The sequence below is a fragment of the Ipomoea nil genome, unplaced genomic scaffold (genome assembly GCF_001879475.1).
Source record: "Ipomoea nil cultivar Tokyo-kokei standard unplaced genomic scaffold, Asagao_1.1 scaffold2701, whole genome shotgun sequence".
NCBI lineage: Eukaryota > Viridiplantae > Streptophyta > Magnoliopsida > Solanales > Convolvulaceae > Ipomoea > Ipomoea nil.
The window spans coordinates 1,986,491-2,058,579 of record NW_017619129.1 but is presented as its reverse complement, the minus strand read 5'-3'; the positions used below and the strand labels follow the sequence as shown (position 1 = coordinate 2,058,579).

At 37.0% G+C, this 72,089-nt stretch overlaps 2 protein-coding genes and 1 pseudogene across 2 annotated transcripts; all 3 read left to right on the top strand.

Annotated features, from left to right (window-relative positions):
* Positions 1-18,454: 18,454 nt before the first annotated feature.
* On the top strand, positions 18,455-22,062 carry LOC109155396 (subtilisin-like protease SBT5.3). Its single transcript, XM_019303094.1, has 11 exons — positions 18,455-18,564; positions 18,662-18,771; positions 18,882-18,979; positions 19,055-19,222; positions 19,378-19,486; positions 19,587-20,130; positions 20,203-20,309; positions 20,418-20,663; positions 20,744-20,858; positions 20,961-21,174; positions 21,250-22,062. The coding sequence occupies exons 1-11, from the start codon at positions 18,490-18,492 to the stop codon at positions 21,786-21,788; spliced, it is 2,325 nt and encodes a 774-aa protein (XP_019158639.1). The 5' UTR covers positions 18,455-18,489; the 3' UTR covers positions 21,789-22,062.
* Positions 22,063-40,497: 18,435 nt separating this feature from the next.
* On the top strand, positions 40,498-66,668 carry LOC109155400 (subtilisin-like protease SBT5.3). The gene is made up of 12 exons (XM_019303099.1): positions 40,498-40,630; positions 40,722-40,831; positions 40,947-41,044; positions 41,133-41,300; positions 41,426-41,534; positions 41,640-42,168; positions 42,249-42,355; positions 42,431-42,676; positions 42,756-42,870; positions 42,954-43,167; positions 43,246-43,787; positions 66,566-66,668. The coding sequence occupies exons 1-11, from the start codon at positions 40,553-40,555 to the stop codon at positions 43,785-43,787; spliced, it is 2,316 nt and encodes a 771-aa protein (XP_019158644.1). The 5' UTR covers positions 40,498-40,552; the 3' UTR covers positions 66,566-66,668.
* LOC109155355 lies at positions 57,888-66,668 on the top strand (annotated as a pseudogene).
* Positions 66,669-72,089: the final 5,421 nt, after the last annotated feature.

Below are 72,089 nucleotides of genomic sequence, written 5' to 3'. Positions count from 1 at the left end.
ACTCTAAATGTTATAACAAAAATTCTGATATGTATATAATAACCTTTCAAATACAAAAATATTTTTAAAAAAAATTACAAATTCAATAAACATTGGACAACGAAGACTTACATAAAGTAATTAATAAAAATATTTATTTAATCTAAATGATATATATATATATATATATATATATATATATATATATATATATATATATATATATATATATATATATATATATATATAGAGAGAGAGAGAGAGAGAGAGAGGATAGCATAGATAAAGATAATATATACTATCTATACTATATATAATAACAAAATCCTGAAATTTTAACTTCCCGCTCAATTCCTAAAAGTTCTCTCTTCCCAATAAAATATATTGATTTCTACTTTCCCATTTTATATTCGTACAATAATTCTGGGTAAAAATTCTATTCTAAAATTATAAAATAGTGTAATACAATTCCCTTTGCACAATCTATACTATATATAAAAACAAAATCCTGGAATTTTGACTTCCCGCCTAATTCCTAAAAAATCTCTCTTCCCAATAAAATATATTGATTTCTACTTTACTATTTGTACAATAACTCGGTGTAAAAATTATATTCTAAAATTATAAAATAGTGTAATACAATTCCCTTTGCACAATATATACTATATATAATAACAAAATCCTGAAATTTTAACTTCCGCCCAATTCCTAAAAATTCTCTCTTCCCAATAAAATATATTGATTTCTACTTTCACATTATATTCGTACAATAATTCTGGGTAAAAATTCTATTCTAAAATTATAAAATAGTGTAATACAATTCCCTTTGCACAATCTATCTATACTATATATAAAAACAAAATCCTGAAATTTTAAATTCCCGCCCAATTCCTAAAAATTCTCTCTTCCCAATAAAATATATTGATTTCTACTTTCCCATTATAATCGTATAATAATTCTAAAAATTCTATTCTAAAATTATAAAATAGTGTAATACAATTCCCTTTGCACAATCTATACTATATATAAAAACAAAATCCTGGAATTTTAAATTCCTGCCCAATTCCTAAAAATTCTCTCTTCCCAATAAAATATATTGATTTCTACTTTCCCATTATATTCGTACAATAATTCTAGATAAAAATTCTATTCTAAAATTATAAAATAGTGTAATACAATTCCCTTTGCACATTCTATACTATATATAATAACAAAATCCTGAAATTTTAACTTCCCGTCTAATTTCTAAAAATTCTCTCTTCCCAATAAAATATATTGATTTCTACTTTCCCATTCGTACAATAATTCTGGGTAAAAATTCTATTCTAAAATTATAAAATAGTGTAATACAATTCCCTTTGCACAATCTATACTATATATATAAAAACAAAATCCTGGAATTTTGACTTCCCGTCCAATTCCTAAAAAATCTCTCTTCCCGATAAAATATATTGATTTCTACTTACCATTCGTACAATAATTCTGAGTAAAAATTCTATTCTAAAATTATTAAATAGTGTAATACAATTCCCTTTGCACAATCTATACTATATATAATAACAAAATCCTGAAATTTTAACTTCCCGTCCAATTCCTAAAAATTCTTTCTTCCCAATAAAATATATTGATTTCTACTTTTTCATTCGTACAATAATTCTGGGTTAAAGTTGTGAAGTGTTAAAAGTTCAGCAAGGCATAACTTTTGACTCGGTGCATATATCGATTTAAATATTCTTAATATATTACAAAAATTCCATTCTGTGCATCGCACGGGTGAAAATACTATTGATTGTAACAAAAATTGCTCATAAAAATAATATGTTTGATTTACCTTCACAAAAATATAAAAATGTTTTGGATGAAAAATTTTGTGGCCTTGGATTTTGCTTTATTATATATAATTTACTCTAAATGTTATAACAAAAATTCTGATATGTATATAACAACCTTTCAAATACCAATTTTTTTTTTAAAATTACAAATCCAATAAACATTGGACAACGAAGAGTTACATAAAGTAATTAATAAAAATATTTAGTTAATATAAATGTTATATATATATATATATATATATATATATATATATATATATATATATATATATATATATATATATATATATATGATAGCAAGGATAAGGATAATAATTGTAACAATAATTGCTCATAAAAATAATATGTTTGATTTACCTTCCCAAAAAATATTAAAATGTTTTGGAGGGAAAATTTTGCGGCCTTGGATTTTGCTTTATTATATATAAAGAAGATAAAGAAGATATAAAGATATAGGGAAAATCAATGATTTGGTCCCTCAATTGTTAGCGAAATATCAATGTAGTCCCTTAATCGCGTAATCATCGATTTAGTCCCTGGAAATAACTGTTTTTAATTGATTTAGCCCCTCCGGCCGTAGCCCGTCCAAAATCCGGCGATAGCTCCGATTTGCCTTGGGTAATTTAGTCATTTCACTTTTTAGTCTTCTTCTTACATTGTTCTCTTTAGTTTCTTTAGTCTGGATGCCTGTTGCGTCGCTGCTTTGATTGAAGGAGAGGATCGGAGATCATAGTTTCGAATTTAGGGGATTGCAGAACAGTTCTTTGTAGGAGTGGAGTAGCTGAAGTCCTTACGAGAGATCATAGAGCTGGACAAGAGGATGAGCGGAGAAGGATCAAGGATAAGGTACCTCTTTTCTTGCATCAAAATTGTTCTTTGAACTAATAACATGTAGGAGAGCAGTGTTTGCTGATCACAACTTCTTTGAGCTTCTGGTATAGGGAGACTACATTGAGATTCACCGAGGAGCTTGGAGAGTTCATGGTGTACTCTCGGTTTCCAGAAGCATTGGAGATGCTCATTTGAAGGACTGTGTAGTGGCCGAGCTTGACACAAAGAGAATGTGCCTTACTGCAAATATGCAATATCTTGTTTTAGCTTCAGATGGACTTTGGGACAAGGTTGGTAGAATTAACAAGCCAATCTTTTTTTTCAAAAATAAAAATAAAAATTATGATATCAGAACTTTTTAGTATTTTGTTGATGTAGGTTGAGAACCAGGAAGCCATAGATATGGTGATGCAATCATGTCAACCGGGACCAAAAGATGCTGATTTAAAAGAAAACGTGTTTGAATTTGATTGTATAAGCACCAGTCCCTCTTCAAAGTTAAATAGAATTTCTCTAGTGAAGTCAAACAAAGGAAACGAATGCGATTTTGACACTGAAATGGAAGTCTTGCACAAAGTCTCTGAGGATTTCATTGGCCAAGTCAAGTAGTAGAGCCTCAGGCTACTCACCCTGCTCTTACAGAAGTGCTGATATCTAGAAAGAAACAAATGATGAATTCAGCAGAGAAACCGAAACTCCATTGAAGGCTCGACGAATTTCACTCGCCCATTCAAGTATAAGGGCATGCTGCTCTCCATGCTCTACTAAAAGTGTTGATGCCTGGAAAGAAACAGACGATGAATTCAGCAGAGAAAACGAAAGCCCTCTGAATCCGAGTGTTTGAGGAGTTTAGTTGAAGAAGAAGAAGACTAAAGAAACTAAAGAGAACAATGGAAGAAGACTAAAAAGCAAAATGACTAAATTACCCATGGCAAATCGGAGCTATTGCCGAATTTTGGACGGGCTACGACCGGAGGGGCTAAATCAACTAAAAACAGTTATTTCCAGGGACTAAATCGATGATTACGCGATTAAGGGACTACATTGATATTTCGCTAACAATTGAGGGACCAAATCATTGATTTCCCTATATATATATATATATATATATATATATATATATATATATATATATATATATATATATATATATATATATATAATCCGGATCAGGTGAGGACCTAATCTTAGGTGAGGACGTGAGGACTAATCTTGTGCGTTTGTTGTTTTATTTGGATGATCCAGATTTGAGTTCTTGAGATGACATGGATTGATCTTTTTTGTTAAAGTGGGATAATAGTGTCTTTTTCTATTTTTTTAAAGTGTGAACGCATGTATAATCCTTGGCCAAATTGGTTTCCTATTTTCTTGGATCATCACCGTTGCAATTTGGAGTCGCGATTTCTTCATCATTGATTGAGTGTTCGCCCATGCAAACTAATCAGTATTTTTTATTTTTTTCGCTTGTTCTTTTGAGTATAATATTGTCTATATTTGGATTGTCGTGTATATGTATAAATGCCTGGGTAGTACGATTGTGCATTCGTGTGTGCTGATTGTGCAACCTAGTGTTGTAAGTTGTGCACTATAGGCTAGGGAGTTGTGCATTATAGCACATAGTTCAATGCATCGTAGAACATTGGATGTTCACAGTATGATTTTTCGGCGGGGTTTGAATGCACAACAATGAAGTTATTGATGCACAACACTCAGTATAGGAATGCACAACATTTTGTATAGGAATGCACATCTTTTAATAAGACTGATTTACCCTAAATTTATATATTTTAATATTTTAAAGGGATTTGTTTTCTTAATCCGTGTGATTTGTTTCTTTTAATCTCAATCATACATCATTCTGATTTAATGGTCTAGATTAGTCCTCACGTCCTCACCTAAGATTAGGTCTTCACCTGATCCGGACCCTATATATATATATATATATATATATATATATATATATATATATATATATATATATATATATATATATATATATATATATATATATATATATATATATTGGATTATATGAGAAAAAATCTTTAAGAGAAAACTAAGAACCAATTTAGCTTTACATTTAAAAAAATCGGTTAGACCAAAAAGATAAAGTGACATTTTCGCAATTATCACCAACTTTACTATGTAAACTTGAACACTAAAATCTGTATTTTTCAGAATTTTTCAAGTTTGCACATTTAGTATTAACATTTTGCACATTTAGTATTAAAAGATTGAACTTGCAAAATTGCAAAAGTGTATTGTACTTAAGGTTTCGATTTTAAAGTTTATGACTGAATTTTTTATTTTATTTGATTTAATAACTTTCTTTTTACTACTTATGGCCTAACATTTACGGTTTAAATTTAAAATTTAGTTTTTCATTTATTTTTTTAAAAAATGTTACAGGTTTGAATATTTAGTTATTACAAATTGCATATTTATTATAAATACTTTGATTAAAAAATGGAAACTCAAGAATTGAATATGAACAAGTAGTTCTGTTGCTTTCAAAAAAGAAAAAATGAACAAAAACTTTTATTATGGAAATCGTCGTGCATATAGAAAATTATATTGGACAAAAATGATTAAGGAGATGGTCGTCTAGAAGTTGAATTAGACAAAGACTACCCAGTGGCCAAGTGGGACTTGGAGCTCTGGTCTCTGTGCAAATTTTGGTACGTTGTGTTTGTTCGAGAATATGGATGACGAGACCCGTGTAATTGGTTGGTTGCGTCACTTAACGATTATGATTGGAGGCTACACTGTTGGATTTTGAATCTCATTAGAAACATGTATACAAAAAGGACTCAAGAATGTTAGAAAGTCTAATTTGAATTTTTTTTGTGCGCACGTAAAAATTAGGATTTGACCACTAAGTTTATTACGTATTATTTTAAGTGTGAATTTTGTGGATTTAAGATTAATCTGACGAAGCTACATTACTATGATTACATTCATTATCCTCTTCTATCTTTTCTACTGACTTTACTTATTTAAACATAACTTTTTTGAAAGGTGCCAGGGTGGCATTTTATTCAAAGTAATGCGAGATTGAAGCTGGTGGGATCGCATCCCAGTACATAGCTGTAGTTTGACTAATAACTGAAGTAGCTAAAGCATGTGCTATATAGTTCTCTGATCTAGGGACAAAAACAACTAAACAAGAATGTAAAGAATTTTAAACATAACTTATTTGTTTACACTTTAAAATTATACATTATTCACATTATCAAAATTAAGAATTGAACTCTAAACAATGTTTTAGATTTTGATTGAACTCAATTAATTTTTTAAAAAAATATGTGTTAGTAAACAAGTTTTTTAACACAGAAAACTAAAAAAAAATAGAAAACAGAAAACGAGAACAGAGAGACAGAGAATATATAGTTTTTTGTTAGTAAACGGGCCTTAATATCTTAAGAAAATGTTTTTGAAATCTCAAGCTCATTTGAACATTTTGCTTCCAAAATAAACTTATGATCGTGCTAATCACTTATGCTATGTTGAAAGATCAAATCATTACTCACTCAACCAAAGTGTTTGCAAGCAAAAGATGAACCACTCAGAACTGCTCTCTGTTCTGAAACTTACAACAAGGAGAAAAAAATGAAAACTACTTCTAACTGACACACAGTGAATGCCTTTTATATGGCAGTTATAACAGACAACCAAAAAGACAAGAAAGCCCTTTGCTATTTTGTATATTTTGTCACCCCCCCGTAAGCTGGAGCATGAATGTCCTGAAGGCCCAGCTTAGAGTGAAAAACATCAAAGTTCATCCTTGGAAGTGCCTTTGTGAATCCATCAGCCAACTGCTTCTGTGAAGGGATGGACAGCAGTTTAATCACTTTTTCATTTACCTTTTGTTTCACCACGTGACAATCTATTTCAATATGCTTTGTGCGTTCGTGAAACACATGATTCTCTCCTATGGCAATAGCAGACAAATTGTCACAAAACAAGGCTGTAGGACTGCTTGGTTTCACCTTTAAGTCTTCAAGAATATAAAGTAGCCATTGTATTTCACAAACCGTAGACGCCAAGGTTCTATACTCTGCTTCTGAAGATGATCTTGACACAGTGACTTGCTTCTTGGTTTTCCAGGATATTAGAGATTCCCCAAGAAAAATGCAGTAACCAGTAATTGACTTTCTTGTTTCTGCACAAGTAGCCCAATCCGAGTCAGAAAAACCTTGCAGCTTAACTTGGGAACATGATGGATAGAATAAGCCTTTACCAGGGGAACCTTTAAGATATCTTAACACCCTATGAGCAGCCATAAGGTGTGTGTCCATTGGCTTGTCAACATATTGGCTCAGTTGTTGGACAGCAAATGAGATTTCTGGTCTTGTGTTTGTGAGATAGAGGAGTTTGCCAACCAATCTTCTAAACTCTTCAGGTTTGGCAAGGGGTGTGCCTTCTAGGCTACTGAGCTTTTGTCCTGCAGTCACTGGTGTAGCTGTTGGCTTGGCATCCAAAAAACCATTCTCCTTTAGTATTTCTAAGGTGTATTTCCTTTGACACAAGTTAAGGCCATCAGGAGTTCTAAAAGCTTCAATCCCAAGGAAATAATTCAAATGGCCAAGGTCCTTGATTCTGAAAACTTTGTCCAGAAACCTCTTTAATTCTGTAATCTGCTCAGGATTTGTACCAGTGACTAGTATATCATCAACATATATCAGTAAGGCTAGGAATGAAGTACCTGAGGCTTTGGTGAATAGAGATGGATCTGCTATTGATTGGGAGAAGCCATTGTCTTGTAAAGCCCTTGTTAGTTTTGCATTCCACTGTCTACTAGCCTGCTTCAAGCCATACAAGGACCTTAATAACCTGCAAACCTGTCTTGGCTTATCAGTCTGAAAACCAGGAGGGGGTATCATATACACTTCCTCCTCTAAGTCTCCATGCAAGAAAGCATTATTGATGTCTAGCTGTTGAATGTCCCATCCTTTAGCCACTGCAACTACCAAGAATGTTCTTATAGTTGTCATTCTAGCCACGGGAGAGAATGTCTCAATGTAATCCACACCAAGCTGCTGTGTGTACCCTTTTGCAACCAATCTTGCCTTGTACCTTTCTATTGTTCCATCTGCCTTGTATTTCACTTTATAGACCCATTTGCATCCAATAGGTGATTTTCCAATTGGTAAGTCTGTTAGGGTCCAAGTTTTGTTGTCAATTAAGGCATCTATTTCAGTTTGCATGGCCTTCCTCCATGCCTCTTCTGTCACTGCCTCATTGTAGCATTGTGGTTCATGTGTGGCTAATATAGATGAAGCACATGCCCTGTGATTAGGAGACAGACCTTCATAAGAAATCACCTTACTAATTGGATGAGGGGATGATCTATTATGACACTGATCAGCTGACATTGAGTGGCAGTAGTAATCCCTGAGTTTTGTGGGAATAGTCTTGAGCCTCCCTGATCTTCTAGGGGTACTTGACCATTGTCTTCCATGTTAGCTTCTTCTGATATATCTTCACTAACAGGTTCAATGAGCTCTTCATTACTGCTAGCTCTTGTGTTCTCAATATCACAGGGAATAGAAATGGGGCTGTAACTCATTTCTGTTGTGGACTGATTTCCAACATTGTTGGGTACTTGAATATCTTCCAGGGGAGGTGTTCTTTTTGTTGGTGTGGGAACCAGAGGCAAGTTGGGAGCAAAGAATTCCTCTTCAGAGGAATCTGAGCTGACTGGTGGCTCCTTCTCCTTAAAGGGGAAAATCTGTTTATGAAATTGCACATCTCTGGAGACAAAAACTAGCTGGTTAGATATGTCATAGAGAATGTATCCCTTTATATTAGCAGGAATCCCCAAATAGATACATCTCCTAGCTCTTGCTTGCATCTTATTTCTTCCTTAAGAGATAGTGGGACCATAGCATAGGCATCCAAAAGTCTTGAAATGCTCATAAGCTACACTCTTGTTAAACATTGTCTCAAAGGGGGTCTTTTCACCAATCTTAGATGAGGGCAACCTGTTAATTAGATAGACAGCATGCAGTACACAATATCCCCAAAATTCCAAAGGTAAACCAGATTGAAATCTGATGGCTCTAGCCACATTCAATATATGTTGGTGTTTCCTTTCTACAATGCCATTTTGCTGAGGTGTGTATGCACATGATTTTTGGTGAACAACACCTTTCTCATTAAGGAAGCTATTCATAGAGAACTCACTACCATTATCTGTTCTTATAGCCTTAATCCTTTTGGAGAATTGAGTATGAACATAGTTATAGAAAGTCTGGAACAGAAATTTCACTTCTCCCTTGTTATTCATTAAGTGCACCCAAGTAAATCTACTATGATCATCCACAATAGTCAAAAAATAGTGTTCACCTTTAAGAGAAGCAATAGCAAAAGGTCCCCAAACATCTAAGTGTATCAAATCAAAACAACTTTCAGCTCTTGACACACTGATAGGAAAGATAGACCTTTTATGCTTAGCAAACTGACATGCATCACAAGCAAACTCAGAGATTTTATGAAACTGTGAGTGTTTTATTCCATTCAGAGAATGTATCTTATTCATAGGATAATGCCCTAATCTGTAATGCCATAGTTCTAATGACAGATTATTACATTCAACTGATATATCAACCTGAGATTTCTTCATTCTGGAAGGAGGATCACTGAGTATGTATAAGTCATTCTTCTCTTTAGCAAAACCAGCCATTATCCCACAAGGACCCTGAATATTGCAAGAGTTAGTATCCATAATAATCTTGCATTGTCCCTGCTTTGTCAATTTGCTAACAGATATGATGTTGAAGGAAAAAGATGGGATGCACAGCACATTGCTTATCAACATATTAAGGTGCAGTCTAATTTCTCCTATGTGTGTTACCTCCACAGTTTGTCCATTAGGTAATTTTACTGATAGACCTTGAACCCTGTGATATCTTTCAAAATACTTTAATGAACATACTATATGATCTGTTGCCCCTGAATCAAGGATCCACACAGTAGGAGAATATAAATCAGTGTCAATATGCAAGTTAGAGATAAACTTGCCTTCATCAGTGTCTTCAATATTGTTCTTGAAGTTTGCCCTCATCCCTGGATTGTTCAAGGTCACAGCTGCATTAGTCCCTGACTGATTCCCTTGATTCTGATTCTGCAAGAGGCCTAGCAATTTTTGGAGTTGATCTGCAGAGATCCCTATATCTCCAATCTGATTTATAGAACCATTTGATGTGTCTTGATTGAACTTACTTCTTGATTTATAACCAGGAATCCAGCTGGGGGGGTAGCCATGCTTTTTGTAGCACTTCTCAATAGTATGACCATTCATGTTGCAATAGGTGCATTTTGGAACATTCTTGCCCCCATTATTGCTATACTTCTTCTTATTGTTTGAGCTTGAAGCTGCTATCATACTCATTTCATCAACTGATTGACCTTGGCTGTTCTGCACAGTATTATACACAGCATTGGATTGGACTAGTTCAATGTTCTTTTGGTTGATAGAGCCATTGATCTTCCTTTCCAATTTCAGTGCCATATTCAAAACCTTTTCCACTGGAGGCATTGGATCCATGACTAGAATTCCAGATTTGACTGTCTCAAAATCATCATTTAAGCCTTCTAAAAATCTGATAACCTTGTCATCTTCTCTTTCCTTTTTAATTTTGCTAGACAAAGTGCAGGCACATCTAGGAGTGCACTCACAGATTGGCAAAGGCCTCATGGTATTTAACTGTTCCCATAAGCTATTGCACTTGGTAAAGTATTCATTTATGGATTTATTACCTTGCAGATTCCTGAAGATCTCATTCTGCACTTCGGCTATTTTATGAGGATCTATCTGCGAGTATCTCTTCTTCAAGGCACTCCAGATATCAGCTGCAACCTCATAGTACAGAACACTTTCCGCAATAGCTGAATTGAGAGATTTTAGAATCCAAGAGCATACTATATTGTTGCATCGCTTCCACACTGTGTAGGTAGGACTTAGCTCTCCTGGATTCGGAAAGGTTCCATCAACGAAGCCATATTTATTCTTCACTTCTAGGGCTATTTTCATCGATCGGCTCCACGATGAATAGTTAAGCTCGGAAAGAGGAGGAGAAACAAGGATCAAATTCGGATTCTCCGTGATGTGGAGATAGAACGGATCATCAAATTCGTCAATCCGTTGATGCGGAATTTGAGAAGTCGGAGTCGGAGTCTGGTTCGCCGGAACAGCTGCGTTTCCGGTTGAAGTTCCCTCTCCGGCCTCGTTATCCATCACCACAGCGGCTGCGTAGCTCCGGTATCGCTCTGATACCATGTTGAAAGATCAAATCATTACTCACTCAACCAAAGTGTTTGCAAGCAAAAGATGAACCACTCAGAACTGCTCTCTGTTCTGAAACTTACAACAAGGAGAAAAAATGAAAACTACTTCTAACTGACACACAGTGAATGCCTTTTATATGGCAGTTATAACAGACAACCAAAAAGACAAGAAAGCCCTTTGCTATTTTGTATATTTTGTCAATATGCCTATATGGTAGATTTTGCTCAAATATCATTCTGCATAGAGAACTTATGAAAGAAAAAAAGAATTTTATTGTATAGAAGAGTTATGATACTTAACTCATTTCAATCATTCTCATCTCATGTCTTATATTAGTAAATCTTGGTTCACATAAGGGTTTAGTGAGAATATCTGCAATTTAATTTTTGGTGGTTATATGATCCATCCTTAAGTTCTTCTTTTGCACATCATCTCTTATGAAGTGATGTCGAATATCTATGTGCTTGATTTTTTATGAAATACTAAATTTTGAGTAATAGCAATGACACTAGTATTATCACAAAAAATACTATATATATATATATATATATATATATATATATATATATATGAGAGTAATGCTTCCCACCCGTCTTAATCTCTCTCTTGACATGAAACTTTTCTTTTGATGATCTAGTATTTGATAATAAGTTAGTGGGGTCCTAATTCATGGCATCCAATTGTTATAAGTATATATATAATCATGATCAAATGTGAACTATGTTTCTCGTGATAAGTGTAGACTAATTTGATCCATCAATATAGGCGGATCAAAGACTAAAAAAAAGACGGGTCAATTTTATAAGAGCTTTTTCCCAAAATGGTCCCTCGACTATTGCTCATTCTCAATTTTGCATTTTGACTTTCAATTGCACCAAATCTTGTCCATCGACTTTCAAAAACTCATCCAATTTAGTCCTCTATTAAGTTTTCCATCAACCCAGTGTTAAAATGACACCAGTAATCCAATTACACATGAGACGCTGCCAACAAAAAAAGAAGCGGACAAACAATGTAGACGAAGACATCAACAAACCTATCCAAAAGCAAATTAACAAAACTTAGACAATTCCAACAAAAACTAGTATATAGTGCTACCTAATACCATACCAACTACAAATAAATATTTAGATAATAGGTGTAAAAGAAGTACAAATTAAACATTAATTTTAATGCCAACTATAACGAAATTCTCATATATAATTTTGCATTGATATATTTTGAATTACTTAACCTGCTAAACATGTAACTTAAAATATAACCCAGATAAACATGGTAATTATACATTCTCATAATCGTATATATATTACCTCTAGGACTAAACACACCTTAACAGGGCGTTTGGTTGAAAAGAATTTAAATTCCCTTCCCACTTAATTCCCACATAATTCCAAAGGCCACAAAATTTCCTTGTTTGGTTGAAAGAAATTGCAATTCCATGGAATTGCAATTCTCCCATTTTCATGGAATTAAAATCCCATGTCCCCCCTCCCCCGGATTTTAATTTCTGGGATTTTAGGAAGAAAAAAAGATAGTGATGAGTTAAAATTACCCCTTCCTTTTTTAACCTAAAATTAATGCCTAACAACACGTAACAATGGACTTTTTGACTTTATACTACTTATTCCCTTTCAATTTCAATGTATACCAAAGATTGGAATTGAAATTCCCAGTAATTCTATTCCTGTAAACCAAACACTGGAATTTAAATTCCCACTTTATTCCCAGTAATTCATCTCCCATTGAATTGCAATTCCTTTCCCACGTAATCCCCCTCTCCAACCAAACGCCCTGTAAAAGTTATGTGAGAGTCCCACGTTGAATGCCGGTTACATTAGTGTTTATAATATTATTCAATGAGTTAATACCCAAAATCGTCCTCGACTATAGTGGTTTTTCTCAATTTCGTCCTAAACGACTTTGGTGACCTAATATCGTCCCAGACTTTTGTGTTTCGCTCAATTTAGTCCCCCATTTGTTATTCCGTCAAATTGGTGTTAAATAAAGGGACAATTCAGTAATGTCAATATTGATCTCTCTTTACTTTCAACTTGTGAAGTGCGAAATTCCTCTTTCTTGTACAAATTACACCCAGAATTACCCTCGGACCTACAAATCAAATTTTATATTCGCAGTTTTTTAGGAGTAATTCTGGGAATAATTCGTAAAAAAAAGGGATTTCGCAATTCACATGTCTATGAGTAAAGAGATGCCAATATTAAAATTACTGAATTGTCTATTTATTTAACACCAAATGGATAGAATAACAAATGAGGGACTAAATTGAGTAAAAATACAAAAGTCTGGGACGATATTAGGTCACCAAAGTCGTTTAGGACAAAATTGAGAAAAATGTTGGAGAACTTGGATTCAGGAACAAAGGTGTGTATTCATTACAATCAAAGAGAGCTCATGAGAGCTGGGAACTAAAACAGAATGAGATAAAGATGTCGAAGAGAGAAGCAGCTTATTGCTACTTAAGCCTTAGAGCAGTTATAACTAACTAAACTAACAAAACTAACTCTATGAAAAGACAAAAGAGCCCTTGGCTATAAAAGATGGAGAAGAGAACTGCTGTCTGTTGCTAGGATCTACTGATGGCTTCATCACCCCCCCTTAAGCTGGAGAATGAAGGTCTTGAAGTCCCAGCTTAGAGTGAAAAGAATCAAACAAAGGAATAGGCAAGGCCTTGGTGAATCCATCTGCTATCTGTTTGTGGGATGGAATGCTCATCAGCCTGATTATTCCTTCTTGCACCTTTTGCCTGACCACATGGCAGTCAATCTCTATATGTTTAGTGCGTTCATGAAAGACATGGTTCTCACTTATGGCTATAGCAGACCTGTTATCACAGAACAAGGAAATGGGACTGGCTGTGTGGCTGCTTGCTTTTAGATCTGCCAGAAGATATAAAAGCCACTGGATTTCACATACTGTAGAGGCTAAAGCTCTGTATTCAGCTTCAGATGATGATCTACTGATGGTAGCTTGTTTCTTGGTCTTCCAAGAGATGAGAGATTTCCCAAGATAGATGCAAAAACCTGTTATAGACTTTCTGGTTTCTGTACATGTAGCCCAGTCTGAATCTGAAAAAGCTTGTAGCTTAAGTTCAGAGTTGGAAGCATAGAAAAGTCCTTTTCCAGGTGAGGCCTTGATGTATCTTAGCACCCTATGGGCTGCAACCAAATGTGTGCTTCTTGGTTTATCAACAAATTGACTTAACTACTGCACAGAGTATGAAATGTCAGGCCTAGTGTTGGTTAAGTAGAGTAGTTTGCCAACCAATCTTCTGAACATTTCAGGATTGTCAAGAAGTATGCCTTCAGTACTGTTAAGCCTTGTTCCTGGAGTGCAAGGTGTCTTGGCAGGCTTGGCATCTAGGAATCCATTTTCATCTAGAATTTCCAATGCATACTTCTTTTGACAGAGATTTAATCCTGTACTTGTTCTGACTGCTTCCAGGCCTAGGAAGTAGTTAAGATGTCCAAGATCCTTGATTCTAAAAGCTGAATCTAGCATATGCTTCAGCTGTTTGATCTGATCAGAGTTTGTTCCTGCAACAAGTATGTCATCTACATACACAAGTAAGGCAAGGAAAGAGTTATTGGATGACATAGTGAACAAAGAAGGATCTGATGATGATTGCTGGAAGCCATAGGCTAATAATGACTTTGTTAGCTTGGCATTCCATTGTCTGCTAGCTTGTTTCAACCCATATAGAGATCTAAGCAATTTGCAGACTTGGTTGGGCTTGTCACTCTTGAAACCTGGAGGTAAGACCATGTATACTTCTTCATCTAGGTCACCATGTAGAAAGGCATTATTTATGTCAAGTTGCTGAATATCCCAATTATTTGCAATTGCCACTGCCAAGAAGGTTTTGATAGTGGTCATCCTTGCAACAGGAGAGAATGTCTCTGTGTAGTCCACTCCCATTTGTTGAGTGTATCCCTTAGCCACCAACCTTGCTTTAAATCTTTCTATGGTACCATCAGACTTATGTTTGATTTTGTATACCCACCTACATCCAATGGGAAGCTTTCCTGTGGGTAAGTCTGTCAAAATCCATGTGTTGGTCTGAACTAGTGCATCAATCTCAGTCTCCATGGCCCTTCTCCACTCATTATGTTTTACAGCCTCTTGGTATGAATGTGGTTCCATAGGTGTGGTTATAGAGGATACACAGAATTTCTGTATAGGATGAGGAGAAGATTCTATAGTAGACATAGAGTGGCAGTAGTAATCATTTAGCTTATGAGGAGCCACCCTTAATCTAGATGATCTTCTAGGCTGTGTACTGTGGTCATTTGTTGCACTAGACCTCTCAGTGCTCATATCAACACTGGCAGTACTGTCATTAGAACTGCTGCTGTGATGGCTTATATCTCTGAGACTGTTTCCATTACCAAGTTCTGAGATGGCTCTATAAGTGGGAGTCCTTTCATCAAGTTCTAGAACTCCTGAATCAGATGAAGCCTCTGGGAGTGGAATTTCAGTTGAAATGGGAATTAGAGGAAGTGAGGGACTATCAACATCACATTCATCTGAGCTTTGATCTTCTGTTTTTCTGAATGGATATGTGAGCTCATAAAACCTGACATCTCTGGAAATGAAAGTTACTTTGTCAATAAGATCATAAAGTATATAACCTTTCACATTTGCTGGATACCCCAGAAAAACACACTTCCTTGCTCTTGGTTGCATTTTGTTTCTCCCCTGGGAAATAGTGGCTCCAAAGCAAAGGCATCCAAAGCTTTTAAAATGTTCATAGCCAGTATCTTTTCATGTTAACAGTTTAAGAGGAGTGTTTCCACCAAGAACATGAGTAGGTAACCTGTTGATGATATAAGAGGCATGTAACACACAGTGTCCCCAAAATTCTAATGGTAATCCAGATTGAAACCTTAAGGATCTAGCAACATTTAAAATGTGTTGATGCTTCCTTTCTACAACTCCATTTTGCTGGGGGGTATACACACATGTTTTCTGATGGACTATGCCTCTCTCAGCATAGAAATCATTCATCAAGAATTCTGTCCCATTATCTGTTCTTATCACCTTAATCTTAGCAGAGAACTGAGTGAACACATAATTGCAGAAATTTTGAAATATGCTTTTGACTTCAGATTTACTTTTCATCATATGTAACCAAGTAAATCTGCTACAATCATCAACTATGGTTAAAAAATAGTGTTCACCTTTGAGAGAAGCCACAGAGAAGGGTCCCCACACATCCATGTGTATGAGATCAAAGCAGTTTTCAGTTTTAGAATTGCTGACTGGAAAAATAGACTTCTTATGTTTAGCAAAATTGCAAGCATCACATACAAATTCACATTGCTGATGTAAGGGAGTAACTTTCATTCCATTCAAGAGGGAAATCTTATTAATAGGATAGTGTCCCAATCTATTATGCCACAATCCCATTGCTACACTATTACATTGAGGGTTATCTACAACAACTTGTTGAGCATTCTTCTTAATAGGGGGACTGTTGATCAGATATAGGCCATCCTTTTCTCTAGCAAAACCAACCTTGGTTCCAAGTGGACCCTGGACAGTACAAGAACCAGCATCTATCACAATCTTGCATCCAGACTGCTTAGTTAATTTACTAGCAGATATGATGTTAAAGGCAAAAGAGGGGATATACAGCACATTTGTCAGCAAAATGTTTTCATCAAGCTTGATTTCTCCTAAGTGAGTAACACTGACCATATCACCATTAGGCAACTTCACAGATAATCCCTCAATCTTGTGATATTTATCAAGAAATTGTAATGAGCACACAATGTGGTCTGTGGCTCCTGAGTCCAATATCCATATTAAATGTGTATTAAGGACAGCATTAACATGAATTCTAGGTACAGAATTACCTTCATTTTGTCCCTCCAGAGAATTCTTGAAATCAGATTTGATTCCAGAAGTGTTCACTGTCACAGCTGCATTACTCAACACTTGAGCACCATGATTTTGATTCTGAAGGAGAGATACCAGTTTCTGGAATTGATCAACTGAAAGGCCTGTGTCATTCAACTGACTAACTGCTGAAGTTGAGGGTTGTTGCATTTCTTGTGATTGTTTATTCTTGGATTTGTATCCTGCTACCCACCCAGGTGGAAATCCATGTTTCTTGTAACATTTATCAACAGTATGACCAAGCATGTTACAATAAGTGCACTTGGGCACATTCTTACCCCCATTATTTGAAAATTTCTTTCTGTTATTGTTGTAGGTTGCAGCTGCTACCATAGACTGTTCTTCCCCAATTTGGATTTGACTCTCATGAATAGCATTGGATTGAGCATAATCACTGCATCTTTGGGTGGTTGAACCTTTAAGCTTTCTTTCAACCTTCAAAGTCATATTCAACACTTTCTCCATTTCTGGAATAGGGTCCATAACAAGTACCCCAGATTTAATTGCTTCATATTCATCATTTAACCCTTCCAAGAATCGGATCACTTGGTCCTCTTCCCTCTGTTTCTGCATTCTATTCAATAGAGTGCATGAACATCTTGGCACACACTCGCATAGGAGTAGAGGCCTCAATGCACTCATCTGTTGCCATAGGGCATTACTTTTTGTGAAATATTCATTCACAGTCATTTGTCCTTGCACATTCCTAAAGATTTCAGTCTGAATTTCAGAAATTCTATGAGGATCAGATTGAGAATACCTCTTCTGTAGGGCGTTCCAGATGTCTATGGCCTTGTCATAGTACATAACGCTCTCTGCTATGCTTGGATTAACAGACCTCAAAATCCAAGAACATACAATGCGGTTGCATCTTCTCCAAGTCGTCAATCTCGGATCATTGGCTTCTGGAACTGGAACGGTTCCATTGACAAAGCCGAATTTGTTCTTCACCTCCAGTGCGATGCGCATCGATCTACTCCAGGAGTTGTAATTGATCTCGGTTAGGGGAGGTGACACAAGACTGAGATTAGGGTTCTCAGTAGCGTGTAAGTAGAGGGGATCTTCAAATTCATCATTGTGCTGGTTCGATGGAATTTGGCTTGCAGAAGCTCCTGCCTGTTCTGTCTGGTTGTGGTTCCTGTCACCGGCCGGCTCCATCACAACTGCTGCGGCGTAGCTCCGGTGAGGCTCTGATACCATGTTGGAGAACTTGGATTCAGGAACAAAAGTGTGTATTCATTACAATCAAAGAGAGCTCATGAGAGCTGGGAACTAAAACAGAATGAGATAAAGATGTCGAAGAGAGAAGCAGCTTATTGCTACTTAAGCCTTAGAGCAGTTATAACTAACTAAACTAACAAAACTAACTCTATGAAAAGACAAAAGAGCCCTTGGCTATAAAAGATGGAGAAGAGAACTGCTGTCTGTTGCTAGGATCTACTGATGGCTTCATCAAAAAATCACTATAGTCGAGGATGATTTTGGGTATTAACTCATTATTCAATCAATTAATTAATCCATGGTCCAAATTAATTATTCCTGTTGCATGCAATAATTGCAATAATGATTGCTAAAAAACGAAGCTAGCCTCAACACTCTTTTAGTGCACAAGAATTGGACTAGCTTAGTGTAGCAGCAATGAGAGCAATTCCGTGTTGCATTCTTTCACTCATTTTTACTCTGTGTCTTAGACCCACGTATTCCATCAAAAAGGTAAATATTCATACAAGTACTTTCATGAAGGCCTTTTAGATGATAATGCTGCTAATGCTATGATTTATGTTTGACATTAATTTTGATGTGGAAATAGTCATATGTGGTGTACTTGGGTGGTCATTCACATGGAAAACAAGTCTCTTCCGTTGATCTTGACAGAGTTAAACATTCTCATCATCAGCTGCTTGGAACATACCTTGGAAGGTATATTATAGCTAGAAGCAGCTTCTTTTTAGTTTCGGTTGCTTTTGTATGCTCTCCGATCCCTCAATGTTTTGATTCCTTGGTTCAATGTGTTGTTGCATAATCTAAAGTTCCGATAAGGCGAGAGATGCAATCTTTTACTCGTACACCAGACACATCAATGGGTTTGCTGCTATGCTTGAGGAAGAAGAGGCTGCTGAGATTGCCAGTAAGCAATCAGTATTAATTAGTTACTGTTTTGGTTTTTCAAAGGGTTTTGGGATTTAAGTGCATCAATGTGCAGAAAATCCGGAGGTGATATCCGTGTTCTTGAACAGGGCAAAACAATTGCAGACAACCAGATCATGGGAGTTTCTTGGATTGGAAGGTGAAGGTGGCTTAATCCAGGAGGGTTCAATATGGAAAAAGGCCAGGTTTGGAGAAGATATCATCATTGGTAATCTTGATACCGGTATGTATCCTCAACTCTCTCTGGTTATCTGTTGCTATCCATTATGTCGTCTGCAGCATAGCTTTTGTTTCTCAGAATTGAAATTCATAAAGTACGTATTTCAATTATATCTATTGCCCAGTAATCATGTTTTGTATGCTGTGTTGGAGCTGCAGGAGTATGGCCCGAATCAAAAAGCTTTAGTGACGAAGGATTTGGACCAATTCCCAAAAGGTGGAAAGGGATTTGCCAGAATCAGAAAGATAAAAGCTTTCACTGCAACAGGTTTTTATTAGCTTTAATTTGTTGGTGTTTTCCTTATCTGAAATTTAGATAAAAAATTTAGTTCTGAACTTACTTTGTTTTTATGATTTGGATAACAAAGGAAACTCATTGGAGCTAGATACTTCAACAAAGGGTATTCTTCTGGTGGTGGCATTCTTAATTCCAGTTCCTTCTTCACCCCACGTGATGTTGATGGTCATGGGTCCCATACCTTATCAACAGCGGGTGGTAATTTTGTTCCTGGGGCAAATCTTTTCGGTTTGGGCAATGGAACAGCAAAGGGTGGCTCGCCCAAAGCTCGGGTAGCTGCTTATAAGGTTTGCTGGCCTCCCACCTCCCCAGGTGAAGCTTGCACTGATGCAGATATCCTGGCTGGTTTTGATCGGGCGATTGAGGATGGTGTTGATGTGCTGTCTGTATCGATTGTAGGAGACCACCCTGAGCTATATTTTGAAGACGGTTTGGCCATTGGTTCCTTTCATGCTGTAAAGAATGGTATAGTTGTGGTTGCCTCAGCTGGTAATTCTGGACCTGCTGCCGGTTCTGTCGATAATGTTGCACCTTGGGTGATCACTGTTGGGGCAAACACCATGGACCGACAGTTTCAGAGTAATGTAGTGTTGGGAAACAAAAAACACTATACAGTTAGTTTCTGTTCTTTGCTTCTTTGCATTATACATAAAACAAACCTTATTAATATATGTCTGTGTTTGTAGGGCGAAAGTGCAGCGCTGCTAAAACTTCCAACTGGGAAGTTCTATCCACTTCTTTCTGCTGCATCCGCTAGAATTAAGATTAATGCATCCATTTCAACCCAAGATGCGTGAGGATAAATTAAAACTCCGATCCATCAGTTATTCACTATATATACATCTATCTAATTAATATCATACAAACTGATGATACTAACTGCTATATATAACTCCTGCAGTTTGCTTTGTAAGCCTGGAACTCTGGACCCAGAAAAGGCAAAGGGAAAAGTTTTGGTTTGCCTACGAGGTGTAACCGCCAGAACTGATAAGAGCCACCAAGCTGCTTTGGCTGGTGCTGTGGGAATGATTCTTGCCAACGATGAGGATTCTGGGAATGAGATTATTGCTGATGCACACTTTCTCCCAGCTACACATGTCACCTACTCAGATGGACTTGCAATCTTTGATTACATTAATAAAATCAGGTAATTAAGATCACGTGTGGAGCCATTCTGTGATTCTGATCTGTTACATACATAATATAATAATAATGCATGATAAGTAGGAATCCTGTGGCTCACATTACTCATCCAAATACACTATTGGGAGTGAAGCCAGCTCCAGTAATAGCAGCTTTCTCATCAAGAGGTCCTAACGCCATTAATCCAGATATTCTCAAGGTTTGTTTACAAATCCAGTGAAGGCCGGTCTTTGATTTGTGTAATTGTGATAAGCCATTCTGTGATGTTTTTATATACTTAAATATGTTTTATGTATTCCAGCCTGATATATCTGCGCCTGGAGTGAATGTGATAGCTGCCTTCACAGAAGCCACAGGGCCATCTGATAATGATTACGATAAGAGGATTGTTTCATTCAACGTGGAATCAGGGACTTCAATGTCATGCCCTCATGTAGCTGGTGTTGTTGGCCTTCTCAAAACGCTGTATCCTTCATGGAGCCCTGCAGAAATCAGATCTGCTATTATGACCACTGGTGTGTATGTATGTATGTATTTCATGATTTCAAGATGTCTTGGAAGTTTACTTATATGCGCATTACCTTTCACAGCCACAGTAAGAGCCAACTCAGGGAAGGCCATAACTGACGATGAAACTAGACTGAAAGCAACCCCATTTGCATATGGAGCTGGACACATAAACCCAAACCACGCTGCAGATCCTGGCTTAGTCTACGACTTGAAACTCACGGATTATGTCAACTTCATCTGCGCACAAGGCTACAATCAAACTGAGATCACGGCCATTTTAGGGACACCATACAAGTGTCCAGACCACATTAGTCTCTCCATCTTCAACTATCCCTCAATCACTGTCCCTCACCTCAAAGGCACAGCCACCGTCACCAGAACACTCAAAAACGTCGGCTCTCCAGCTACCTACACAGCTTCTGTTCGTAGCCCGGTTGGATTCTCTGTCACTGTGAATCCCAAGATTCTCAAGTTCGAAAAGGTTGGCGAGGAGCAAAGTTTCAAAGTTACTCTCAAGGCAAAGGGGGAAAACGCTACGGCTGATTATGCATTTGGGGTGTTAACATGGTCTGATAAAAAGCACCGTGTGAGAAGTCCCATTGTTGTGAAAACAGCATAGATGAATATATGCTCCTACATTCTAGGCTTGCTTAATTAATTCTAGCTTGTGGATTGTATTTCAGATCAGAGTTGCACGAATTGATGAACTTGGTCTTCCAAATATTGTTTCTTAAACTTTGCTTAGTGTTTAATAGAAACCAACAAATAACCCTCCCAGAACCTTCCTCTACTGAAATCAATACAAACCCACAACAATAGGCTTACCCAAATTCATCTTTCCACAATCCCATTCAAACAAACTATCACAAATAACTATCCAATCAAGAGTACTGCAAACAAATATGAAGAAAATAATGACCCAATTTCATTGCCTCAACTCCCACCCCGCCTCGCTCACTGTTAATACCCCACTATCAAATACAGGGATGAGGAACAAAACAACATGCATTATCATGGTATCTATTTGGAACCATAACATCAAAACAACACTTCTAAAATTTTGGCCTATTCAATATGAAGCTAAAGAGTGCCCGGCCTTACTGACTTCTTACATGCATGCACTCGCTAAAGAAAGTGGGGAAAAAGACTAGAATGTGCGGTCAACAAGGCGAAATTCTCAAAATGTGTAGTATTTTTTTTTTTGACAACAATATGCAAAACTCCTTTCGGAGTTGCGTTTTTGGAGTATTTTGTATTTTTCATGTATTTGTGTAAAACGCAAGAGGCAGTTGCGTTTTACGCAACTGCCTCTTGCGTTTTTCAGCGCATACGGTATCCCCCAAAACGCAACTTACGTTTGCGCTTCACGTATTATACGTAAAACGCAAAACCAAGTTGCGTTTTTGTCATTTTTTTGTACCGGCCGGCTCCGGCGAATTTGAAGGCCTGTGAGAACCACAAAACGCAATTCGCAATGGAGTTTTTGGTGCCAATAGTTAAAACGCAAGTTGTAAATGCGTTTCTGAAATGTTAAAAATTTCCGGCCGCGAGTGCACTGGCAGCCATCTACACGTAAAAAGCTTCATTCCTCGCGAGTTCAACACGAATTCCTGATTTAACTTAAACAAATTAATTATTTTTTTTTCAATTGATCATGCATATATAGCTGATTATATACATATATATATAACTTCAGAACAACTGAAAGAGTGAGAGTTTTACCTCTTCATATATGACGCTGCAGTTTTGATCCTCCATGGCCTGTTGAAAGCACAACCGAAGATAGAAAAACAGAATAAATTGAAGAATAAAAAGAAGAAGCAGAGTTGAATGAGGAAATTGAAAGAGCATGCACTGTACCGTTAAAAGATCAAAAAACGCAATTCGTTCTTGCGTTTTTGTAAAATTCTCCGGTGATATACGCCGGTAAGGACAACGCAGTTGGGTCTTGTGTTTTAAACGTAAGGACAACGCAGTTGGGTCTTGTGTTTTACGTATTTAAAAGTATAATACGTAAAACGCATCTCCCAATTGCGTTTTAACCTATTCCATACGTATTGTGAAAACGCAACTGGGAGATGCGTTTTTCGTATTCAATACGGAAAACGCAACTACCAGTTGCGTTTTACGTATTTAACGAAAAAAAAAATACGGATACTATACCTTCAAAATTAAAACGCAACTCGCAATAGAGTTTTGCATATTTCTGTCAAAAAAAAAGTCAGCACACATTTTGACAAATTCGAAGCCCATTCTACACATTCTAGTCTTTTTCCCAAGAAAGTGCCCGGCCTTACTGACTTCTTACATGCATGCACTCACAGTTTAGGTGGTGTTTTCTTGTTTTGAAGGTTCCCCAGCCCAGGCCACTCTATATCTGCATCATCATTCTTCATAAACTCTTCATCAATTTCAGCACCCTAAGGATTTGCTGCTAAGGTCGCAACGTAACATTCTTTCTTGGATGAGATAAAATTAATGAATTCATAACTGATTATCATATCAATACTTCATTTCCACCCTAAATTTAATTCATTTCTAGACTGGTTTATGGACGTCTACGGATTTAACAGTAAATTCATAACCTCATAAAATAAAATTCATAATTTAATAAATGTAAATTCATAATCTCATAAAAAAAAATTCATAATTTAATAAATGTAAATTCATAATCTCATAACAGAAAATTCATAATTTAATAAATGTAAATTCATAATCTGAACATAAAATGTAAAACGTCGTTAACAGCACATTAACTAATTTTTTTTCCGTAAAAATAACATTGTTTGGGCCTGTGTTCACCATTCATGGTGAACACGTTTTCAGGGCATAATTTGCGGTATATAAGGGTGTTAAAGTGGGCTGAAACTCGCGGACCAGTCCTAAACTATCTCATAGTGGGACAAGTTAAATTAGGGCTTAAAATTTTTGCATGCTAAAATGCAGGCCTCGCGGGTTACGTGCCAATTTGCAGGCTTATATATATATATATATATATATATATATATATATATATATATATATATATACTTTTGTTCAAATGTGACTACACTCTCCTGAGCGACCGCTTGACAAAATACACCAACAGTGTTAACAAAATACATCAATAGTGTTAGGAAAAAGCATAACAATGAAATACACAAATACATCAAAAAACACACAACACACCCAAAAAATGGATCATATAACTCCCTACCCCTAATGGTGTATTTTCTGAACACTGTGTGATGCTTTTATTTATACCTAATGGTGCATTTTTTGTGATGCATACTTAATTTGTGCATATTTTTTGTTGTGCATTTCCTAACATTTTCGGTTTGAATTTAAAATTTAGTTTTTCATTGACTTTTTTTTTAAAAATTTTAAAGGTTTGAATATTTAGTTATTACAAATTGCATATTTATTATAAATACTTTGATTAAAAAATGAACACTCAAGAATTGAATATGAACAAGTGGTTCTGTTGCTTTCAAAAAAGAAAAAAAATGAAGAAAAACATTTATTATGGAAATCGTCGTGCATATAGAAAATTATATTGGACAAAAATGATTAAGGAGATGGTCGTCTAGAAGTTGAATTAGACAAAGACTACCCAGTGGCCAAGTGGGACTTGGAGCTCTGGTCTCTGTCCAAATTTTGGTAAGTTGTGTTTGTTCGAGAATATGGATGGCGAGCCCGGGTCGGTGCTTAGTCTAATTAGTTCATCGTTTGATTTAAAGATCATGATTAGAGATTATAATGTGAAATTTTAAATTTTACTCAAAGCATGTAAATAAAAAACGTTCAAGAATGTTAAAAAGTCTAGTTTGAATTTCTTTTGTATACATAAAAGTTAAAATTTGATTGGTGAGTTGATTGATAATTTACCTTCGAAATGACTTGTGAAGCAAGATTCAGTGAACTTAGAATTAATCTAATGAAGTGGGATTACTTAACTAAAAACAAAACAAAAAAGAGAGAGAGAGAGAGAGAGAGAATATGGACCACACGAGGACCAGTGGCCATCGCCAAAAAAATCATTGGCGAAGACCTCTATGGTCTTCTCCCATATTTTTGGATTACTTCTATGGTTTTCTTCCTAAAATAAAAATATGTGACATATTAAAGAACAAATGTCTACTAAAATAAGATTTATGCTTTTTCAAAAAAAAGTTTGAAAAAGTTTAATGTCTTAAAAAATGTTTTTGAAATTTCAAGCTCATTTGAACATTTTGCTTCCAAAATAAGCATATGAAAACTTGTGCTAATCAATTATGCTATATGCCTATATATATGGAAGATTTGCTCAAATATCATGCTGCATAGAGAACTTATGAAAGAAAAAAAAAAAAAAAAGTATTGTATAGAAGGCTTATGATACTTAGCTTATTTCAATCGTTCCTATCTCATGTCTTAGATTAGTAAATCTTGGTTCACATAAGAGTTTGGTAAGAATATCTGCAATTTAATTTTAGTGGTTATATGATCAATCCTTAAGATCTCTTATGTATGGGTGACCGCGGTTCCGGTTTCGGTTCGGAATCACCGATTCCGGTTCTATAAATGCTCTAATCGGAACCGGAACCGAAACCTTATAGTAAGGTTCCGGTTCCGGTTCATGAACCGACGGTTCCAATTGAAATCGCCGGTTCTAACTGGATTTATTATTATTTTTTTTTTAAAAAAAAGGTGAGACCAAAGGCCAAAGGGGCAAAGACCAAAGTTTTGTCTTTGCGCTAGACGTGAGACGCGTCCCATTGCCCAATGCGGCAATGAGGCAGTATGCTACAGACATGCGGCCTGCAGCTATCAATTATATATATATATATATATATATATATATATATATATATATATATATATATATATATATATATATATATATATATATATATATATATATATATATGGGTTTGGAACCGGAATCGTCCGGTTCCGAACCAGAACTGTACGGACGGTTCGATTCTGGTTCGAACCGAACCGTGGTTCATCCTTACTCTTATGAAGTGATGTCGAATATCTATGTGTTTGGTTTTTTATGAAACACTAGATTTTGAGTAATAGCAATAACATTAATATTATAACAGAAAATACTAACTTGCTTGCAATCAATCCTATAATTTTTTATTTTTTTTTGGGAGTGCAATCCTATAATCCTTTAATTGTTGCTTTATCCAAAGAATTTGTACTGTGCACAATAGCACGCTTCTTGCTGCTATGTATATATTCTGTTTTTGCAGCACGAGTAGTAATAGACTTTCGCTTTTTGTTGAACCAATTAAGAAACAAGCTTCAATCTTCATTAGCTTTGTTTCTAAAGACCCATTTTATACCTATGATATTATGATTTCCTGATCTTTGAATAAGTTCTCAAACTTCATTTCGTTTCATTGCTTAGGATTGAACAATTGTTATTGACATGTACCTTTTATGGTCAATGATATCCTAAGGGATCCATAGATCCAAGTACCATTTCCTCACTACTTGGTTCCCTTATATTTGTTTGTTTTTATTTATTGCTTAATTATTTACTTTCACTTTTTCTTAATTCTTTTTCACAATTTCTTTAGATTACATAATTAAACAACGGATAATACTAGTATTTGTAGTCTATGTTGATACGATACTCATTACTCCACCCTCTATACTCTGAACGATAGGTGAACTTGCCTAGACGTTTTTGTGTAGTTGCAAATTGAATCTCAACGCTTTACATGAAAGTTGTAGAGGATTGTTATAGCTTTCCATGAACACTTAAATCATCTTAATTAGGCTCTGTATGAAACATATATGACAAAATTACTCTCAAGATGTCATAAATTGCACATTCTGCCATATTTGCTCAAATTCCTAAAAATCAAATATTAATTAATTGAGCATCATATCCCACCAAACTAAATGAGATATAAGCAAAATAATTATAAATATGATATTAGAAATAAGTGCAATCAAGCACTTATCAAATGATTAGCGACCAAACCACCCTCGAACCTCGAGGGAATAGTGGCAACATTCGTATTAAAAGTGCAAAGCTCATGCCCCTAGGCACACAAGAGGGTTGTCCCTGTCCCTAAAAAAGACATATCATATCAACACTAGTAGTAGCAAGTGGAGTGAAAGACACCTAGTTGGGAGTGTCTAATGAAATCCCATCCGTCTGACCTTATCTGTCTACCTCCAATGCCTTGAAGGCATTACTAATGGCCATAGGAGGTGAAACTTCCTTCCCTCCCTCGTTGGCACCACCCTCAAGACCTCCAGCGAAAAGGGTCGAGGCTACCTTACCTAATGGCCCTTTAAGACATTAAGAGGAGGTACATGCACACCACTAGTACCTAGAACATCAACAGTTACTCCCTTACTCTCAATGAAAGGGGTCTAAACCATAGCCTTACAAGCTCAAGGCACTTGCCTCTTCCGCTCAAGGTTGGAGCATATAGATCAGCTGTTTCATATTCCTAGTCAAGAAGACCCTCCCAAGCCATAGCCACACCATCCCTAGCTTCCGGGGGCCCACTAGGCGAGTCCCTCGAAGCTACAAGTGGTTGAACACACCTAGAATCAGGACACCCCCCGCCCCCCACCTAAAGTGGATTTGGGTGCTCAATGGCATAAGAGAATCGCAAAATGCACAAGAGAATAAAAATCAAAGTGATGAGATAATTTTGCTCTTGCCTAAAATGGAGCTCTACTATAAAATGTACTGAAAGGACCAAAAATTTATAGGAAAGTTGAAATGAATCAAATGTTTAAAATAAGTTTTGTGGTGATTGAATTTTCATGATTCCATGTAATACCAAACACTTTGATTAATTTTATTAACAAATATATCCTCATAATTATTTTTTCAAAAATTTAATTGATCATAAAATAATAAACGGCCTCTAAATAAAAGTATTGATTGAGATAACCCATGCTATACAAAACATATTTTCTCTCAGCGGACGCGAGAAAAAAGAGAGAGTAGTTAAAACGCTCCGCATTCTTTGGCTCCTTTTTGCGATCAGATGGCGGCGCCACAGTGGGCCGCCGCGCCCCCACCACCTCGTACCTTTGCAGACATCCTCTCCGACACCAACGACACCGTGCCCCTCCGCCCACCAGAAAGATTCAAAGGCATGCCCGCAATTTCGTTCTCAGATCGCGATGTAAATCAGTTCTCCCAGAAATTCAAATACGTTTTTGGTAAATTCGCAAAAGGCTGGCCTCCAATGGCGGATCTTCGAAAAACCTTCGACCAAATCGGTTTTGGAGGTGCTTTTACGCTTGGCCTGATTGATCAACGTCATGTGCTTCTCAATTTTGATCATGAAGCAGACTTCCAACGGTGCTGGCTACGGAAGTCATGGTCGATCCGGGGCTACATAATACGAATCTTCAAATGGACCCCGGATTTTCGGCCAGATATGGAATCCCCAATCGTTCCAGTCTGGATCGCCTTTGAAGGATTCCTGGCTCATCTGCAGGACAAGAGGGCAATCTATTCAATTGCCAACTTAATTGGAAAGCCTTTGGAGGTAGACGCATCCACGTTAACTCATAATCGGCCTTCCATGGCACGCGTTTGTGTTGAGCTCAATGTCTGCAATGCCCTCCCGAAGCAAATTTGGATCACTAATGGCTCTTACCGGGGGGGGGGGGGGGGTGGTTCGCTCAACCGGTCAGCTATGAATACATCCCTCCCTACTGCTTGGAATGTCGCAAATTTGGCCACTCTGAGATGGACTGCAGAAGCACGCAACGAGTGTTAGAACCCCGCCGAGAGGCTCCAAAGAAGACGCCCGCTGAACAACTCTGGTTCCTCCAAGGAAGAGATGGCGGCCTATACAGAATCCGTCGGAAGAAGTGCATGGGTAGGGATGGCAACGGGGCGCGGCGGGGCCGGGGATTGGGGTCCCCGTCCCCGTCCCCGAAATGTCCCCCCGTTCCCCGTCCCCGCCCCGTTCCCCGGCGGGGATGGGGATAATTCCCCATCCCCGTCCCCGCGGGGATTTTTCGGGGATCGGGGAATCCCCGCCCCGACCCCGTTGTTTTTTTTATTATTATTAACAAAATTAATAATATCAAAAAATCATATTATTAAGCCTTGAATCCTTAAAGAAAGTTCAAATACAAAATGCATAGCTTAATAAGAAAAGCTTCGCCGCACGGAGGACGTTCAGACGATCGTCGTCGAAAGCCAGAGACGGAGGCACGGAGCACGTTCGTCAGTTCGTGAATCATGGTCGCCTCACTCGCCTGTCTGATTTTTGATTTTTGATTTTTGAAACAATGAAACGCAGAGATGCCAAAGAGCCCTTAGACACGGCCGTAGGAAATTAGGATTACGAATGTAGGATACTAGGGTTGAATGACTTGAATATTCTATTATTAATATTATTAACACTATAATATTATATAATATATAATAATTAATCGGGGATTCGGGGAACGGGGCGGGGATCGGGGAACGGGGACGGGGACGGGGCGGGGAATGCCATCCCCATCCCCGTCCCCGTCCTCGGCGGGGAATGAGAAATTCCACCATCCCCGCCCCCGTTCCCCGAAATAAATCCCCGAACCCGTCCCGTCGGGGCGGGGACCGATTTTCCCCATCGGGGCGGGTTAAATTGCCATCCCTATGCATGGGGACGACCCGGTGGTAGATACAGAAAGTGTTATTTTGCCTTTGACAATTCCGGAGGCTAACGCCCCTCTGGAAAGGATTCTCAATGACGATCATGGTGTCCGTGAAATGACTCAATCAGACTCGCAACCGGGACACCTACCAGACGGGGATGATATACGGAATGCCTGGGCTTTCTCGCAATCTTTACTGAACTCCTGGAAAGTGGATAGTGAAATGTTCGCAGCCAGGATTGGGAAATCAAAGCCAATTGATTTTGTTGTTGTTACTAAGAAGAAGAGCCGTCCCAGGAAAGACTACTCAGCGAACACTCCATCTGTTACCACCAGGCTTCCAGCGGGCAAGATCGCAAGAGTATCTTTCTCGCATCGGCATAAATGAATCTTCTAAGCTGGAACGTCCGGGGCCTACTCACCTCACGGCGCAGGCTCAGACAGTTAATCCGACGTGAGCACATACACTTGGTTTCGATTATTAAACCTTTACTTGCTGCTGATCAACTGGACAAATATGTTCGGGACTTTCATTTCTCGGGTGGCTTTGCGTCCAGAGAGACTAAAATCTGGTTGCTATGGTCAGATTCTTTTGACATCGAAGTTGCAATAGACAATGATCAGTTCGTTCTTTGTAAATCTCGTTACATTCCGTGGGACTTTTCGTTTGATTTTATAGCGGTGTGCGCAAAACATACTAGAACAGACAGGGCTCTTTTGTGATCGCACTCAGGGCCTGCCTGACGAGTTCTGGGCCAATTCTCCTAGGAGGGGACTTCAACGTAATCTCAATCATTTCAGAATACAGGGGTAATGCTATACCAGCTGTGGGATGCATGTCCGACTTCTCGGACTTTATAGCAGACAACGCACTTCTTGATCTCGCCAATTTAGGGCTTAGGCAGCCTATACACTTGGCACGGGATCCGAACCACGGGGACAGTTTGGAAGAGGCTAGACCGTTTCTTGATGAACACTGCTTTGAGGGATTATTTCACGGAGGTGAGAATAAATGTTCTGGCCAGGACATCTTCGGATCATTCCCCAATTTGCTAAATGGAGCCAATACGTCGATGTCTTGCCCAAAACAGTTCTGTTTTCAAAGAATGTGGATCACCCACCCAGGCTTCAGGGCTGTAGTCAGTAGAATTTGGAATCAACCTGCAGAAGGAGGGGGAATGCGGGCTCTCGCTTTCAAGCTAAAGCAACTAAAGCAGGGCCTTCGTTCTTGGAACCGTGACACTTTTGGGAATGTTTTTGACCGAATCAGGGATTTGGAACGAGCAACAATGGAGGCTGAGAATGCTTTTGATGAAGACCCTTCACCTGTCAACCGTGAGTTGCTACACAAGCAGCGAGCGGACCTTCTTCATGCTCTCAAACAGGAGGAAATATTCTGGAAACAAAAGGCTCGCGTGAAGTGGCTTAAAGAGGGAGACTCTAACACCCGTTTCTTTCATTATGTGGTTAAAAATAGGCACCGAAGGCAGTGAATCAATGCTATCAGAAGTGGCACAGGGGAGCTCCTCACGGCTCAATCTGCTATACAGGAAGAAGCAGTATCTTTCTACTCCGGGCTTTTTGCGGCGGAAGACTGTTCAGGCGTGGAACCTCTTTTACAATGCCTTCCAACGAACCTGATTGACACAGACACCTTTCTTTTAAGCCTTCCCGTCTCACGCAAGGATGTTAAAGAAGCGGTGTGGAAGTTAGATCCAGACAGCGCAGCTGGCCCTGTTGGTTTCTCGGGAGTTTTCTTTAGAAGCTGCTGGGACATTGTAGAAGAAGACGTTTTCATGGCGGCCCGGGATTTCTTCTCCGGCGTACCTCTACCACGAGCGATGACAAGTGCTCAGATAGTTCTGATTCCAAAAAAAGATAATCCGGACACTTTCGCGGATTATCGCCCAATCTGCCTCTAAGGGCAGTTTTGGATAGGTTTGGGTTCCCTGTAGCTTTCACTAATCTGGTCTTGAACAATCTGGAAGCAACACGTCTGTCAGTCTTGGTAAACGGGGTCAGCTGCGGTTTCTTTCAGCCGACGCAGGGGGTTAAGCAAGGCGACCCGCTCTCCCCCCTCCTCTTCATTCTTGTTTCGAAGGCCCTATCCCGGTCTCTTATCTATAAAATGGGCACCGGCTTATTATCACCATACTCGTCGAGACTAGGATGCACCATTGTTACTCACTTGGCATTTGTAGATGATATTATAATTTTTGTCAATGGTTCTACAGGCTCACTGAAGGCTCTTTCAGATGTGCTAAAACAATATCAGCCCGGGTCCGGACAGAAAATAAATTATAACAAGAGCTTCTTCGTCACTTCCAATCACCGTTCTACGGGAAGGTTGTCCACAATGTCGCGCATTCTGTCTATGCAGCACTCCACTTTACCTTTTTGCTACTTGGGAGTAAACATGTTCGCGGGGAGGAACAGGGTACATTACTATTATCATCTTCTGGAACAAGTTGACAGCAGGCTTCACTCTTGGCAACGCAAGCTGCTATCTCCAGGAGGGAGGCTGACTCTAATTAAGCATGTATTGGCAATGATCCCGTTATATACAATGGCTTTTGTACCTCTGCCAAAGCAAATTGAAAAAGCTCTTGAGTCAAAGTTCGCTAAGTTTTTTTGGGGAACCATAGATGGAAAGCCGAAACGGGATGGCTGGTGTGGAAAAAACTCTGTTTGCCGACTGAAGAGGGCGGTTTGGGTGTCCGCTGTCTTGCGTCCATCCAAGAGGCGTTCTTTGCAAAGCTGTACTTCTATTATCTAAAAGGGGGTACCTTGTGGAGCTCCTTCATGCAGGAACGCTATCGTGGTAATTTCTCAATTACAGCTGCCTCGCACACCTAGAGGAGAATGCAGCTCGTGAGGAATTTGGATGTCGTCGATTTATGGTAACTTCTCCTTCTCCTCTGCTTATGATTTGGTCCGGCTAACGGCAGGAAAGAGTTTATCCTCAACAGCCATTTGGGGAGCTTTAATCCCTTCGAATATTTCTGTCTTCATGTGGCGTCTACTGCGGAGACTCCTTCCTTTCCCGGATGTTCTTCAAAGCTTTGGTTTTTGCTTGCCTTCGATCTGCCCTATCTGCATAGCTGCAAGCTCGAGCATGGAGCACTGCCTCTACCATTGCAGCGACGTCTAGATGGTATGGAGGCATTTTGATAGAATTTTTGGCTTCAGCCAACGCGGCGGCATCTCGGTGAGAGCGGTGTACCAGACTTGGTGGCTCCATGACTCCCCATCGCTTGGTGGCTACGCATGTTTGCTCCCTTGCCTTGTTCTGTGGACTTTGTGAGCTGCTTACAATGAATGTCTTTATGATGGTACACCCTTCTCCGCCTCAAGAACTATTCAAAGGATTAAATCGGAAGCGCTTTTGCTCTCCCTTGCTCGGAAGCTGCGCTGTAAGGGATCAATGGGCAGTCTTCTGGTTACTGAAGGCTTGATTGCCCACATTTACTCTCCACCGCGACGTACTACAGTTTGGGTCAAGTGGATGGCTCGCCGTCGGGGAGATTAAAATTGAACTTGGACGCCTCTTTCTCTGTGCACGGCGTGGCTGGTGGCGCCTGCCTAAGAGACTCAAGCGGCCATCTTGTAGTGGGTTTATGCTATCGTCTTGACGCTGCATCCTCAACTCTTGAAGCGGAGGCTCTAGCATTACAAAATGTCATTTTGTGGTGCGAGGTCACTGTGACACGACCTCTTATGGTTGAGGTTGACTCACTTACTCTTGCAAAATGTGTGTCCTCGCCGAGGGAGTTGATACCGTGGAGGATACGAGAGCCAGTTCTCCACATCCTGGCTTGCCTTTCAGAATGGGGCTCTACCATTCGACATGTCTTCTAGGAAGCAAACCAGGTGGCAGATGCGCTAGCAGATAAAGCTCTCAACACTGATTTTCCCAAAATTTTCAGTAACTTTGTTCTTATGCCTGACACGGTTAAATTAGCTATGATGTATTATCTAAGAGGTTTTGCTTCTCACCGGATTGTTCGCATTTAATAAACGGCCCCGTTGCTTTAAAAAAAGTATTAATTAAATAAACTTTCTTTATACTTTTCAATATTCTAATTCTACCCTTATTAACTAACCCTTACTACTACTACAACAACAACAACAACGCATTCGAAGTTGAGCATCAATGATTACAAATAAAGAACTTTGAAAATCATTTTCTTTCATTGAAAAAAAAAAAACAAATCTAGGTTAATTTTTTTTTTCCGTTTAATTAATCTTCTTTTGATTATTTAGAACAAGACTCAATATTTTAATTATGCTTTTGTTATTGGGAATGATTTATGTCATTATGGTATTAATATTTTTTATCTGTATTTCTATAATGGTACAATTGAATATTACTTTACAAATATTATACTATTCTTTTTTTATCACACAAAATTGTTCTTACATTATTAAAGTTCCACACACACATACACAGATATATTGAACATCCTTATGCAAGATGGTCTTTCTGAGACTAAGTCTATCATTGAAAATGTCAGAGATAGTGTCAAGTATATTAGTGCCTCACCTCAATGATAGACTTAATCTCAGAAAGGCCATCTTGCACAATAATGTTCAATATGTGTGCACAACAACGAACATGAAACAACTTACCGTGCATCTAGTGACAAAGTTGTATGAAAAGAAAGAGAGTCATGCAACAACCTCATAGCTGAATCATTATAGGAAGCATTATCCACCGTGATTGTCCACACTTTCTCTTCAATACCCCATCCTTGCAAGCATTTGTATATTGCATCACAAACATTAGTGGTTGTTGTTCGACCAATTCACTCATAATATGGACTTGTAGATTACATGACTATGTTGAAGAGGTCATACTCAACAAAGGAAATTGGCAATTCATGAACCATAATCATGTGAGATATAACCTCCCTCATCCTTGGTTGATCATACTTCCAACTCTGAACACCACTGACACTCTCTGATTTTTGTGTTAATGGAACCACACAAATGTTCCTTTGCCCTGAAAGATTCATTCTACGTTTTATGCAATTGTCTAAATGTCTTTTATAGTGTGTGATTGTACCATCCTTTTGCTTTTTCAATTTAAAATTGCAATGATTGCATTGCAGTTTTTCTTCCCCATTCTCAAGTCTTACCAATGTCATTTCCTGTCAAATAACTAACGATTTTTTCCTTTGCTTCTTCTTATAAGGTTCACCTTCTCTTTCCACTTCTCTACCAACGTCCTTTTCAACATCACCTTCAAATCCTATGATTTCCACATTTGGTGTTGGGTTTATTTCTTCCATTTCAATAGGTATTGTTGAAGAACAAACACTTGGACTTGAAGGTTCATCAATTGTGTTGTAATCTTCGTAAGACATAGCTATTATACAAACAAGTAATTAAAAAAATGTATACAATATTATTTCTATAATGCAAAAAAAAAAAATAAAAATAAAAAAATAGAGAATACAAAATATAATACTACCACATTGACATAGTACAATATGTTATATTGTTCTTCTTCATCTTGCCCAGTTATCCAACAAGCTAAACAATAAAATTCAAAGAACAAATAAACACACAAATAAAATGACAAAGTGGCATAGTAGCTCTAAAGTGAATTTAAACTCAATAATATTAATCTGTATTGAAAAAACAAAAATTAAAAATACCGTATATGTTTTTAAAGCTTCGAGGAAGATTAAAAAAACAGTCAGCAGGCAAGCAAGGAGATCTGAGGATTAAATAGTAGGATTAAACAGCAGAGTAGCAGACTGTAGGATTTACAGAGGCTGGAGGCGTTGGCTGGGTAGTGGGCTGGTGGCGGTCAGCGTTGGCTGGGGTGGTGGCTACGGTGGTCGGCGTTGACTGGGGTGGTGGCTACGGCGATCGACGTTGGCTGTGATGGTGGCTACGACCGTCGACATTGGCTAGAGGTGCGTTGGTTGGGCAGGTGGCTACGGCGGACGGCGTTGGCTGGGCAAGTGGCTACGGCGCTCGGCGTTGGCTGGGAGCCTGGGAGGTGTGAGCGACTGAGCGGAGAAGACGGGATGACTAAGGAGCGATTGAGTGAGAAGATCAGAAGTGAAAAACCGTAGTCCCTAAATGAAAGTGACTTATTTAAATTACCTAATTACCCATGTCTATATATATATATATATATATATATATATATATATATATATATATATATATATATATGTGTGTGTGTGTGTGTGTGTGTGTGTGTGTGTGTGTGTGTGTGTGTGTGTGTGTTTGTGTGTGTGTGTGTGTGTGTGTGTGTGCGCGCGCGTGTGTGCAGGGACGGAGCCAGGAATTCTATTGAGGGGGACGAAATAGGGATGAATTCAGAAATTTTTTCAGTAAAGGCGAAACATTAAAATAAAAGAGATATTTAAAAAATAAATAAATAAATTACCTAAGAAATATATGTGTAAATATTATTGGATATGGGCAAAAAATAAAACACATCGAAACTTTATAAAACTATTCATAACAAAATATGAAACATAATTAATTTGATAAAATAATTTAAATATATATATGTATGTATGTGTGTATTAAATATTTAAAAAGTTATTAAAACGTGTTAGAACCATAGGGAAGGAGCCAAAAAAAAAAAACTGTAAAACTATATAACAACCAAAGGAATCGAAACCCTAACATTTATTATAACCAAAGACATGCTTTACCAACTAATCTAACTCATTTCTTATTGACAATTAACAATTTTTATATACTAATACTCAAATATGTACTATATATATATATATATATATATATATATATATATATATATATACACACACATACAAAACTTATATATGGGGTGGGGGTGGAGGGGGGCAACTGACCCCCTTGTCCCCCCTTTGGCTCCGTCCATGTATATGTGTGTGTGTGTGTGTGTGTGTGTGTGTGTGTGTGTGTGTGAATATTATTAAACGAACACAAACGAGCTTGTTCACGATCTCTTAGCAAACGAATTTACAACCGTTCAAGCTCTGTTTGTTTATTAACCGAGCTCTAAATTTTGTTTGTTAATGTTCATTTACCTTAACAAACGAACATAAACGAATGCTTACCGAACACGAACACGAGTAGTTTGTCGAAAGCTCTGTTCGTTAACACCTCTAAATAAAACTAATTAGATAAAATCTGTTCTTTTTGCAAAATAGCACCAGTAACCCAATTACACATGATACACTACCAAAAAAAAAAAAAAAAAAAGCGGACAAACAATGGAGACGAAGACAATGACAAACCTATCCAAATCGGAATTAACAAAACTTAGAGTAATTCGAACAAAAAGTAGTATATACTACCTAATTGTTGAGTTTGTCTCATATATGGATTAGGAATAAGTGTTTGTCTCATACTAGAAGTAGGAGTGAAACGGGTAGACCTATTGTATAGGGATTAGATGCCTATAAATATATTAGTTGTATCCCTAAGGGGTAGTGTCATCACTATCACCATCACTATGAATAATAGAATTGTTTCACTCCCGTGGATGTAGGCACTTTGCCGAACCACGTAAATCTTGTCCTCTTTACCCTTTTTGCCATTATTATTGTTTCTTGTTCTTGTTAATCTCAACAAATTGGTATCAGAGCACTGTTGAGATGACCAGTTCAAGTACAAAATTCTAGATATCAAAGTTTGATGGTATAGGGAATTTTGGGCTATGGCAGTCTAGGGTAATGAATTTGTTGGCATACCAGGGCCTTCTGAAAACCATGAAGGCGGAAAAGACAACTAATCTGGAAGAGGCTGATTGGGAGGAGTTGAAGAAGCAGGAAGCTATGAACGTGGTTCATGCGGATGACTCTTATTATAGTGAAGGTGATGTTCTAGCGGTAACTAGTAACAAGTTCGAACATTGTTTGGACTTTTTGAGCGTTTCTAGATGCTAGATGAGAAGGTGGTCAGGGGCGCTGTTGTGTTGGGGCAGCGTGGATACCAGGAGGAGATATGGACCTGGTATGGGCGGACGGTTCAGGATGAAGCAGTTCGTGAACATGCACCGGGAAACGTTTGATGCTGCGTGGTGCGTGTTGCTAACCAGTGGCAATTACTGGTTAGTGGAGCATTGGGCAAGGCACACGGGTTTAGTGTGACTTTGCAGGGGCGTTGTGTTGGGGCAGCGTGGATACCAGGAGGGGACATGGACCTGGTATGGGCCAGATGCAGGAGGTCAGCTAAACGGGACAGTAAGCATGAGTTGCGGCTGGTATAACAAGTCGACGGCTGAGGGCGAATGGCTTGGGACGAAGTGGTTCGTGTACATACTGGAAAACGTTTGATGCTGCGTGGTGCATATGGCCGGCTAGTTGGGATAAACATGGTTGTTCCTACCCATGTGTATATGTGAGATAAGTTTTTTTTTTCTCCTAAGGGGCGTAATTGTGAAGGTGGAGATGGTGAGATAAGTCTTTTCTCCTAAGGGACATATTTGTTAAGGTGGAGATTTGTTGAGTTATCTTTTTCTCCTAAAGGGCATATTTGCGAAGGTGGAGATAGTCTTTTCTCCTAAAGGGGATATATGTGAAGGTGGAGATGATGAGATAAGTCTTTTATCCTAAAGAGCATATTCATCAAGGTGGAGATTTGTTGAGTTATCTTTTCTCCTAAAAAAACATATTCGCCAAGGTGGAGATTGTTGAGTTTGTCTCATATATGGATTAGGAATAAGTGTTTGTCTCATACTAGAAGTAGGAGTGAAACGGGTAGACCTATTGTATAGGGATTAGATGCCTATAAATATATTGGTTGTATCCCTAAGGGGTTGTGTCACCACTATCACCATCACTATGAATAAGAGAATTGTTTCACTCCCGTGGATGTAGGTATTTTGCCGAACCACGTAAATCTTGTCTTCTTTATCCTTTTTGCCATTATTATTTTTCTTGTTGTTGTTAAATCTCAACACTAATACCATACCAACTATACAAATAAGTATTTAGATAATAATTTGGGAGAAGTATTTAGATAATAGTTGAACAAAAAGTGCAAATTAAACATTAAACATTAATTTTAATGCCAACTATATATAATGAAATTCTCATATATAATCCAGTATAGACATATTTTGAATTATTTATTTAAATACAAATATTTGACATTAAATCATTCGCGCAATGGGTGAGTAAAACTATTAACTTAAAATATAACTCAACTAAACATGTTAATATAACATCTTCACAACCCAAACTAAACATGGTAATTTTACATTCTTATAATCTTACATTACCTCTAGGACTAAACACACCTTAAAAAAATTATGTGAGAGTCCCGTGTTTATAATATTATTACTAGTTTTTTTACGCGCTTTGCGCGAATGAGATAATGTCCAATAATTATTTTTAAATAAGTATTTCAAAGTATATCAACGCAATATTATATCGGAGATGTTCATGCATATGTAAATAAATATTGAATTTGTTTATTTAAATCGGTAATTCAAAATATATAAATGCAAGATAATATTTATTGAATTTTCTAATCGATATTTGGTAGTGGTAGTTTTTTTCTAATCAATATTTATTAAGTTTTTTTCTGATCTAAATAATCAAAAGAATATTAAGTTTTTTTCTGATCAAATGATTTTTAAAGTTCTTGATTTATAACTTTGATGCTTAACTTTGAATGTTATGTATTTAGTCAGACTAATTATTTGAATAAAGTTTATGTTAAATTTTATATTATATATATTTTAAATATATTTTAACATATTCGTAGTATATGTTTAACAATTATGCCAACTCTAATTGGGATGTCGTTCGAAACTAAGACTTTTCTTATAGAAATTAATGTGTAAGTTAAAATAATAAATATTTAACGGAATATTCCGTTACTAAAGTTTATGTTAACGGAATTTAGGTTATTTAAGGGAAGAAAATAATATAATAGAGGGTAAATAAGGAAAATCAATAAAAAATACTAAAATAAAAATAATATGAACCATTAATTTTAAGAAACAATAGTATAATATGTACCATTCATTTTAAGAAACAATAGGACCGACATTTTTTTGTTCCAGTTAAGGGCCTAACATTATTGGCTCTTATTAAAATTGTAGATTGTAGATTCAATCAATTAATTAATCCATGGTCCAAATCGTTATGCGTTAGACCCGTGTCCAGCATGCTTGCTGGACACGGGTAACAGTGCCGTTAGGCACTGTTATCTCCTTTTTTTTTTTTTTTTTAAATTTCAGACCGCTTCATTGTAATAGTATATGTTCATAATTTTATTACTATATGTTAATAACTATGCATTCATAACTCCATAACTGTACGTTCATAACTCTATAACTGTACATTCATAACTCCATAACTGTACATTCATAATCTTCGAAGCTCTATATTCACAATTTTAAAGCTCCATGGTCATAATTTTATCACTATATATGTTCATAATTGTAAGTTCATAATGTTAGAGCTCTGTGTTCATAATTTCATAATTGTATAACTGTATATTCATAACGGTATAACTGTACATTCATAACGGCATAACTGTACATTCATAATCAAAAAAAAAAAATAACGCCGTTAACGGCAAAACGCGCGCGAATTTTTTTTTTTTTTAACTAAATGAAGCGTTTTTTTTAAAAAACGACGTCGTTTTGGGCTCGTGTCCACAATTCAATGTGGACACGGGTCCAGGGCATAATTTGCCCCAAATTAGTTATGCCTGGCTATTCTAATCAACATAAGAGTAACAGTTACCCCTATAAAAAGAAGCTAGCCCCAGCACTCTTTTAGTGCACAAGAATTGGACTAGCTTATCGTAGCAGCCATGAGAGCAATTCCGTGTTGCATTCTTTCACTCATTTTTACTCTGTTTCTTATTAGACCCACGTATTCCATCAAAAAGGTAAATATTCATACAAGTACTTTCATGAAGGCCTTTTAGATGATAATGCTGCTATGATTTATGTTTGACATTAATTTTGGTGTGGAAATAGTCATATGTGGTGTACTTGGGTGGTCATTCACATGGAAAACAAGTCTCTTCCGTTGATCTTGACAGAGTTAAACATTCTCATCATCAGCTCCTTGGAACATATCTTGGAAGGTATATAATATTATAGCTAGAAGCAGTTTCTTTTTAGTTTTGGTTGCTTTTGTATGCTCTCCGATCCCTCAATGTTCTGATTCTTTGGTTCAATGTGTTGTTGCATAATGTAAAGTTGGGATAAGGCGAGAGATGCAATCTTTTACTCATACACCAGACACATCAATGGGTTTGCTGCTATGATTGAGGAAGAAGAGGCTGCTGAGATTGCCAGTAAGCAATCAGTATTAATTAGTTACTGTTTTGGTTTTTCAAAGGGTTTTGGGGTTTAAGTGCGGGCATCAAATATGGTAATGTGCAGAGAATCCGGAGGTGATATCAGTGTTCTTTAACAGGGCAAGAGAATTGCAGACAACCAGATCATGGGAGTTTCTTGGATTAGAAGGTGAAGGCGGCTTAATCCAGGAGGGTTCAATATGGAAAAAGGCCAGGTTTGGAGAAGATATCATCATTGGTAATCTTGATACCGGTATGTATCCTCAACTCTCTCTGCTATCCATTATGTCTGCAGCATAGCTTTTGTTTCCCAGAATTGTATTTCAATTATATCCATTGCCCAATAATCATGTATTGTATGCTGTGTTGGAGCTGCAGGAGTATGGCCTGAATCAAAAAGCTTTAGTGAGGAAGGATTCGGACCAATTCCCAAAAGGTGGAAAGGGATTTGCCAGAATCAGAAAGATAAAAGCTTTCACTGCAACAGGCCGGTGTTTTTTCTAGCTTTAATTTGTTGGTGTTTTCCTTATCTGAAATTTAGATAAAAATTTTAGTTCTGAACTTGCTTTGTTTATTGATTTGGATAACAAAGGAAACTCATCGGAGCTAGATACTTGAACAAAGGGTATTCTTCTGGTGTTGGCACTCTTAATTCCAGTTCCTTCTTCACCCCACGTGATGTTGATGGTCATGGGTCCCATACCTTATCAACAGCGGGTGGTAATTTTGTTCCTGGGGCAAATCTTTTCGGTTTGGGCAATGGAACAGCAAAGGGTGGCTCGCCCAAAGCTCGGGTAGCTGCTTATAAGGTTTGCTGGCCCAAAGGTTGCTATGATGCAGATATCCTTGCTGGTTTTGATCGGGCGATTGAGGATGGTGTTGATGTGCTGTCTGTATCGATTGTAGGAGACCCCCTTCGGCCATATTTTGAAAACAGTATAGCCATTGGTTCCTTTCATGCTGTAAAGAATGGTATAGTTGTGGTTGCCTCAGCTGGTAATGAAGGACCTGTTGCCGGTTCTGTCACTAATGTTGCACCCTGGCTCATCACTGTTGGGGCAAACACTATGGACAGACGGTTTCAGAGTAATGTAGTGTTGGGAAACAACAAACACTACACAGTTAGTTTCCGTTCTTTGCTTCAATTCTTCTTTGCATTATACATAAAACAGACCTTATTAATATATGTGTGTGTTTGTAGGGCGAAAGTGCAGTGCCGCTAAAACTTCCAACTGGGAAATTCTATCCACTTCTTTCTGCTGCATCCGCTAGAATTAAGATTAATGCATCCATTTCAACCCAAGATGCGTAAGGATAAATTAAAACTCCATCTATTATCTATATAATTAATATCATACAAACTGCTATATATAACTCGTGCAGTCTGCATTGTAAGCCTGGAACTCTGGACCCAGAAAAGGTAAAGGGAAAAGTTTTGGTTTGCCAACGAGGCGTAACAGCCAGAACTGATAAGAGCCACGAAGCTGCTTTGGCGGGTGCTGTGGGAATGATTCTTGCCAACGATGAGGATTCTGGGAATGATATTGAGGCTGAAGCACAGTTTCTCCCAGCTACACATCTCACCTACTCAGATGGACTTGCAATCTTTGATTACATTAATAAAACCAGGTACGCGCGTAAGAATCTAACATATATAATCAGATTCTGATCTGTTACATACATAAATATAATAATGCATGACAAGTAGGAATCCTGTGGCTCACATTACTCATCCAAATACACTATTGGGAGTGAAGCCAGCTCCAGTAATAGCAGCTTTCTCATCAAGAGGTCCTAACGCCATTAATCCAGATATTCTCAAGGTTTGTGTAATTGTGATAAGCCATTCTGTGATGTTTTTATATACTTTTTAAATATATTTTATGTATGTATGTATGTATTCCAGCCTGATATATCTGCGCCTGGAGTGAATGTGATAGCTGCCTTCACAGAAGCCACAGGGCCATCTGATGAAGATTATGATAAGAGGATTGTTTCATTCAACTTAATATCAGGGACTTCAATGTCATGCCCTCATGTAGCTGGTGTTGTTGGCCTTCTCAAAACGCTCTATCCTTCATGGAGCCCTGCAGAAATCAAATCTGCTATTATGACCACCGGTATGTATGTATGTATGTATTTCATGATTTCAAGATGTACTTATATATATGCACTAACATGCGTATTACCTTTCACAGCCACAGTAAGAGCCAACTCAGGGAAGGCCATAACTGACGATGAAACTAGACTGAAAGCAACCCCATTTGCATATGGAGCTGGACACATAAACCCAAACCGCGCTGCAGATCCTGGCTTGGTCTACGACTTGAAACTCACGGATTATGTCAACTTCATTTGCTCACAAGGCTACAATCAAACTGAGATCATGGCCATTTTAGGGACACCATACAAGTGCCCAGACCACATTAGTCTCTCCACCTTCAACTATCCCTCAATTGCTGTCCCTCACCTCAAAGGCACAGCCACCGTGACAAGAACTCTGAAGAACGTCGGCTCTCCGGCTACCTACACAGCTTCTGTTCGTAGCCCGATTGGATTCTCTGTCACTGTGAACCCCAAGATTCTCAAGTTCGAAAAGGTTGGTGAGGAGCAAAGTTTCAAGGTTAGTCTCAATGCAAAGGGGGAAAACGCTACTGCTGATTATGCATTTGGGGTGTTAACATGGTCTGATAAAAAGCACCGTGTGAGAAGTCCCATTGTTGTGAAAGCAGCAGCGTAGATGACAATCATTATGGACCAGGTCCACACTCCACAATGCATTGTAAATCCTGATTCTATATTCGTTCTGAATTCTAATTTTGATGGTGATTTTTTTTTTTGAATGCTACTGGCTCTATTACAATGTAGTATATGTTCGTATACTTTCTCAACTAATGTAGTATCTGTTTGATGGTGATTCTTTGTTGTTCAATTCAAGTTACATGTATATGTGTCTTGTGTTGTGAATTTTTGTGTTTTATGTTATAAAATTATGTACTTTAAAAATATAAATTTTATACTTTGAACAAATTAGTGTGTAGTTGTGTAACACAACATATTGTTTATCTTATGTTATGAATTGAATTTATGCACAGAGTTGTGAAATTATTTGCCTATAGAACATAAATTCTCCAACTAAATCAGATTTGAAAATAAGTGAATATATAACATGTGTATATGTATGTGTCTTGTGTTGTGAGTTGCTTTGTCTATGTGTATACAATAGTCTAACTATATGAACCATAGTATACGAGAAACCTAACCTCGTATGATAGCGGAAGCGTAGCCGTGTTGATCTCCAGCCATAGTTAATGTTCCTATTGTGTTGCCTCTTAACGGTAGACCGTCAGCCATGTTTTGCCTCAAACCTGACTCAGAACCCTAAATGGTGTATTGGTATCTACTGAGCAGTCTGAGTACCGTAACTGAATGTGCTAACATCCCACATCCTGTATCCCATCAATCCAGGATTATATTAGGCACAGAGTTTGGTTGACTATCAACTACTAGTTATTAAGTTCAACCAGACCGCTTAATAAGCCTAGTCAACTTGCACCACTTAATTAAGGCCCTAATATATAACATATAATATATATTATTAGAGAAAATCTTACATTATTAAATTCCGTACCTGAAGAGTATGAATTCTGTATCAGAAATAGATGAGTTGTTGTGCATATATCGCACCAAACAAATGCGCGCACCGCACATAAGAAACACAAACCACACTACATCGAAGCTGGCAAAACCCTCCACCCCTTGCAATGCACAAAATAGACCAAATAGTTGCACACAAACCACCAACCACACACCAACAACTCCACCGAGGATCCATACACTATAGAATGCACAATCACTCCACCGGAACCCAGCATCATAAGACACGGCTGAAAATCAACAAATTTTCGACCACCCAAAAGTGATCGAAAATGGCTTAAATCGGGTCGGAAACGGACCAATTTTCAGACCAAAATGGATATTCGAAAAAGGTCTCGTCGCTATTTCTGAAGAATAAATACTCAATTCTTATATCCATATTAAAATATAAAATAAAATAATTTATAAATAACACATGTAGATTAAAAATCAATTCAATAGTTTTTAGACATATATCTAAATAATTTAATTTTCAATAGTTTTAGACATATCTAAATAGTTTAACACATAGCAAACACTAATTAGAATAAATATTAATTAATTTAGTAATTTTTTACAATGTCTGTCATTGATTTCAGACTTATACAACATACACAATAATCAATCTTCTCATATTCAAGACCAAGTTTTGTAAGTAATTTTTTTGTCAAGTTATAATGATGAATGTATGTATTATACTATTATGAGATAAAAACAATACACGATGATATACAATACATTACGTTAATTTGATAAAAACAAAGTGATATGTCGTTGAAAGCGCAATCATGGCCACCGGAGTAGTTAACTGAATTAACACCTCGAACCTTATGTCCTCAAGAATGTCGTTGCAACCTCTCGGTCTTGAAAGTCTTCGTCTTCGAATCTTCTGTCTTCAGTCATTGTCTCTGATTACACTGCCCCTCGGGTTGATCTGGCTCGTTGTCCTTCTTTTGTCTGAGAGTTAACCCCTCGGCTTACTCCTCGACTCGGCATTGAGACTGACTCCTCGAATGTTTGTTAAGATGTAACGTATAAGCCACTCGGTTAACTATTTGGTTAAGATTCGAATGTTGAGTAGACTTATCCTAAGTCTATGAAATAAAAAGAATTGAGGGGGTTTAAACTCATAAGTTTGGTATCATCAAAATCTAAGAGAAAATGTTCATAACAGTATTATGTGATAAAAATAATACGCAGTACAATACACAATGATATACAATATATTATGTAGGATTATGAAACTCAATAGAACTAGGATTGTAGATTCCTAACAAGAATAAAGGTTTTAAAGAATTTGAGTTAGAAAATGATTTCATATATCTACATGGAAAGGGCCACATTGTCTTATATTTCATAGCAAGAATGGTGAGATGGTATCTAGTAGTAAACTCTCTGCGTCGTGGTTAAAATCAAAAAAAGAGAAGAGTATGAGTGGAATATCCATGATAAAAAGATAAATCATGTGGTCTTCATATTAAAGAAAAAAAAACAACAACAACAACAACAACAACAACAAAAATTTTTAAAAAAAATTCCGACCACCTTTACTTGGTGGTAGAAAATACACGTGGCAAAACATTTCCGACTACCATATAAACAGTGGTCGAAAATACCGACCACTTATTAAAATATACCAAAGAATCAGTAGAAGCGGCAAAATGGAATGACATTTGGAAACTTAGAGTTTCTTTCTTTTGGTTAGTAAGTGAAGGTTTTATTGGGACCGGGTCCACCATAAATCGAGTATAGGAAAGTAATGACTTTATTACCCAGGGCGCTAGGCCCAAAATAGTACGTACAAAGCCCAGAATGACGGCCCAAATACAATGAACGAGGCCCACGAGGTGGGCGCGCTATAACTAGATATACTACTGAGAGGAATCGAACCCAGGTGACCTAGGTTGAGGGTATAAAATCAAGACCACTAGATCGTAGTGCTAGTCATGTTTAAGTTGCCCCTAAGCCAAAGATCCAGGCCCCTATTTATAGTAAGCCCCCTTCCCCCTTTGGCGTCCACGTGTCCCACGTTGTTACACCCGCACTCCCACCTATTTGTCGTCATGCACGTCACGTCGTCGCTATCCCCGCGACTCCCGCCTCCATCCCCCCATGCCCACGGTCCACGGTGCACCACGCGCGAACTCCCACCCTTGCGTGCGGGTGCCGAACGCCGCCCCAGCGCGCCAGGGCGCTAGGGCCACGCTCGGTCGCGCACCAAGCGCGCTGGGTGCGCTGTCGCCGGTCGGCGGCGTTGGCCTCACGCGCCACGCGGGTGCCGACTGCGACCACCGACCCCATCGCATCGGGAGGCTAGGGCCACGCTCGGCCGCGCCCCGAGCGCGCTGGGTGTGCCGTCAGTGTTGGCCGGTCGCCGGCGGCCTCTCCGGCCATCCCTGGCCCGCCTCCCTTGTCTCTATCGGCCCAACAATGCGAGCCCATTACGTTCGTGGCCCACCCCCAATATCCCCATCATCATCAATAAGATATGGGAGAATTATGACATAGTAATAGAGTCAAAAGAGGAAATGCAGACTGTGACAAATGTCGGATATATAACAATGTGGAAGAAGACACCGAAGATGTAATGCGCAACTGCCCGGCAACAGACGAAGTCTGGAAAATTGTGGTTATGAGTTTTGTCTTCATTCCTTAAATTTTAGAATATTAAGTCAAATGAATATCAGCTAATTATCTAAAATAAAATATTGCCAACAAAATAGTTAAGAATTTTTATTTGATAAAAAAGTGAAGCAAGATTAAAATAAAAATACATTTATTATTCTATATATTTTGTGTTATGTGAAATTATATAAAGTATTGATTAACATCAATGTCAATTGTTGTATTTGTACAACTAGTAATTCACCCGCGCGATGCACGGAAAAAAATTATGTTATTATAAATAATTAAATATAAATAAAAATAGAAAAACTAAAATATTATAAATTATTTAATATAATAATATTTTTGAGCTTCCATTGGTCAATTATTTATTATTTTTATGGAATACAAAACTACAATTAAAATTAAAATTATAATTTTGTATGGTTAATATAATCTCTAATTATGTACATATTCAAATAAATTTATAGAGAGAATTTACATAATTACATTAATTTATTCTTAATTGTATTTCATCTATATTATAATTTTCACAATACGAATAATAACTAAGATAATTACATTTGGAAAGCAAATTTTAAATTTTGTAGGTGTAAATTTAAACTCTAATTGAACACATTTTTTATATGATTATATAATATATAGCTATTTTATTTTTCAAAAGTATATTTTTTATTATATGATTATATAATATATAGCTATTTTATTTTTTAAATGTTGTGCTTTTTTTTTTTATATAATAAATGATGTTGTTGCATTAATTGTAATATTAAATATTTCCCAAACCATATAGCTTTATTATATAAAGGATTATGTAGTTCATACATATTACACAAAATAAATCATTAAAAGTTATTATTGATAATATAACGTACAATTATGTATGATACATGTTTAATGATATTAAGTATAATCGGTACTGATATTAATTAGCATTATAATTATTTTTACGATAATTTTGATTCCTTAAATACGGAGTATAATTTTTCTAACTCCGTCCTTACTTAATTCAGACTTGGAATCCGGTCATAAACTTCGCAACCTGCTTCACCACTAGAACCCAGTAAAAGAACCTCGCATTGTTGGTTCTTTCATCCTAAATCTTGGTTATAACTGGAGGACCATTGAAGTTAACACAGTGTATCATTACACTGAAAAAACATATATTTAAAAGTTTTAAAAACTAAAATCTTTTACCGAGATTATGGATGTTCTTTTCTGTAATAAATAAAATTTTTGAAAGAGTCAAATTAGTCGTCTCCTAAGTGATTTTTTTTTTTTTTAAATAATCCCTAAACTATGTAAAATAATACAATTAGACCCCAAAGCTAACTCCATCCCTAAAATTCACCTTTTTAGGGTGATGTGAATTTTATTGTTTATTTTTAACATTTTATTTTTAGCTTAGATGATTTGCAAGCTTTCTTATTTTGAAAATTTATAAACAAGCACAAAGGGTTATGGAATGGCAACCTTTTATACTCTTTTTTTTTTTTTTTCGCTTTTATTTGTATTATTTTATAATTATTTTTTTGTTATATTATAATGTAATGTAAAAATCTTTCTAAATGAGTTTTTCTTTCTTTTGTCTAAATTTTAATTTAAAAGTTGCCCATGTCTCTTCCTCATGATACTTACTCATTTCAGTCAAAAAACCTTGGAGTTTTACCCACCGGAGCCAAAGTGATTTCAAAAACGTTTTGTTGTCGTGCTCTTTAGAATGATTGGGGGTAGAAAGTTTGTCGTTGCTCGGAATATTTTCTACTGGTTTAGACTAGCATATGCCCACGTACTATTTGTGTTGTTGATGAATGATGATAGAGCAATGAGAACCGAAAACGAAGATAGAGAGGGCAAAAACTTGTGTGAGACAGTCTGTGTCTCAATTTGTGAGACGGGGTCGAATTTTTGTTTAATGAGACTAAAGTTCAACTCATTAATAAAAAATTTAACCTATTAACCAAATATCTTACCTATCTCACAAAGTGTTATCTAGCATAGAGTTAAAAATTCGTTGACAAGTTAGAAAGTGAAAGATGGGTTGGAAAATGATGGTTAATGATTCTGGAGATAGAAATTGTGGAGTCGGTAAAAGAAAGAGAAGGGAAAGCAGGGGAGAAGAATTAAAAGGGAGGGGATGTGAATGATTTAAAGAAGAAGCAAAAAGAAAAGAAAGGAGAAAAAAACAAGAAAGTGGAAGGAAATTGTCGGCATATTTAGAAAATCAAAAAAAAAAAAAAAAAAATAGAGGGAGAAGTTCGTGTGAAATAATCGACATCATGATGAAGGAATCTTTGTAGATGTTCCACCTCTAGCTAGAGCAATTATTATACCATTTATCACGTTTGCTATTGCATTTTTTAACTCCGATTCAAAAATTGTGTTTGTAATTATTTACCAGTAATTAACAATTTTTGAACTTAAACAAATTAATTGAAGTCATATAATATAAGTAATTAGAAACACATAAATTGTTAACTAGGTACAAAATAAGTTAACTGCAGACACATAAAATGACATATTATGTGTTGCAGTCAACATATTCTGTACCTGCAGTTAACAGTTTATGTGTCTGTAGTTATCATGTGATGTGTCTACAATTATTATATGATGTATTTTCAATTTGTTTATAGGTACATAATGTATCAACTATTCAACTGCAGGTACAAAATTTTAAAATTATTTTTAGACTAGGACTCACAATGCAAGAATCAAGATAAATCCTAATCTATGATATACTTTTTTCTTTTTTGAAAGAGATATAAGTCTACAAATGGTGGAGCCGTTGAGGTACATTTCAGTATTTCACCTAATAAAGGCCTTTTAAAGGTCAAATTATATCATGGACCATGGTTTATATTGTATTTTGTACCTGTACGTGCAGTTAACAGTTTCTATACCTATAAACAAATTGAAGACACATAACATGATAACTACATACACATAAACTGTTAACTACAAGTATAGAATATGTTCACTACACACACATAACATGTTAACTAATATCTTATGTGGATGCAGTTAATATATTATGTACCTGCATTTAACTATTTATTTATTTATGTGTATGTAGTTATCACTTATGTGTCTGTAATTACCATTTTATGTGCCTTTAATTTGTTAATGTAGACACATAAGTTTTGGACAATAGTTCACGGTGTTATATGAACCTGGTCTATGGTATAATAATTGCTTTTCAAGCTGCCAAGATTAGCTGGCTACAAATTGAAATAGAGGGTAAGTGTCCTTTACAAGTGGTTCCCTCTCAACAGACGGTATTCTTTATTCTGCTTCTAAGCGAGCCATATTCTCTATTCCACTTCTCAGTGGACAATATATGTTCTCCCGCTTCTTAGCAGCAGATTGTTGAAAAAAGTACTTGTATTCTATAATACATTTGAGATACAACAAAAAAATAGAATACAACAGAGAACAAAAATTAGATCTTTTTGATATCTTTAGGCGTGTAATTGCTTTCCTATAAGCTTTAAATCTCCCCCTATAAAAGCAACATGGTTCAAGATTTAATCTTATGGGATACAAGAAGATAATGAAATTCTCAAGTTGCTTTGTTTGAGAATTTCCTGTAGGACTGTGAAGTATCTTGGTTTCCTGCAAATTGATTGCCTGTCAATTTCCTCTGTTAAATTTTCTCTGTATTCTTCCGATGTCTCTCCAAATATTTATATAAAATATTTTGATGGTTAGGAAAGGTTACAGGGAAGTTACTGCTAGTTTAATACTCTAACTCCCACAAGATATATCTTTAATGATATTTCACTTGAACCATGTACAACATGTACATTATATTTCGTAATATATGAACATTGATAGGTTTATACACTGCATGTGAAATCATTAAGTAATATATATATATATATATATATATATATATATATATATATATATATATATTATATTTATTACATTAATGCATGTTAATTACCATGTAATGTAACATAATAAACAATATATATATATATATATATATATGTTTACAGTACACGCATGCAGTCAATGAATTCACACTTTCGTGTTAAGCACCCAACACAATTCACACGAATTGTTTAATCACCGAAACTAGGAATGAGAATAGGTCAGGCCCCTTGTAGGGGCCTACGTCCGGGCCTAATTAAGGCCTATCTAGGCCTAGCTCTGTTAGGAATAAATTGTAATAGATTTTGATATGCCATATTGTAAATCGTAGATCCCCAATTTTATTTTGGTTAGACTAGTCGAGTCATAGACCAAGAAAGGGAAAAATAAATTCATTAGTTGAGGAAATGGATGAAGAAGATATAAAGCCTAAAATCAAGAATTTGCCTAGAGAAAATGGCAAACAAAAGAGGAAGATGTATGCATATGAAAATATGTATACAAGTTATGAAGACTATCATCCGAAGAAGAAATCTCTCAAAAATATCCAAGAAGAAGTCTCTCAAGAAATCAAGAAGAAATCCCTCAAGAAATCCCGAAGAAGAAAGAACGTGACTTGAAGTTTGCATGAAGCTATCTTGAAGATCAAGCATCTATAGAAAGAAAGGAGTACACCAAGTGAAACAAGATGATAACCAAAAGGATGTACAGATGAGTTGGAAAAAGCTTGAAATATTATATGCAAGGTCACAAGTTTGAATCTCACATCCCACATATTTTAAAGAAAGCCAAGTTTAAATCCATCAGATGAAGTATGGGCGATGGTTTCCAAGTTGACTATGGGATGAAGTTTCTTAAAGATGAAATTGGGAATTGAAGGGATGAAGTATCTCAAAAGTTGACTATGGGATGATCTTTAAGATCTTTCTTAAAGATGAAATTGGGAATTGAAGGGGATGAGATTTCCAAAAAGATGAAATTGGGAATTAAAGGGATGAAGTATCTCAAATTTGATATAGGGATACAATTTGAAGGGATGAAGTTCACGCATCTCACCCTTGGGGCAGTTTCAATTTGATGGGATGAGATTTGCAAAGGGCTTCAATTCCAAATCAACGCATCTCACCCTTGGGGCAGCAGTTTCAATTTGATGGGATGAGATTTGCAAAGGGCTTCAATTCAAGGGATGAACCTTGAAGTTTCAATTCCAAATCAAGTAAGGGATGAGATTGCCAAATCAAGGAAGGGATGAGATTGCCAAATCAAGGATCCAAATCAAGTAAGGGATGAGATTGCCAAATCAATGAAGGGATGAGATTGTCAAATCAAGGAAGGGATGAGATTTCACTTCCAAATATAGTAAGGGATGAAATTTACATGGGAAGAGATTTCCCAAGTCAATTAAGAAGATGAAGTCTGGAAGCAGTCTACAGACCCAGACGTGAAGTACAGAGGAAAATACAAGAAGCAAAAAATGGGAGATTATATTTTGAAGATAAAAATCCCAAGAGGTGTGATCCACACCAGATGAAGATTTTTGGGACGCCATTTTTGCGAAACTTCAAGCTCAACTTGCAGAGAATCTCTGACATATCTGCAACGTTATCTTATCCTCTGAAAAGGCTATACAGCTAGATGAAATTCAAAAATGAGAACGTTTCTTTCCAACGGACAGATTCTCATTACCAGCTATAAAAGGATGAAGATTGAAGCATTGGAAAGCAGAAGCAAGAATACAAAAGAGCAAAGAACAGAGCTAAACAGAGCATACAAAACTCAAAGAAAGCTTTCCATCTCAAGAGCTTAAATTGATATATTCTTTGTGAGATAAACACTCAGAGTGATACAGAGCTTACAAAAGAAATATCCAAGAGTGTTAGAATCTTCATCAACTACAAGAGACTGGGCGCATCAACGAAGATCATCTACAGAGTCTCAAAGTTGGAAGTAAGGCAAAACTTGTTTTGGAGCAAAACAAGGGAAAGGAGGAAAGTAACACGGAGTTGTGAAATCCTGGATTGTCACACGGAGTTGTGAGATCCGAAGCAGCAGTGTCGGAGGACATTGGGCGTGATTAGTGCGGGCTTTGTGATCAAAGCACTAGATCACGGAGGATACGTTTCTACCAGATCGTAGAAGACAGGGGGGAAAGTAACGCGGAGTCGTGAAATCCTGGGAAAGTAACGTGGCGACGTGAAACCCGAAGCAGCAGTGTTGGTGACACTGGGCGTGATTAGTGTGGGCTTGGTGATCAAAGCACTAGATCACGGAATTCATTGTATCTTAGAACCAAGAAGTGGTGGATATAGTGAATTGCTCTTGGAGATAAGAGCAAGTGGAGTAGGAGGATTACACCACCTCGCGAACCACTATAAATTGCCTTGTGTTCTTTACTACTTTCTTTACTTACTGCTCTTGCTTGCTTCTCACGAGAATAATCTTGACACAATCTACACACACACCGTATCGTTTATTTATTTCCGCTGTGCAGCATACTCTAACAATCTAGTTAAGAGTTTTGGTTTATCTCTGGCTTAGCAATTGTGGTACTGTGCTAAAAAGTTTGAGAGTCTATTCACCCCCCCCCCCCCCTCTATACTTTCACCTTACCTCTTTTGGGACCAACAAGCTCGTTTAGTAAAAAGGCCAGGTTTGAACCAATTTCGAAAGCCTATTAAACTAAACAGGTCAGGCCTATATTTACCAGGCTCGGCCTTCAGGCCTACAGGCATAGCCTATATATATATATATATATATATATATATATATATATATTTATTTATTTATTTATTTATTTATTTATTTACAATATAACCTCAAGTATATATAATTACCAAACTCTAACTATCCACCTCCAAATTTTCATTCTAAATTATGATTCAACTATAAATTTTGTTTTTAATCCTGATGTAAGTGTTTTTATTGTTTAATTTTTTTATTAAATGTTCTTACCGTTCATAATATTTCATAAAATGTCGCAACTTAATTATGTGAGTTGATTGTTAATTATTTGTGAGATCATATAGGATAACAAACAATAATACAATTGAATTTATTTCTAAACATGTTAATGCGCATGTTGTAGCCGTGACTTGTTTTATTTTATTTCATTTTATATTTAATGCTATTATATTTGCATTGTGTGTATGTACTTATGTAATTATGTATTAGTTTTGTATTAGGTATATTTCTTAAATTATTTAGATATACTTATTAAAGTTTTAAAAAAGTTTTAACATATAGGCTTTAAATAGGCTCAAAGTAGGATTTACTTTGAAGCATTTTTAATGGCCTAAATATTAAACAGGCTTTTAAAAAGGCTTCAGGCCAGGCCAGGCCAACTGTAGGCTCAGGCTTGAGCCTAACAAAAAGCCTACATACAGGCTCAGGCCCAGGCCTAGGCTTTAGACTTTCGTAACAGGCCCAGGCCCAATTTTCTAAAGCTCGGCTATGCTCGGCTTATTTCCACCCCTAACCGAAACCATTCACACGAATCGTGCACCGAAACAATTCAACGATTTGTTAAACACAATTCATACAAAATCTATCATATCATTAAACAACGATTCGTTAAGCACGATTTGTATAAAATCTATCAAATCGTTTAAGCAACGATTTAATTCAACCAATCGTTTTTATTAACAATGATTCGTTAAAATCGACGATTCGTTAACACCAACGAATCATTAAAACCAACGAATCATGCAAATCAAACTGAGTACTATTCGGTTCCAACGGTACGAAATATTCATATTTCTCAATTTACTTTCCACCAAACTAAAATAATAGAATGGAATGGATGTTCTTGCGAAAGATGTTAACAGCTCTGGGGTTTAATGTTAAGTGGATTGAATTGATAATGTATTGTGTCACTACGGTCTCGTATGAGTTTTTAATTAATGGTCTCCCATCAGGCCAGGTTATACCTACCAAAGGATTGAGGCAAGAGGATCCTTTATCCCCATATTTGTTTATAATGTGTGCAGAAGGACTGTCTATACTTTTGCAACAGGCACAACAACAGGGCAAAATACATGGATGCAGAGTAGCCAGAGCAGCACCGCCAATATCTCACTTGTTTTTTGCAGATGACAGTTTGTTTTTCTTTAAGGCAAATGTTGATGAGGCCGGGTGAAGCGGTGTCTGATGGAGTATGAAGCCTTATCTGGTCAGGCAGTAAATTATCACAAGTCCAATGTGTGCTTCAGTAAAAATACAACGGAGGAGTGTAGGGATCAGGTGGCACAGCTTCTGGGGGTCCCAAAAGCAAACAATTTTGGCAAGTATCTGGGCTTACCTTCATTTATTGGTCGGAGGAAGAGGGCGGTGTTCTCATACATTGAGGACAAGATAAAGCAGAGAATAGGCACATGGAACAAGAGGTTATTGTCCCAAGCAGGAAAAGAAGTACTCTTAAAAAGTATAGCACAATCAATGCCTACCTTTTCTATGAGTGTCTTCTTGCTCCCTGAAGCAGTATGTCTAGCAATTCAAAGGGCGATGAATAAATATTGGTGGGGATCCGGAGCGGACCGCCGTATTCACTGGAAAGCATGGGACAAGTTAGGTGTCCCGAAGAAATATTGAGGATTGGGTTTCAAAGACCTGCGAGCCTTTAATCTAGCAATGTTGGGTAAGCAGGGATGGAGATTTCTAGTAAAGCCTGAGTCATTAGTGGCAAGAATTTACAAGGCAAGATACTATCCGAAAACATCTTTTGAAGAGGCAGCTTTGGGAATAATCCTAGCTTCTGTTGGCGAAGTATATTTGCAGCTCATAGTTTGATTTGTGGTGGTATAAGGAGGAGGATTGGGGATGAAAAGGATACTTTAATATGGGGACATCCATGGCTACCTGATGACCCAGATCCAATAATACAAACTGATATGCCCCAGGAATTGGCAAGTTCAAAAGTGGTGGGTTTGATTGACCAGGACACTGGAATATGGGATCCTCATATACTTAGGGACTTGTTCACGGATGATGATGTGATGCGAATAAACCGAATACCTATATGCCCGGATTACCCAGACACGTGGTATTGGCAAGGAGACCCAAATGGAAATTACACAGTTAAAGGGGGTTACAGGCTTGTTGTTGGAAATTATGAACACAGGGATAGGGGTTTTGTGATTGGCTCCGTATGTGGAAGATGAAAGTGCCACCTAAATGGAAATTATTTTTGTGGAAGGCTTTGAGTGATGTTCTCCCCACCACAACTAATCTAATTACGAAAAGAGTGGAGATTGATCCAGTATGTTCAATGTGCACTACTTATCCTGAGTGTACAATGCATGCTCTAGTATCTTGTGTCTTCTCGCAGGCAGTATGGCGGGAATCTGCATTACCTATTATGCATATTATGGCTTATTCCTTTGAGGCTTGGTTTCTTGAGATTATGAAAATACTCACCTCTAATCAATTTTTTATGGCAGCCGCAATTCTCTATTATATATGGCGGGCGAGAAACCAAGCGGTATGAGAACACATTCTTCCATTACCCAAGCGGGTTGTGAATGCCGCAACAGCCGCGTGGCAGGCGTGGTCCATGGTTCACGGAGGAGCAGCCGCGGTCAGTCTTCCTGTTGCTGCTGTCACCGGTGGAGGCGGGCTGCCAAGGGCGTATGTCGACGCCGGCTACCATGCGTCGGATGGAAGGGCAACGGCGGGAGCAGTGGTGCTCTCAAACGAAGGAGAATTTATGGCGTGTTTCAGCATGCAGCTACCCGATTGTCTATCCCCGTTAATGGCGGAGGCGTTAGCATGTAAAGAGGCATTATCATGGTTAAAAGACAAAGGAATACTCTCGGTACAACTATATACAGACTGCCGCAATCTATAACACCAGTTAACGACACAAGCCACACGGATGCGAACATATATTGGCTATATCATTGATGGATGCAGGACTATTTTGTCAACCTTTAATTTATGCTCTGTTATTTTTGTTCCTAGATTAGAAAACCTTATGGCGCATTCTCTAGCGTCGCATGCTTTTACTCAGACTCATACGATGTATTGAGATTCTATCCCACCGAACTACATTGCAGCCTATCTTTAATATAATCACCTCATTGGTGGCTTTCAAAAAAAAAACTAAAATAATATTTATAACTCCACAACTCTAAATATTATTTAAGCTTTCATGGTAGTCCATCTGAAACATTAATCTCCATTACTATATAAATTTTCAACACAGATATATATATATATATATATATTTTCTCGTTTCTTAGCGGTTGGATATATTTTGTTTCTCAGCAAACTAACAAGTCACCCGTACGGCGAGGCAACTGACTATGCTTACTCAAGCACATACAATTAACAGGATATGGAACTTTATAGGGGTGAAGTTTGGGAAGAATGACCAGCTCCTTGTGCACAATAAGCAAAGGTCTAGTCTCTATGGTTCAGTTTAGTTACCATGATTTACATCCTCCAGATGCTCTGTCGGGCCAGGAACTAAACATGCCTTAAAAATTGTTAGAGAATGTTCCACATTAATACAAGATACATTTTTTATATACTAAAAATATATTTTTTATGTACTGAATTTACATTATTTAATAATAATAAATATACAAATCAAATAATGTACTTTACGTATACAAATAATATACTTTTACTATATTAAAAATTTACATTTTATTTATGGTGCATGCAATAATGATTGCTATAAAAACAAAGCTAGCCTCAACACTCTTTTAGTGCACAAGAATTGGACTAGCTTAGTGTAGCAGCCATGAGAGCAATTCCGTGTTGCATTCTTTCACTCATTTTTACTCTGTTTCTTAGACCCACGTATTCCATAAAAAAGGTAAATATTCATGCAATTTCATACAAGTACCTGTTAGATATACAATAGTCTAACTAATACTGAACAATAGTATACGAGAAACCTGACCTCGTGTGATAGCGGAAGCGTAGCCGTGTTGATCTCCAGCCATAGTTGATGTTCCTGTTGTGTTGCCTCTTAACGGTAGACCGTCAGCCATGTTTTGTCTCAGACCTGACTCAGAACCCTAGATGGTGTATTGGTATCTACTGAGCGGTCTGAGTACCGTAACTGAATGTGCTATCTAATCCATAACACTGTATCCCATCAATCCAGGTTTATATTAGGCACAGAGTTTGGTTGACTAACAACTACTAGTTATTAAGTCCAACCAGACCACTTAATAAGCCTAGTCAACTTACACCACTTAATTAAGGTCCTAATATATAATATACAATATATATATTATAAGGGAAAATCTTACATTCTCCCACTTGGTGCAAGTACTAGCACAACCTTCATCAAAGAACAAAACACACGAATCATAGTGATACGTCCTCTATTTAATCAGAGTAGTATCCATTATGGTCACATGCATTTTAATTCTCCAACTTAGGTCCTTAATGAACAAACCCTATGTTTATTCTCGGTACCTTAAGGGATGTTTCTCAAAATACATTATGTGCACAACTGAAGGAGAAAACGCATCCAAATTGTACAAAAGAGTACACTGTATGATCTCTAAAACTTTATAAGCATGCTTTAAGTAGAGATCTCTTAATGTTAGCATAATGCTAACTATATTCCATGACTTCTTTATAAGTTAACTTTAAGTACTATCTCTAACGGCTAAGAGCTTGGAGTTGACACGTCTGTAACTCCCACTCATCAAAAATAGCCAAAAGATAGTCAAGTCACAGAAGCATTCCAATAACTTAGACAATAAACCAAAGGTCTAAGTCCATAAATTTGGAATCTTAAACATACACCATAACTTCCCAAATAACTTCAATGTCCATTTTAAATGAACTGAACATAACGAGTCTTACTTATATGTCCCACAAAATTGTTTGAGCCTTACAACTGAAATGGCCCAGGATCAATTTTGAAGAAACTAAAGACTCTATTAATCACCGAAGAATTTATTAAATGACAGTGCACCACAAATTAAATGTTTTTGTTCTAATAAATTCCTTGGTTACAACATTTTCATAAATATGTTGCACAATCAAATGTTCAATAATTTGAACTTATGAATTTATATGAACAAATACAAGATTAATACTTGTGGAATATTTTGGACTTATTGTTTAACATACAATCCAATTTGGAATGTATGAATACAACAATTAAATCCAAAAACTTTAGTGGAGTATCTTAACGATCTTTTTCTAAATGATCACTCCCACTGATTAAAACATTCTTCAGCGAAATTAATAAAATGAACTTAGTAATATACATACTCATAATTGATTTATTGACCAACTAACAAATGAAGACATAATTCCCCACCATTAGTTGGACATACTAAATAATCAATTTTTGGTTCCAATTAAAGTCCAACTAAATAATGAAGATGTGTTTCCCCACCATAGTTGGACATACTAAAAGAAACAAAATACATATTTCAAAACCAAGTTTAGAATTTGGCTCAAAAGATACATTTTTTATTAATGGAATCCAAAGGATGTATGTCAAATCACGTAACTTACTACAGTAAGTCCGAAGAACCGAACAAGATTCGTGGATTAATTAATAGAAGTGACTAAATTTTGGGAAGTGACTGAAAAACATGTTTTGCCAATGCAAACCATGAAACTTAGAATTATAATTGAACTGAATTTATAACTCTAAGAAATTGTGATAAAATTATCATCTAATGGGTGGTGGGATTTATTAACATAAAACTTGCCTTTGGGCTAAAGTTTTAATTCTATTAAATCCAATTAAGAAACCCTTATGACAAAAATTTTCACAATTGCTAAAGAGCCAGAAGAATCTAGTGATATAAAACTTGCCTGTGGGCTAAAGTTTTACTCAATTAGATCCAACTGAAAAAATATATTTATGATGAAACCATTATCAAATGAGTTGAAGAATCAAATGACATAAAACTTGCCTGTAGGCTAAAATTTTAGTCAATAAAATTCATTACTATCATTATGATAAAAAACTTAAGAGATCATGTTCCTTTTCTTAATCCCTGTGGGCAAATTAAGAAATATGATCTAAAGTTTACATCATAAAATTAAACTTCATGATAGAACTGAAAATTATTTACAAATAACCATAAAGTAAATAAATAAATTTATTTCTATCATCATTGATAAAACTACTGAACTACATTCCGATACATAATTGCCTGTGGGCTAAATTATGACCGTAGTCCAGTATTTCATCCTGATTAATTATACAAATATAACAAAATTGCCTGTGGGCTAAATTCCATCATATTACATACAATTAGTCACAAATGATATGTCCAAAACTTTATGTGATCAAAATAAACCGCTTAATATATAATTTTAACAGATTAAGGATGCTGTGGCTACTCCAAAATCAAATTAAAATTATAAGATCACTAGACAATTATCAATTCATTGCCTACACTTTATGTGATTGAAACTTAACAATCTTAGGTAGCTGAATATGCTGTAGCATTTCCTTAATTAACCAAGATTGAAAACTCAAGATATTTCAGTAAATTAAAGATGCTTTGGCTATTCTTTAATAAACCGAAATAAAATCACATTGGCAAGAAATACTTAAAATTTTGACAAACAGATTATACCAGATTGTGATGGGAAAATCTAAATATACTCCAAGGAAAGGCGGTTAGAGACTAAGTCTCACTGAAAACCAATTCCTCAAATAGAGTATCAATTTAAGGAGACTAGTGGCTCAAGATGTCCTTAAGTCATGGCCATTAAAACTAGTATGTCTCCCGGATTCATATATACTTAATGTATAACTGTTTGGAGTATAAACCAGTAAATTGTATGGTATACACCAGAAAACTGTAGGGTTCACCTATGATTAAAGCTTAAATGGTGAACTAAATTAGCGGACTAAATGTGCTTAAATTCAGGCACTACCGCGACTAAAGTTTATGCATAAGTCCAACTTAAATAGGAACTAATATAATTCCATCTCAAAGAATGCATTGCTAAAGGCATAATAAAATTGCATAATTTAAAACATAATATTATGCTTAGGACGAACATGCATAAAATTAAACATTAAACTCATATATTCCAAATAAATTGCATAACTTAAAGCAATTTACAATATGAGATTTTAAAGTATAAACTTAATATTCAAACACCGATGAGTCCAAACCAAAAGAAACCCAACATTTTGAATAATAATGTACTGAATATATACTTTAAAATTTTTTAAACTGTAAGCCCATGGTAAAATGTTTTAATGCATAAAGATCAAATTCATGAGAAATAACCGAATTTACAAATTCAAACAATATCAAACCAAAAGGATATGCTAGCATTTGTAAATTAAAATCTCACAAACCCTAATTGCATAATTAAACTTAATATTATGCACTTAATGTGATTGAATGCATAAAACAATCTAGAAAGTATGAACCAACTAAAGAATATGAATTTATACCAAATATTCATACTTAACCAAACATGGGCAATCAGAACTAAAATCATAATTCCAAGAACTAAATGAATTATGGAATTAATGGCAAAAGTCAATTGTCTAGCGAATATGTTTTTCCAAGATTACTAAATTGATTCAAAATCACTCTCCATAACCCAGATGATAATATTATTATTATTAATGGCAAAATTGTAAATAACCAAAATAGCAATAAATAGCCATAATAATATTATCACATTAGGTAGGAGACTAAATATGAAAAAACAATGGTTAAAATCGCTAACATTTATGAATGTTTTCGGATAAAATTTTGAAAACTTAATAAAATTTGAAGTCCGAAAAACATTAATGTCAAGAAAGATATTTTCTTAACTGGAATATTGTCACATAAAATTATTTGAAAACAGTTCAAGATGCATAACTGAATACCATAGCAAGATTAATGTCATCAGTAATTAATTATTAATAGCAATAAGTAACAGTATAATCACTATTAACATTAATAATAATGACAAATCAAAGTATGGTAATGCACCTTTTAATGTTTCCATTTTTCTAAAAAATAAAATATGTGACTAGTCCAAATTAGCGGTTAACTGTAACTGTAGCACTAATTATCAATAATAATCATAAAAGATAATTAATGGCTAACCTTAATGATGCAAACCGCATCTGCCCATTGCGCTAACAACGATGACGATCCACAAGAGAAGAAAAGACTCCAGAATTCTCCCAATCTTCACTATCGATGTCAATAAACTCGATGCAGCGTCCAATGGTACATTAAAAAATTTATTGGTAGGACTTAATTACTAACATTAATAGTCATGTAAAATGAAGTAGGTAATCATACCAATGTACCAAATATAGTAGATTACCATGAAATAATAATTATTATGAAGAGGTAATAAACGGGATTAGCCCCTAAACTTAATAACAGAAATTAATAATACCAAATTTAACTTAATAAATGGCAAAACTGTAATCAAGGGATGCCAAATACTAATCTCAATTTACCACATAATAATTAACCATGATTATTATGATACTTAGGGAGACTGAAGTTAAGGTAATAACCAAATTACCATTAAACAAACAGTATACCAACTAATTGCTTTTGCCATAAATTAAAGACTTAATATTATCAAGACCCTGAAAAACTATTGATAGATTAAAAATTTAATCAACTTAAACAATAGTTATAGTTCTTAATGGCCAAAATAGCATTTAAATCCTTAAATTCTTAATGTCTCTAAACAGGCCGAGACAATAATTATAGCACTTAATCACTCAAATTAGGCTCATAAACCTCAATGGCCTAGGTGCATTATAACATGAATGATAAATGGTCTAATACTGAAGTAGACCCAAAACTTAATATTATTACCAACGATGAATACCAAAATATAGTAGTTAGTAATAATTAAAACTTAATAAACATGTTATAAGGAGCTATAATTATTATTAAAATATCAATCAAAATGGTAGGATCCATACTTTAATGACCCAAGATAGGTCTCAAATCGCTTGTTCAAAATAGGTTCTAAAGTCCCAGAGACACATAAAACTAAAATGTGCTCAAAATTAAGGGGAAACCAAACAAGCTGATTTAGTAGGTCATAATACCTAAAATTGACCTAAGGATCCAAAATTGAATGATATTTTAAAAATGAATTTATGAGTTAATAATATGCTAAATCCAACCTTAATGCATGCTATTATGAATGTATAACTATAACAATAATTTATGAATATACGTAGCATGCTTGAATTTACATTTTAATATATTATTAACCCATATATCCTAAATAAATTGCAATACTGCAAGCAATTTAATATAAACCTCAATATTAAATTAAAATTCAAATAGCAAATTCAATACATAATATTTGCTAAATATTGAATAGTAATTTAATTATGAATTTAATGCCAAAAATTAAGAGGAAACTAAAGGGCATTAATATCTGAAAACAAGCAATTACCATATATTTACCATTTGCTAAAAGTAATATTCAATATTAATTAAGAAAATATTAATATGGTAATATCAAACCAAATAATTACCATTTACCAAAATTAATATATATAATATTAACTAAAGCAAACATTAATATGGTAAATAAATATAAAATAATGGTAATTACCTTAATGACTTGCGTGTTCTCCCAGGAAACTCCAAGTCAAACAACCAACGCCAAAACACCCAAACAGCGTCCGTACACGTAAAGCTTGATGCCGTTGCTCGTCAATACGGAGACCGTAACCAGCGAAATAAATCCATCGATTCTCTCGGCAAATCAAACAGTAGGCAACTTTAGATTCAATAATTTTGAAAAAAAAAAGATCAAAATTATGCTTTAAGGTTGAAAAGCAATTTCAACAGTACAAAATCAATTACAAGCAATAACATGTTTAGTTATATCAAAGCCGAATAGATATATCTATACATGTATATCTTCAATATAAAAATTGAATGTAATTGAAAATCAAACCATATACAAAATCTTAATGTATATGAAATTAATGTTGATTTTTCTCAGGCAATACAATCAACCAGACAGAGATTATAAAGGCTCTGAAACCAAATGTTAGATATACAATAGTCTAACTAATACTGAACAATAGTATACGAGAAACCTGACCTCGTGTGATAGCGGAAGCGTAGCCGTGTTGATCTCCAGCCATAGTTGATGTTCCTGTTGTGTTGCCTCTTAACGGTAGACCGTCAGCCATGTTTTGTCTCAGACCTGACTCAGAATCCTAGATGGTGTATTGGTATCTACTGAGCGGTCTGAGTACCGTAACTGAATGTGCTATCTAATCCATAACCCTGTATCCCATCAATCCAGGTTTATATTAGGCACACAGTTTGGTTGACTAACAACTACTAGCCAACCAGACCACTTAATAAGCCTAGTCAACTTGCACCACTTAATTAAGGCCCTAATATATAATATACAATATATATATTATAAGGGAAAATCTTACAGTACCTTCACGAAGGCCTTTTAGATCAGATGATAAAGCTTAATAAGTAATGCTGCTATATATGATTTATGTTTGACATTAATTTTTTTGTGGAAATAGTCATATGGGGTGTACTTGGGTGGTCATTCACATGGAAAACAAGTCTCTTCCGTTGATCTTGACAGAGTTAAACATTCTCATCATCAGCTGCTTGGAACATACCTTGGAAGGTATATTATAGCTAGAAGCAGCTTCTTTTTAATACAGTTTTGGTTGCTTTTGTATGCTCTCCGATCCCTCAAAGTTCTGATTCTTTGGTTCAATGTGTTGTTGCATAATGTAAAGTTGGGATAAGGCGAGAGATGCAATCTTTTACTCATACACCAGACACATCAATGGGTTTGCTGCTATGCTTGAGGAAGAAGAGGCTGCTGAGATTGCCAGTAAGTAAGCAGTATTACTTATTAATTTGTTATTGTTTTGGAATGGTTTTTCAAAGGGTTTTGGGATTTAAGTGCTGGCATCAAATATGGTAATGTGCAGAGAATCCGGAGGTGATATCAGTGTTGTTGAACAGGGTAAGACAATTGCAGACAACCAGATCATGGGAGTTTCTTGGATTGGAAGGTGAAGGTGGCTTAATCCATGATGGTTCAATATGGAAAAAGGCGAGGTTTGGAGAAGATACCATCATTGGTAATCTTGATACCGGTATGTATCCTCAACTCTCTCTGCTTATCTACTGCTATCCATTATGTCGTCTGCAGCATAGCTTTTGTTTCTCAGAATAGAATTTCATAAAGTATTTCAATTATATCTATTGCCCAGTAATCATGTTTTGTATGCTGTGTTGGAGCTGCAGGAGTATGGCCCGAATCAAAAAGCTTTAGTGATGAAGGATTTGGACAATTCCCAAAAGGTGGAAAGGGATTTGCCAGAATCAGAGAGATAAAAGCTTTCACTGCAACAGGTTTATTTTTCTAGCTTTAATTTGTTGGTGTTTTCCTTATCTGAAATTTAGATAAAAATTTTAGTTCTGAACTTGCTTTGTTTATATTATTTGGATAACAAAGGAAACTCATTGGAGCTAGATACTTCAACAAAGGGTATTCTTCTGTTGTTGGCACTCTTAATTCCAGTTCTATTCTGTGATGTTTTTATATATTTTATGCATGTATGTATTCCAGCCTGATATATCTGCGCCTGGAGTGAATGTGATAGCTGCCTTCACTGAAGCCACAGGGCCATCTGATAAAGATTACGATAAGAGGACTGTTTCATTCAACTTGGAATCAGGCACTTCAATGTCATGCCCTCATGTAGCTGGTGTTGTTGGCCTTCTCAAAACGCTCTATCCTTCATGGAGCCCTGCAGAAATCAGATCTGCTATTATGACCACCGGTATGTATGTATGTATGTATTTCATGATTTCAAAATGTCTTGGAAGTTTACTTATATGCGCATTACCTTTCACAGCAACAGTAAGAGCCAACTCAGGGAAGGCCATAACTGACGATAAAACTGGAGTGAAAGCAACCCCATTTGCATATGGAGCTGGACACATAAACCCAAACCGCGCTGCAGATCCTGGCTTAGTCTACGACTTGAAACTATTATGTCAACTTCATCTGCGCACAAGGCTACAATCTAACTGAGATCATGGCCATTTTAGGGACACCATACAAGTGCCCAGACCACATTAGTCTCTCCACCTTCAACTATCCCTCAATTGCTGTCCCTCACCTCAAAGGCACAGCCACCGTGACAAGAACTCTGAAGAACGTCGGCTCTCCGGCTACCTACACAGCTTCTGTTCGTAGCCCGATTGGATTCTCTGTCACTGTGAACCCCAAGATTCTCAAGTTCGAAAAGGTTGGCGAGGAGCAAAGTTTCAAGGTTAGTCTCAATGCAAAGGGGGAAAACGCTACTGCTGATTATGCATTTGGGGTGTTAACATGGTCTGATAAAAAGCACCGTGTGAGAAGTCCCATTGTTGTGAAAAGATCAGAGCATAGATGAATGCTCCTAGTTTCTAGGCTTGCTTGATTCTAGCTTGTGGATTGTATTTCAGAGTTGCATGAACTTGGTCTTCCAAATATTGTGTCTTAAAATTTGCTTTGTGTTTAACAAAAAGTTGGATCATGGGTGCACTTTAAGGGGTCGTTTGGTTCACGGAATGTCAGATTACCTTAGGGAATGTTAGATTACTGGGAATGTTGGATTCCTGTGTTTGGTTAAAATTGGGATATGTAATATAATCATGTTTGGTTTTGGGTTATCTTTTATACACACTATAATATCCTTAACATATTTTCATACATTTTAATAAATTTAAAAATTAAAATAAATAAATAAGATAACGGTATCATATATAATTACATGATTTTAAAATATTAACTAAAATCTTCAACTTGAGAAACAAAATTATTTTATATGCTAACATAACATAATAAAAATAAAAATAAATATATAATTACAAAAATAATTATATATATATATATATATATATATATATATATATATATATATATATATATATATATATATATATATATATATATATATATATATATATATATATATATATATATATATATATATATACTAACATAACCAAGGTTATCTTACATTACCTAAGATTTTGAAGGGAATCACATTCCCTTCAAAATCCTATGTGGAGGGAATGTGACATTTCTTGGGAATGTTAGATTCCCTAAGATAATATGAACCAAACACCGAAATGTGAGTTTTGGAATGTCACATTCCCTTGATTATGTTATATAACCTGAACCAAACGCCCCCTAAAGGTACAGAACCAATACTTGGTTTTCCCTGGTGGTAATTCCATAATGCAGTTTGACGCAACCTCGTGCGTTTACTTCTCCATCACTTTCAACTGCCAACCATGAATACACATACATACAGTAATCAGGCATTATAAAAACTATAATGTCTGAATTATGATTGGCTAAATAAAACATTATAGTACTATTTCATTGCCTCAACTCCCACCCCGCCTCGCTGACTGTTAATACCCCACTATCAAATACAGGGATGAGGAACAAAACAACATGCATTATCATGGTATCTATTTAGAACCATAACATCTTATGGATAGCATACTAGGTCTGGGCCATATGGACCGGCCTATGAAAGAAACTGGATCGTGGAAGTCCAAGAAAGACGTACAGGACAGAGCAATCCAAGAGTTTGTGGATTGGGTCTGTTATTCTCAACATAATTAGAATTAGACTCATTATTTTTAGTATAATAGAATTATGTCTCATTATGTAACTAAGATTCCCAATATGAGGGAGTCTAGAATTCTTATTACTTGTAGGGCTTTAGGCCCAAAATATGTATAAATAGACCCTTACATAGAGAAAAGAGGGACAACTTTCTCTATTCACGAGCAATACTGATCTTCAATACAAAGTTCCTATATTTTCTCCATATATTTCTCCTATATTCTCGTTATTCAAACGGAAGTGTTGGCCTGCCGTTGACTGTCCAAAAGTCATAAAACCAACATTGGCGCCGTCCGTGGGGACCGATACGAAAAGTTTACGTTCGTCCCTCAAACCTAAAGCACACGATCGAAACCCTAATCATGGTGAGCACTCGCCATAACACTCGCACTGGCTGGTCCTTTCGAGATCTGCGAGTAACCCTCAATCAGCCTACCTCTCGCATGTTGTCCGGTCGGTCAGTGTCCCCGAAGGGAGGTGTCAACCTGGAAAGTCCTCGAGAAGAGGGTACAATTCATCCGAGCACACGCTCACCGGTCACTGGCGTCTCACAGACCCAACCGGTCGAACTTCCTCCCACTGTAGTGGAGGCCGTTGAGCACCTCCTGGGAGTCTTGCAGCATGACTGCATACTGAGAGGCGAGTCCCCACTGGACCCCCCTCGTGAATATCATTCGGACAGAACTAACAACAGGGACAGATCACTCGAGAGAACGCAGGGATCTGACCCATCCAGAGAACATCGCCTCACGGTTTCAATCCTCGACCACCTAGGACTTTCAAGCCAACGACCCCCCACCCCAGGGCTGGGACAGGACAACCCAACAGTTAAACGATCGCGACGAAAAACAAGGCTCAACCCTCAACGACGAGCAAGAGCCGCTCAAATGGCATTCCTCCGCGCGCAAGAATCACAAGGGGAGGAGCGTAATAGAGAAGGTTCTCTAGATAGTCTGCTAGAAAGTTGTGGTGAGACCCCCGACCTCCAGATGGAGACTAAGGGTAGAAAGGACCGGCCGGCCACTCGATCTCCGCTGTCCACCAACCCGTTCACTATAGAAAATCAAGAATATCGCGCACCAAGAGACTTTGAATGCCCTGCGATGCCCACGTTCGACGGGATGGGCAACCCCGATGACCACTTGATCGACTTTCGAACAGGGATGAGGATGATAGGAGCGGATGGTCCTATGTACTGCCATGCCTTCTTCTCAACACTAAGTGGGGTAGCGCAGCAATGGTTCACTCACTACCACCCCAATCTATCAATTGTTTCTAGACCCTGGCAAAGCAATTCTTAACGCACTTCGCTGAAAACATAAAGAGACAAAAAATACTCTATAGCCTTAACTTCAGTACAACAAGAAAAGTCAGAGACATTGAAAAAATTTCTAAAGCGATGGCAAGAACAAATGCAGATAACAGAGGACTTGGACAATCGAACAGCACTAACATTGTTCATGGAAGCATTAAGGTCCAGGGATCTACTCACTAGCCTGCGAAGAAAAAACCCCGAAACCTACGCCCAAGCCATCCAGTGGGCCCATAAATACGCAGATGCAGATGAAGCCTTGCGACAGAAAGGGAAGAGGAAAGAAGAACGACCTTACGTGATATAAAAACACATTTGGGTGATCGACCGTCAGAAAAGAAAAATAAATCAAGTGTCCACAAGGAACCCATCAACCACTGTTACAGAGCGGCCCCCGAACTAGGGTCCCGACCAGCGTATAATGCAAAATTACCTCGCCATACATCGGCCACGAGCCAACCACTACCACCCCTCTCACAACCAATCAACCGGTCGCTGTATATGAAACCTGCCGCTAGAGGACCTAAATATTGTCGCTACCACCGGAAGGCAGGTCACACCACCGAAGAATGCACCACTCTACAAAAAGAGATCGGAAACCTCATCCATAGAGGAAGACAAGCCACTCGCCCTAACCAGTGGTCACCACAACCAACGGAACCAGCCCAGGATCCCGTCCATACAGAAAGACAGGCCACTCGCCACAACCAGTGGTCACGACAACCGACGGAACCAGCCGAGGATCCCGTCCATAGAGAAAGACAGGTCACTCGCCCCAACTAGTGGTCACGGCAACCCACGTAACTAGCTGATGATCCCATCCATAGAGGGAGACCGGTCACTCGCCCCAACCAATGGCCACTACTACCCACGCAACTAGCAGGGGACATTATCCTTACAGAACAAAAAATAGAACCCTCGCCGGAAAGTCTCAGTTGGCAAGACGACGACTGTGAGGAACAGGAAGACCGAAATTGGAAACACAAGCCCAAAATTCACTAGGAAATCAAGACCTACAAATTCAAACCAAAAAGACACATTCGGAATTCAAGGCGGCTCAAGAAACACTATCAATGGTTGGTAAAATAATCTCCCATGGTTAGTTACTATGTACCATAGACTATCATATTATAGAATTTTAATAAAGTCATCAGTTCGATCTGAAAGGATTCCCGCGCCCACCCTTTACATGAAGTAAATGCATTCAAAATCCACAACAAGGAGGAAAGATTGCTTGTCACTCGCACCCTAGTAGTCTTGCCACTCTCCAGGACAGGCACCACATAAAGACAATAGGGAGCGTTACACGACGATGACCTCCAATATACATAAAATCATCCAGACTAATCACGTGCTTTACTACCTGGTCATCCAGACTAATCATCCTAGCTGGTCACCCCGATTGGTCATCTAGGCGAACCAGTCATCCAGACTGGTCATCCCACCACTCAGTGGTCGAAGGACTTTTCCACCAATCAGTGGTCGACAGACCTTCCCACCACTCGGTGGTCGATAGACCTTCCCACCTCTCAATGGTCGACTCGGCCTCCTACTACTCAGTGGTCAACTCGCCTCCCCACCACTCAGTGATCGACTCGTCTTCTCACGACTCGGTAGTCGATAGACTTCCCACCCCTCAGTGGTCGTCACGCATGGAGTAATAATCAGATCATAGTGAAACAAATGCATATAACTGTCGGAGTAAAGAACCTGGCAATATCAGATAACGGGGAATCTAAAAGATAACGGGGAGTTACGGGTGAAGGGTTTAGTGTAGAGTCTAGGGGTTATAGGAGATAAGTCTAGTCGGTATAAAGTCTAGGGCAGAGTCTAGGAGACAGCAGGGTATAAAGCATGGTCGTCAAGAAGTGGTCAGATGGAGTATGGGATATCATAATCTGAGAACGGGAGACGTTCTCAGAAATATTTGGCGGATGAGCATACTGGCTAAGAACGGACGACGTTCTCAAACATATTTGGCGGATGAGCATACTGGCAGAGAACGGGCGACGTTCTCAAAAGCCATTGGCGGATGGGTATACTAGCAGAGAACGGGAGACGTTCTCAAAAGCCATTGGCGGGGTGGCATACTAACAGTGAACGGGCGAAGTTCTCAAAAATCATTTGGTGGTTGGGTATACTGGCTGAGAACGGGAGACGTTCTCGGATAATATTTGGCGGATGGGCATACTAGCTGAGAACGGGAGACGTTCTCAGAAAAGCAATTGGCGGAGTGGCATACTGGCAGAGAACGGGCAACGTTCTCAAAAATCTACTGAGAACGTGAGACGTTCACAAAAATCTTTGGCGGTTGGGCGTACTACTGATAATGGGCGATGTTCTCAAAAATATTTGGTGGATGAGCATACTACTGTGAACGGGCGACGTTCTCAAAAATCTTTGGCGGTTGGCCGTACTACTAAGAACAGGAGACGTTCTCAAAAATCTTTGGCAGATAGACATACTACTGTGAACGGGCGACGTTCACAAAAATCTTTGGCAGATAGACATACTACTGTGAACGGGCGACGTTCACAAAAATCTTTGGTGGATGGACATACTACTATGAACGGGCGACGTTCACAAAAATGTTTGGTGGATGGGCATACTACTATGAACGGACGATGTTCACAAAAATTTGGTGGTTGGGCGTACTGGCTGAGAGCGAGAGACGTTCTCAAAAATCTTTTGCGGAGAAGAATACGAGATAACTAAAATGAAGTATGGAATCACAAATCTGAGAGCGGTACAACGAATAGAAAAAGAAGAATGAGCTGATGATTATAAATCGTCATTACAACACCCAAGCAAACCAAAAAAAAAAAAAAACTGCTACATATCATCGGGAAGGCAGACAATAGCATCCCTTTGCTCAACAAAAATCATAAGCTCTTGGACTCATACTAACCAGCTGCCTAGAAGACACATCAACATTAGAAAATCAATCAGCATTTGAAGGTTGGTGGTCGAGTCCAAATA

Bases quoted from the DNA above. Each gene is read 5' to 3' on its own strand.
- LOC109155396 (XM_019303094.1), top strand. From the start codon at position 18,490: ATGAGAGCAATTCCGTGTTGCATTCTTTCACTCATTTTTACTCTGTGT. The intron at 18,772-18,881 runs GTATATTATAGC...CATAATCTAAAG, and splicing joins CTTGGAACATACCTTGGAAG to TTCCGATAAGGCGAGAGATG. The intron at 20,664-20,743 runs GTAATTAAGATC...CATGATAAGTAG, and splicing joins GATTACATTAATAAAATCAG to GAATCCTGTGGCTCACATTA.
- LOC109155400 (XM_019303099.1), top strand. From the start codon at position 40,553: ATGAGAGCAATTCCGTGTTGCATTCTTTCACTCATTTTTACTCTGTTT. The intron at 41,535-41,639 runs GCCGGTGTTTTT...TGGATAACAAAG, and splicing joins AAAAGCTTTCACTGCAACAG to GAAACTCATCGGAGCTAGAT. The intron at 42,356-42,430 runs GTAAGGATAAAT...TAACTCGTGCAG, and splicing joins TCCATTTCAACCCAAGATGC to TCTGCATTGTAAGCCTGGAA.